Here is a 65778-nt window from a genome sequence, read left to right on the forward strand (position 1 = left end):
CTCACAACACCTTGTGAGATTGTAGACTGGCTATTTGTCATACAACAAAGTGGTTACGGCACTCTGTGTTGTCTGATTTGGCCCACCTGGTATGGGCCATGGCACACAAGAATCATACTTGGGGTCAAGTATTGACCAAGTCATTCGAACGTTTGAAAAGTTACAGGGCAAACGACTTCACAGAATGCCATAGTGACTCATTTTCTCTTTCACTTTGAATTAAGCATAAGGCTCCAGTTCTACGTATTTCAGGGACAAGATGTTTCCCAAACAGATGTGGATGCGAGCATTCTCTTTTAAAACAGTGTGAGGGAAAAGTAAACCGTGTTTTTGCTGTTCCTGTTGTCGAGTGTCGTTAGCGTGGTTTAGCACATGTGGTTCCACAACCTTGCACACTGGGCTATTTTCAGGCAGTGAGAGCGGCACAAGCCTTTAACAGGAACCTCCAGCAGGCACCCTTTTACTTCCACAGTATAGGTGCAAGAGTTAACAAACCTTTCTTCATATCTCTTATCTCCCCTGAGTAGCAGACTCATGTCTTAAGTGCTTGGCATACATTTAGGGTACATTTACATACGTTATCTCAGTATCTGGCTGTGTAGAAGGTATCACACAGGTTAATCCCTGTTGTCTCGTTTCTAATCTGACGACAGTTAGACGTGAATCAAGTGACAGATGTTTTACTGCAGTCATTCTGTTTGTCCTCTTTTTGTTCTGACACCTGCTTCCCAAAACGTGTAAATCAGGATGTGCGACCATGATAAATATGACATAAAGTAAAAGCTCTTCTTCCTATTCCCAATTTAGTCATAACTTCCCCTTATCCCTGAGAAGCTGCAGCCTGGCAGTCATGGTTCCCTCTGTCGCATAAGGGTCAGAGGCTGTATTCAGCTTGTTCTGTATTCAGCCCCATTATTAGTCATAAGGGTCAGAGGCTGCCTAGTCTCTCAAGACAGACGTGTTTACTCCCACAATTTTCAAATGCTTCCACCTGACAGTCTGTACTTAAGAAGCTCTGAAAATAAGCCCCTATTCCACTTCACCTGTACAGTTGCGTGAATAACTTGTGCTTGAAACCAAATGAGTCAAGGCCTATCTAGCAAGGTGCCTAGAAGATGTATTTTTTTGATATTTTAAAACACAGTTTGTGAACACCTCATCATGATTGGCCAAATATCTGAAGCACAGCTTCCTGTTCTCAACTTTTACCAGGCAGTATTGCAGCCTCTCTGTAGCATTTAATGATTGTGGATGCGATAGTCTGGTAGCATTCAGCCTGTTGTTTGTGAAAATGGCAACACTACTGGACCATCAACACAACTTCTATGCAGCCCATTCAGTCTAAAGAGACTCAGACACAGTAAAATCCTGAGTCTTAATTTAACAATGGACTTTAAGTTAATGAACAGTGTATGCAGCAGCAAAGCGACAGTGTTTCCTGTGTATGGCCCTTTCATTGGAGGTATAGAAACCTAAGGCAAATGAAAAGATGTGAAGGAAGGAATTTGCACTGTCCTCCTAAAATATGCCATGTGTTTTAAAGACTATTTTTACGGCCTTTGTAGTATAGTACACAAGTTCCTCTCTGGCTATAACTAAAGGTTTCATTCTTACGTTGAACTCCATCCAAATATTTTACATTTTATATATATTAGTGTTCATCAGCAATGCCTGAATACTTTGTAACATGTAACTTCTCTTTGCACATCCTACAATTTTACGGTGTACAATCCCCTCAGCAGAATGACATGAAAAATAGTCTAAAGAATGCAGCAGTCAGTAGACAGGTTAAACACAACATTATTTGTTTGGCAACAAACCAAAAAGTCTAAACATTTGTGCTAGTATGGCTGTCCTCATTATGCAAATGATTTGATTTGAACCTGCAGAAAAGGCCATTAATGTTAGTATAACTCACACTTTCCCCTGTCTCTCTGAGTAAATGATGCATAATGGGAGTTTTGTTCCCTCTGCGTCTGTCGGTGAAAACATGCCTCCTGAAAAAAAGCGTTGTTTCAGTTACAGGGTGTTTTACAATTCCTTGTCTGTGCTTCCCTTTATGTCACTTCTCCATAATTCTTGGTATTTCTGTTAGACAGGCCTTGTTTCTAAAGCTTCCCCTTTTCCATAGATTCCTATGTTTCATGCTTTCCACTTCTTCCTCTTCGGTTGAACAAACATGGCTAGAGGCATGGGGAAATCAGGCTACCATGACATGCAAACCACAGGCTTGAACTTTGTGGGACTTGCAATATTCTGAGGTGTGTGAAATGTCGCTAAAAGCGACACGGCTTCTGTTGGGAAAACAGGGACGTTGACAAATGCATTCACTTTTGTACTTACTTCAGCAGCTGTAAAGTTAGAATTATTAGGGATATTTTATCTTTTTTCATCAGTCTGTCTGGCATCAGATCTTATAGGCCCCTCGATGTGCACATGGGAATGAAAAGGTGTGTGTGTGTGTGTGTGTGTGTGTGTGTGTGTGTGTGTGTGTGTGTGTGTGTGTGTGTGTGTGTGTGTGTGTGTGTGTGTGTGTGTGTGTGTGTGTGTGTGTGTGTGTGTGTGTGTGTGTGTGTGTGTGTGTGTGTGTGTGTGTGTGTGTGTGTGTGTGTGTACGCGCACACGGTCACATGCATGTGTTTTTATCATTCTCACTTGGTCTGATACATACCACTGCCGTCCCTAGTTTCACAGTGTTTCCTGTCTCTCTGTTTCCTGTTTATCTTGCTGTCATTTGTTTCACAAAACTGTGATGTGTGAGATGCTCGCTGTGTTTCCTCATCCCATCACTGATGTGTTCATCTGAGATATGCTATCACCCTCGTCTCCTCAAGGTTTTTGGAAAACCCCAAGCTTAACACTGACAAAAATCCACTATTTAACAACACATAAAACCACTTCTGAATTAAAAACATAATTTTCATTGCGAAGCCAATGCCATAACTGTAGCCTAATATTTCACTGTGAATTCAGTCTTCAGTTATATTGGTAGAACATCAGACTGACACTGTTATTGACTTTAGTTCAACTCATAAGATATGAGTGGGACAAGGTGAACATTGCAAACTGAATATTTAGACAAAATATATAATTGTTTGTGGTTCTGGTCTATAGGGGGCACAATGGCTTTCTATGGAGAGGCTGCCTAGTACTTTTAATACTAAAACCTCTACAGATTTACTTAGTTTCACTTTTCTTCCTTCTATTTTGACAGATCTAATGCTGACATGATAAGGGACAGCTCTGAATCCAAAGCTACAGACTTAATTGTTAGAATACTAAATATAACCTTAGGTTTCTATAGACTACGGTAGGTACAGCTAACTGTTTCAGATTTCCTGGGAGGGTTAGGATAAAAAGGATTATAAACAAATATGCACATACTGTATCGATGTATGGTTGTGAAGTAAAAGTTTGAGTTTGGTTATTTTCAGCTAAAACTTCCAAAAAAAAAAGGGCAATGAGGTGGAAACAAACAGAACCAATCAAACCAAACGAAAAAGAGAGCGAGAGGCTGACAGAAAGAGAGATGTAGATAAATAGATAGATATGTAGACCTACAGTACGTGCCCAATGAAGTCACCCCAGTCAGGCATTCTTTTTTATCATGTCACATGTAGTTCTATATGACTTTACATACCAGAACCATGCACGTGTTCTAAACAGTGGCCCACTGCCCTCTTTTTTCAGCCTGTAACATTAAAGTTGAGGCTCGCAGTGATGAGGAGAATGGGCTCACCTGTGAGATGAATGGCGAGGAGGAGGAAGAGTGTGGTGCGGAAGATTTGCGCGTGCTTGATGCCTCGGGGGCCAAAGTGAACGGCTCGCAGGCGGGCCCCGACACCAAGGCCTTCTCTTCGGCCGGTGGCATCCGCCTGCCCAACGGGAAGCTCAAGTGTGATATCTGTGGGATAGTTTGCATTGGCCCCAATGTGCTGATGGTGCACAAGCGAAGCCACACTGGTAAGCTCATCGCCCCTTCCTTTACACCCATGTTCACTGCTGGTATGTTAAAGGGAGTGTTAAGGCTTGTTCATGCTTCGTCGCACGGCTGCGTCACTCGCCGAAGAGAACCGATTTCCAATTGGTTTCAATCAGTTGTTTTTGGTGAGCGACATAGCCGTACGACAGAGTATAAATGAGGCTTTGGGACAGGGGGTGAGAGGTGATGCCAGTGCACTGTAAAATCCTGAGTGTTAATTTAACTATAGCACTATAGTGTTAAAATAGCACTCAAGACTTTATTGTGTAGCAGTTGTTTATATACAGTAGAGCATTGCTTTAGTTTGCCTTGTTTTTTTATAAGGTCCAATTGACCAAAAGGTTTAGGATGAAGTATGTTTTTTAACTGCATGGATGTTTTAGAAGGTCTTGATCTGACATTAACACACACAAGTAAAGTATAGGCTACCTAACATACCTAATTTCCAGAGATCTTCATAGCCGTGAAGCCAACATATTCAGTACAACAGTGATGCTTTCTTAGAATCAATCCTAAACTTTGTGAGAGTTCATTGTCTCAAGCTAGAGACAGAAGTAGATTGAACTGGTCTCATTAAACCAGTCTTTGACTGACAATAGTTCCATACTGACTGGTAGTTTGTATTGGCATCCTATCCATGCAATTTGCTGTATATATAGACCTCTCTGCGGTGCGTGAAATAGTGTTTGAGAATGCCATTAGCAATGATGATTGTTCTCTAAATGATTTTGATTTATCACATGACAAGCAATGGTAGCCGATCGTCGTGTGGTGTGAATTTAGTCCCCCAAAACATGCCCCTTAATCGAAAAGCAGGATATCCACTCGTAGCAATTAAATGGAATCTCCCTGAAATGACAATTATCTGACTATTAAAAGTTTTTGAAATTTGAAAATTGATATTCTATTGTAATGAACCCAAACCAGTGGTGGGGAACATTTTTGAAAAAGGCACTTAACTGTCAAGCTTTAGAAACTAATGAAACCCAAAATGGAAGAAAGGAACACTAGGCTAATGTAAATGCAAAAGAATGTATAATAAAAGATATAATGAAGTGCCTCTTATTTAAATAGAAAATATTCTGTGGTGAATCTTTGCTCCTGAAATGCATTTTTAATGAGTTTCCTTTTTTTAAATATATTTTTGCTGCTTCACTGGTGACTCTTATTTTATAGAGGGGGGGTCTTTGAAAAAAAAAAGCCACATTAAAACGTTCTCACAGAATGCCACAACACACGGAGAGGATGGATATTGGTTTATTCCAGAAGCGCTGATCAGGAAGACTGGCTCGCAACACAAAGTGTTTCCTTCGCTTTATTCAAATGAGGCTGCATTTGCATTGTGATGTGCCGCTCTTATTTTAGAGACGAAGAAGAGGAAAAAATGAGATTTTCAGATCAAATTGACCTAGGCAATGGTGCATTACGGAGCTGGCAGGCTGAGTCTGAAAGGCTCTTGTTCGATCAGAGCGCCAGAGCTCGGGTGGGGGGTAGGGGTGGCAGTGGCACGGAGAAATGGAGTGTCAGTCCGCTGTGAAACTCTCCCAGGGTATTTGATTGGTCCGATGTCCACTGGAGTAGCTTCATCTAGCCGCCTGTTCTTGTAGTACAGTGACCCCACATTCACACAATGGCAGCCCGTTCTTACATCCACAACAGTAACATAAAGACAAAAGGCTGTGTGCTGTTTTTACAGTACACTATTGTCAGGAGATTTTTTTTCCTGTGGTTGTTACATGCTGTTGTCAGTAGAATGTTTATGCTGTTACATGCTATTGTCAGTTGAATGTTGTTTGCTGTTGTTACATGGCTGTTGTCAGTAAGGGTTCCTCTTTTGTCTAAGGAAAAACTGTTCTCAAAGTTCAAAGTTCAGAGTCAGACTGTTAAATGATTATGTTAGTAAGTCCTAATTAATTTAGACTTAATTTAGACTTAATACACTTTAAAGTCAATCAAGACAGTCAACAGTCCCGAGGCAGTCAACTTCAGCATTTCTTCTTAACATGGTCCATTGAGCAATCATTCTTAGTTTTTGCACAGTATTTGTTACATTCATTGTCTGTATTCACAATACATTTTCAATATCAAATACATCTTCAGGTTCAAGGGTGTTCAGGTTCAAGGGCATTAATTGCATAGGTTTGACCACCTTCTGTATTACTGCATTATTTACCGGTGTCTCCCATTGATCTATATTTGTCCCCTCCTTTTTCCCCTCTACAGGCATTATAATACTTGTTAAATAAATGTTTATAATTATGCATAACAACAAGGTTTATGAAGTGTTATAACTTATTATTATATCCTATATTAAAATTGCCTAGTAATTTATAAGTGCTGGTCATAATGCATTATAAAATCAGTGGAACAGCACATTATAATAACACTTTACATATAGGTCTACAATGCATTATATCACATTTATAATGCATTATAATGCACCATAATGCATTCAAATGCACTTATAATGCTTCATAACACTTGTTAAGGTAGTTATAATGTGCTGTTCCACTGAGTTTATAATGCATTATGACCAGCACTTATAATACGTTATAAACGTATATGTTATATTTTTCTGTTCTGCTCTTTGCCTCCCAGGAGAACGTCCATTCCAGTGCAACCAGTGTGGTGCGTCGTTCACACAGAAGGGAAACCTGCTACGTCACATCAAGCTGCACTCAGGGGAGAAGCCCTTCAAATGTCACCTATGCAGCTACGCCTGTCGCCGGAGGGACGCCCTCACCGGTCACTTACGCACCCACTCTGGTGAGTATACTGCCAGGTCCACCAACATAAAAACAAAGCGCACTCAGAGTAGGATCGAAGCATCTAAACAACTGGCCCATTACGTTATGCAGGAGTAACCATGGGGAAGTGGATAGGGTGTAGATAGGGTGTCACTTTTTTCACTTTGCACACTGCATTGTTTTGCAGAAGTGTTTTGTTGTTGATGAAATCATTGGGTTTATAATTGTTTTGGTCCTTTCAAAACATTACACATATTATTCATTATTATTATTATGATGATTATTATTATTATCACACTGCTAAATCCTGTGTGTCACTTACGCTTACACAGGTCCATTATTTTTACACTCAAACAGTTAAATTGACTTTACAGTGTATTATTAAAATTGCTTCATTGATTGTACCATTCTACCTCATTCTATATCTGCTCACTGATGTGGGAGTAAAGCACTTTGAATTGCCTCGATAATATTGAAATAAATTAGTCTTGCCTCACCATGCCTTGCCTTGATGTATCGGAACTGTTTGCAGTTGGAAAACCCCACAAGTGTGCCTACTGTGGGAGGAGTTACAAGCAGCGCAGCTCGCTGGAGGAGCACAAGGAGCGTTGTCACAACTACCTCCAGTGCATGGGTCTGCAGAACAGCATCTACACAGGTTGGTGCCTCAGCTCACCTCCACCCACACACTGATGACCTACTTTGCACTGAACGTAGGACTCACTATGCGCGCCTCAAAAGCGTGCCGCGCTGACAATGTTGCAATTACAAAACGCTCCGACAGGTCAGAATGAATTCATGTCATTTTTCAAATTAAATATAGCTTTTTGTTTTCTTTTGCTTCATCTGATTGAACACAGGAGCACAGAGACCCTTTTTTCGTAAACCAGTAAAGCCCTAATTTATAGTCCGACGAAAATATTGATAACAGCGATGCGATGTGTTGTTCAGCTTGTAGATCTGCTATTTTCGATAAAACTTATTATAATGACATGCCTAAAATAGGGATGCCAGGTTGAAAGTGGTTAATAGGCCACTATCTGCATGTACTGAAGTTATTATGTTTTCAAATTATAGTGATACATTTTTTAATTGCTCAGACATTTTTAAATGCTCTGTGCAATAAACAAAATGAATCCACCATACTTTTTCAAGATTTGATTTGTATCAAATGTAGGCATATGCACTGAGAGATGCGTGCCTTGCACTATCAGCGAAGATGAAATGCTTCCTGTTCTTTACATGTTTTAAAAACGACATTTACAGACCAAGTGCTTTGCATGTGGCAGAATAGTCAGCTCTGTGCTTTGGGAGAAAGAGGCACGTGTTACGTACAAGGCCCTCTTTCACACTTCACCTTCTTGAAAGGATCAAAATACTTGACGCTGAAATCTACTTTTCTGTCTTGCTTTCCAGTAGTAAAGGAAGAAAGCAACCAGAATGAACAGAGGGAAGACTTAAGCCAGACGGGAACTGACAGAGCCTTGGTGCTAGACAGACTAGCTAATAATGTAGCTAAACGTAAAAGCACTATGCCACAGAAGTTTGTGGGTAAGGGCTGATGTCTGCTTCCTCTGCATACCAACATTTTTATTTTTGCTGAAAATAATCCTATGCACCTATAATAAATTGATACAGTAGGTCACACTACTAACATAATCTTGTATAGTATATTACGTTACTTCATTGCCACTCTGGCTCTGCTGAATGCATGCAGTAATAGAACTAAATATATAATATATAACCGATTATACCTTAATTTGTTCTTTACAATGTTAGACTTGTGTATTTTAAAATAGCATTTTGTTTGATCAATTACCGCTATTACGGATCAAAACATATTTTTTTTAAGTTGAGCTTCAATATTAAAGCAGACAGGGGAAAATATGTATAAATTAAATGAGACATAAACAGTAGAAAAAGGGCAATACCAAGACCAATAACTCAAAGTCAAAGTCACAGTCATATGAGACACATACTGTAGATCTGTGATTATTGACCTTCATCAACCCCTCTTTCTGACCCTCAGGTGAAAAGCGTCTGTCAGAACTCTCCTTTGAGGGAGGAGACCATGTCATCAACCAGGCCATCAACAGCGCCATCAGCTACCTGGGGGCCGAGTCGCTGCGGCCTCTGGTGCAGACCTCGCCGGTCTCCTCTGCGGACGTGGCCGCCGGCCCCATGTTCTCCCTCCACAAGCCCCCGCCTGATGGCCTGTCGGCCAAAGACAGTGCTGCCGAGAACCTGCTGCTGCTGTCCAAGTCCAAGTCAGCCTCCAGCGAGAAGGACGTCTCCCCGAGCCAAAGCGGCCAGGACTCCACCGACACCGAGAGCAACAACGAGGAGCGGCCACTCGGTGGGGGCGGGGCTTCCGGTCTCATCTACCTGACCAACCACATCAACTCTGGCGTCCGGAATGGCGTGATGTCCCAGGTTAAGGAGGAGCACCAGAGGCAGTACGATGCCATGCGCGCCGGCATCGACATGGAGTCCAACGGCTTCAAGGTGGTGACTGGGGACGGGGAGCAGGTGAGGGCGTACCGGTGTGAACACTGCCGAATTCTTTTCCTGGACCACGTCATGTACACCATTCACATGGGCTGCCACGGCTTCCGGGACCCCTTCGAGTGCAACCTCTGTGGCCACCGCAGTCAGGACCGATACGAATTCTCGTCTCACATGACACGGGGAGAGCACCGCTACTGAGGCTGCAGCAGCGTTAGCGACTACAGAGCAGATTTATCCCCATGCAAATGAGCAAATGTAAATAATGAAAGAACACTCACCGTCCCACACACACACACACACACACACACACACACACAGTCACACGCGCACGCACACGCACACACGCACCACACACACACACACACACACACACACACACACACACACACACACACACACACACACACACACACACACACACACACACACACATAATAGAAAACTCATACATAACATATTGATAACATATTGTAAAATAAACTGTTGATCTATGAAAGTGGTGTTTTTTTATACGGAATATGCATGGTTATAGAACACAGAAGGAACACAATTAATTAAGAAAAGTACACAAACTAATTTATTTTCATTTCAGATAACATGTTAAGGGGGACAAAAAATGTATGTGTGTGTGTGTGTGTGTGTGTGTGTGTGTGTGTGTGTGTGTTTTTTTAAGAAAATATTTTTTGTTTGATGAAGACAAAACATAAATATACTTGCGCCTTAGTCGTGTATGTAGGGGGTTCAGTAATTTATTTACTTTTTATTTGGTAAATGTATAAACTTTATAAAAAATATGTCATCTTTCTGATATCCAGACAGCAGCATTTGTTTTGAAATAAAAAAATGTATTCTTGTTTCTTTATCCTTTATCCTAGTTCTTTATCCTAGTTTTATAATATGGTTAAAATATCCAAATTCCTTTCTCCAAAATGCACCGGCAAATTTGTAATAGTTTTAGTTTTGTTTTTTATTCATTTCTTAACCTGTTCTATTTGTAGCCACTTTCATATTATTTATACAACAAACACATGCCGTTTTTCTTCTTTTATATTTATTACTACTATGTTCTATGTTTGTCTCTAGAATAGTTATAAAAACTGCATCCGTTTTAGTTCAACTGTATTACATGAATTTGGGTTTAAAACATGATTGCTGCTGGATGCTATTTTTCTTTGACAGATAAGAAAATGTTGATTTGTTTTTCCAGCTCTTTATTTTATATGTGATGGCAGAGAATTGTATGCAATACTCACACAGTATGAGATAATTGAGTGTTGAGGGAAATTGTATGCTCGCAAAATATCAATAAATGATATTTTACATACACAAAGAGTGATGCTTGTTTTCTCATTATACCAGTGTAACGTTAAAAACAAGGATTTTTCAGGAATTCTTATGGCAGAATAATGGAAAATTGGGAATTGTTTCACTGCTGTTGAATATAACTTGCATTGAGCTATTTTTCATACACTTATACATAGGCACATCATTACGTGTATTAGTTGCTATAATTTAGGATCAAGAATATGGTTAGGTGGATTGTATAATGGTTGTTGCTTAAAAGAGTGAATATACTCTACATTTTAATTGTTGTTCACAACCATGTGGATTCTTCTCAGTATGTACTGCACCTGTATCTGGGCCAAGCTCAGGAGAATGGGGTAGGGCAGGGAATATGTAAATATCATTTCACACTCTCAAACTTCCTAAAATAATTAAGGTTGTCATTCAAGAAGCAGCTCACTCTACCTGTCAAGGAAATGAATTAAATCGTGAAGTCCTGACAGTTCCTCAAAGAAGAAAATATCATACTGAAAATATGTTACTGAAACAGAAACCACTGTGGATGTTTATAATGCTGAATGAATAAATACTTAATTTAATGTATGCATTTATTGGATTTTGTCACTTTATGGGACTCCGATGTGCAACATGGAGTATCTATTTTTTCTATTGTACTAAACTCAGAATGCACACAAAACTTTTATTCTTCATATTAATATAATATAAGGAGCAGATAGTAGAATACCAGTCCAATGCAACCAGGCAGACATTTGTCTGTACAGTGAGCAATGTATGTTAACATACTGTAAACATCAAGGAGGCAAATGTCAGCAAACGAAGGCCCACGATTAAGTGTCCGAGACCCTGTACAGTAGGTAGTTACAGAAGGCCAGCTTGTTGTTGTCTGCCAGGTCCTGGACCATGGGAGGGAAAGGGGCACGACACCTGGTTCTCAGAGGAGCAAAGGCAGCAGAGAGCTGGGACAGAGTGGATCGGGCAGTGGAGCATAAGACTGGGGCTCAGAGGGCCAGGCCTGTCTGGAGAGAGACGCGGGGGCCAGCTGAGGAGCTCATCAGTGCTGCGCAGCGACAACCGTGTCCAGATGGCTGCTGTGTGATTCGGAAGAAACGGGAAGCAGCTGTGGCCAGCGTCGAGTCCCCACGCTTCAGTGGGACCTAACAGGGGAGGGGACGACATTTGCATGAGAGGGATAATCTGGCCAACCGTCTCTGGCCCTGCCAGAATCCCAAATCTCACTTCCCCTTTCAGCCAGTGGACTGACATACACTCACTAGTTTCAGAATCAAAGTTAACCCAGTCCAACAGAGCTGCAGCAGGATTAAAAATGTTTGAAGTATCCTAATTTAAGTGATGGAAAATACAATCATAGGTTTTTCATTCATCCCACTGAATTAATGTGATGATTGTGGGATAGAAATAAACAACAAAACAAATCTAGAAGGAAAAACAATGCTGCAAAACAACTGGATGTATCTCCGTAGACATATTTGTTGCTTCATAGACTATTCACACATAAATTCACTGAGTTAATGTGAATTTCTCATTTCTCTTCTTTGATGCTCTTGCAGTATTGCAACGTACAATACAAAGTCTTGGTTTATATAAGAAATTGGTTTGGCAGTAGCACTGACTCACAGCTTCAATCTGTCCCTCTGGAAATATTTCACAACCTGAATAAGGCATTTTTTCTGTTCCCGTTGTCTATATACTTTTTCTTTCATATTTATATTTTTATTTTATTTGTATATGCTTTTCTAGTCCTTTTTATGTTTCTTTTTACATTTACATATTTCACCCATTTAGTATAGCCATCTAGTGGTTACTCTGCATTTGTCATCTGTGACTGATTTTCTCCTCAGGTGTTTTCAATCTGTATGTATAGGGAAAATTGTTTGCTGCTGAGGGCTACACCCTGAAGAAGGCATGGATTGTATCCCTGTCACCATGCACTGTTTTTAAAAATGGTTTGGCATTTCTATCATGAAATAGCCATCTAATAAAGGCTTTTTAACTTTTTCACCCGAAGAATGCCATGTTTTTTTCCTTTGTTGTACCTTTTGGTCCCTAACCAAAGAGCACCTTCATTACACTTTTTTGGGACTCCCGAGCAACTTTTCTTTTTTTCTGCACATGCCAGTGTGTTGGAAATCATGAATAGGACAGCTATATTATTCATCGTCAATCTAGCATCTACAAGAAATAGAACTGAGGAAAAGGAGGGATCGTGAATACAACACAGGATGCAAGAAGGTGATGTGTGTGTTCACAAATTATGATATATTAATTGTGGATGATTATCATGAAATTAACCTCAACCTGTAATAAGAAGCACATTAGTCCTGCCTGAAGCCCAGAAGCCTAATATCTCCCTTGGCAATAAGGAGATTCCAATTTGAGAGGTAGATATTATACTGTATGGACCCAGGTTTGAACAGGAACAGGTCACTGATATGCTATTCTGTTCTGTGCATCAATGTCCTGTCAGTTGAGCGCGTTTGAAGGCTTGATCTTACAGGCATGTTCTTGGGACGTGACCCTCATGCGTGACACTAATTCAACAATTGTACACAGATGTATATAAATGCTATGACATTTTATGGTACATTTGTCTTGATAAAGGTCACACGACCGAAATGTTGATGAATTAACAACAATGCAGAGATGAGCTGTGCCTACATAAATCTTTTGAATTTTCTATGGATTTCTTATAGGAGGCACCACACATATTTCAGCACCACACAAAATGAGCGTGTAAAAAAAAAGGCCTTTAGTTATGTTGAATATACAAAACCAATTTATTCTATTTCTTAAAATGTCAAGGAATTATACTCAAATGTACATTTAGAACCCACTTCTAATATGTAGTGACATTCTCCCCATATGCCATAGACTTGTGTTATAATTTGAAATGTCAAGGTCACATGTAATCACAAACACGCAAGCCATAATTGCTAAATCAAGCTTGTGATCACGGGTCCTCAACAATCATTGCTGCACTGTCACAAAAATTAAAGTACATGCTTAAAGCATATGGCATGATTTTCATTCCATACTCTAAGGACCTACCATCCTGTCGGTACCAGAGGAATTCTGAGCATCTGTCCCAGTCAAGCTGTGTTGAGTCCTATAGTGTTGTGAGAGGCTCCTGCCAGCCCCATGGGTGTGTGCGACTACTTTCATTGCTGGCTAAATCAACAAAGTTTCTATACTGTGGCCAGCCACAAAATCTGAAATATTTATTAGGGACTTCACAAAAAGATGAAAAATAAATGACCGCCTTTTTTCATGGTCTTCCAGTTTTTCAAAGATTGTTTCATGAAAATTACATGACAACATCATTTCATGTGTGCACAATCTATAATTGTCTGCCTTCTTCAATGGGTGCAGTGTATGACCAGATGTATGACCAGTCAGCTTTAAAAGGACATCAATAACACTTAGAATCCCTATTGACCAGTTGGCAGCACAATGACAAAGTTTCTGCTGTGTTGAGACCATTAGTGAGCAGCACAACTGGTAGGAACAATTTAGTGAAACTTTATTAAATATTTGATTCAGCAAGGGACATCTTTTAAAGATACCATATTTAAATGTCAAAACACAAACAGAAAGTTGTTTCTAGGAAAAGAATTTGATTCAATTTAAGATAATTTTTAGAAATATCATGTGTCATGTACAATTTCACCGAAATGGGAATTATTGTCTCGTACCATATTGCACAATAAAACGTTATGGTTTTGAGTGCTGAATAAACATATGATATTCCCTGTCATGCCCTCAATCTTAATCACCAACAGGAAGGGAGGAAGAGCACAGTGTTGCCCCACTTCCCCAGCCATAGTTAGCACATCCAGTTTCAGGAACATTTCAGGACAATTACTGTAGAAAGAAGTGTTGGTGTCACCATAAAATCTATTGGCAAACCCCATGAGAGATTGGTCACACTGCCCGCTGTAGATTATATCAGCAGCACCTAGTGGAGAAAATATTACAGTACATTTTCCACATTATGTTTTTGCTTTAGTGTCAAGTTTCTGACAGAAAACAAATGGTTTAGAGAGTTCTTCAGCAATCTTATATTTTATTAGGAACAAATAATCTGGAAAACTCAACAACAAATGGAAAATAAAACATTCTTTGTCGAAACAAATATTATAGAGTGAAAACAGACCGAATCAAATGTATGACAAAATCCCAGCACAGTAATTGTCCTGATTAAACACAAAGCAATCATCAGACTATTTATAGGAAGCACTGTTCACCATCCAGAGGAAGCGGGATTGAAATCATGGTCTGGAGTGAGGACTGCAGCAGCTGACTGTGAAAAGTGGAAGTGCTCTGTTTAGGCCTTATGTGCCACGAGGCACGAAGTGGATAGGTAACAGGTGACCTGTTCACCGTCCACATCCAAAAGTCTTGTTCCACTCCTCATACACCTCCAGATCTTTGGATGAAACGCTGGGGCGTACAGTCTTCAGGGCTTCTTGGAAATCACAGTGGAGGATTGGCCGCACCTGATCGGGGGTGATGGTGGCAATGTCTTTGAGCTGGATGCTACGGATGGGCCCCAGCGCTGCCTCTCTGCACAGCTGGGTCATATCGGCCCCCGAAAAACCTTCTGTCCCCATGACCACGCTCTCCAATTCCTCTTCCCCGAGCTGGTTCTTCTCATGGGCCATGAGGTTGATTACTATCTGGCGTCTAGCAGCTGCTTCGGGCAGGGGGATGTACAGCCTTTTGGACAGGCGGCGACGGGCTGCCTCATCTATCTCGTGTGGCCGGTTGGTGGCGCCCACCACCAGGATCCGATCCTCCGCCGAGGTTGCCGCCCCGTCCAGCTGGACCAGGAACTCGGTCTTGATGCGCCGTGATGAGTCGTGCTCTCCGTCCGTCCGCTGGGACAGCAGGGAGTCAATCTCGTCGATGAAGATGACAGCGGGTTGGTGGAGGCGGGCGATGGCGAACAGGGCTCGCACCATCTTCTCTCCCTCGCCCACCCACTTAGACGTTAGCGACGAGGCGCTGATGCTGAAAAACGTGGCACCTGATTGACATGCAATGCACTTCCCTATGAGTGTTTTGCCAGTTCCAGGGGGCCCAAACAAGAGGATGCCCTTGGGTGGGCCGCGGAGGCCAGTGAAAATGTCGGGCCGTAGCATCGGCCAAACCACAATTTCCTTTATGGTAGCCTTGGCAAACTCCAAACCGGCTATGTCGTCCCAGACTACGGGAGCTCCATGGTCCATGATCTCACTCATGATGAGCTCGATTATCTTGGGCTCAAAGTTTTTCAGGCGCTCATCAATCACTTGTGCCTCTTGGTCAGCAATATCGCTGGCCCCGCCCTGTTCCTCTTCCTGTCGTGGCAGAGGTGACACAAATTTGGAGAAGGTCCCTCGGGGCCTGTTGGCACCCAGGGATTTCTTCATGGCCGCGGCCGCCAAAGCGGGGGCCTGACCTCTCTGGGGTTGGTGGGCATTTTTTTTATGCTGATCGACAATGAACTGCTCTCGGGCCGTTTTGAAACTGCCACCAGCCCGTGATTCAGGTCCCGCCTGAGCACAATGTGCGCCCCTGCCACTGACCCTTGCGCTGTCTCCATCTGAGCTGTAGAAATTCTTCCGCTTAGATGGGTTAGAGACGGGGAAGAAGTTGGCCTGCTGGTTGTAAGTGCCACAAGCGGGGCCCATGTTTCCCTGTGGAGTAGCTGAGGCCGTATGTCCAAATAAGGCATGTGTCTGTGGTTGGGGGCATGTGAATGAGCTGGCATTGCAAGAAATACCCTCAGTGACTCTTGGCCTCTCTGCAGAACCACCATGAGGCTTAGTAAAAATGCCACTGCCCTCTGCTTTGGGCAACAGGGGTCCTGTGGATTTGAATAATGGAGGCTCTGCCCTGCCTGGGGCAGAGGGAACAGACAGGGAGCTGCCTCTGCTCTCTTGTCCAACAGTTATGTTAACATCTGCTGGTGCCACTAGGGAGCCTCCTCCTCCCCTTGTCCCCGCCTGAATCATCTTTTGCACGCACGGCAGCTCCAGTACGTTCTCCATGGTCAGGGAGGACTCCCATTTGTCACTGTGGTTCCTCTGACTGCGGGCCAGGTGCAGGGCACTGTCCGCATAGTTGTTGAGACCTGTGCGGGCATCGTCCGAGTCCAGAACTGCTGCGTAGCGTTCCGAGTAGGTCCTGAGCAGACTGGCTGTGCCGGCCTGAGAGAGCTGGGAGTTTGCCCATGCATACTGAATGTCGAGGATGTGCAGTCGATAGGCGTCTGCCGTCTGTTCAGGTGTGCAGGTGCCAGATGAAATGTCAAAGGACCTCCTCTGCCACTCGTCCAGGTGTGCACCGCTCATACCTTGGCCTGGAAGGATAGAGGACAGGAGTCATTAAAAATACATGACCCACCAAGCAGCCAAAGCAGACGCCACAACCACAAAACACATTACCCACACAAAAAAAAAAGTTGAATTCCCCAACACTGGCTCTGGGGCACTGGGGGGGGGGGGGGTAAGGTTTTTGCAATCAGTGTCAATTGATTTCAGCTGGAATTTAGGCCAGCATAATAAAGTTTACATTACTTTACTATACAATGGGAGAGTACTAGCCTACAGTGGTGGAAAAGGTACTAACATTTCTTACTTAAGTAAAAGGATCAATACTGCAATGTAGAAATACACATACATGTCCGGTATTCAGAATTTACTTGGTAAAAAGTACAAAAGTATTGGCATCAAAATGTACTTAAAATACTAAATGTAGAAAGTACTCATTATGCAGAATGTCCCATTTCACAAGTTTTCAAATGTCTAAAATGTATACAAATCTTTTGAAACTAGCAGATCTACAAGCTCGAGCTTGTAGATCTGTTATTTTCAAATGGCCAAGATGTATTGCTGAAGTGGTTAATGTATGTTTTGTAACACTAATCAAAATTGTGAGTAACCAGTAACTAAGTAACCAGTGCATACGTTTTCAAAGTAGTGGAGTAAAAGTACAATATTTGCCTTTGATGTGCAGTGGAGTAGAAGTACTTGAGTAAATGTACTTCGTTACTTTACACTACTGCATATGTAAACATTGACGCTAAACCTGTACAGTACACAGCACACACACCAGTTACAAACTTGATTTAGCGCAATAAACAAAACAAAAAACGAATACATGAATATAATAGACCGTATAAATGACAGTTTTATGAAGGTTAAACAGTTATATATACCTGTTATGTTACTAGTCTCTCTGTGATGTCTAAGAGTATGAATGAAATAACTTCCCGCCAGCTGCTTCTGTGTGGACTGCGGAGTAATAGTGTTGCCAGGTCTTCTTATTACAAGCTACTTTGGGCTTGTTTTTCTGTAAAGTTGCTTGTAAATATTGGCTAGTTGCGGTTTGTTGGGCTTGTCTCTAAAGTTGAGTTGCTTTTTTTTGGGGCTTATTTGGGGGTTGTTTAAACCAGTGAACCTCAAACCTTTTCATGTCAAAGACCCCCAAATGAATGTATTTGTCTGCTGCGGACCCCCGTCTGAAAATATTTTATACCAGGGACCCCCATACAACATTCGTGCAATTAAAATGTTTCAGAGATATTCCACACTTTTCAAATTTTCTTCAAGATATAGCCAACGTATAGGTTTAGTGCTCATGTCACTTCTTTTGGGCCTGTTTTCATAGACCTGGTTGCTTGTTTCTCTCTCAAAACCTGGCAACACTACGGAGTAATGAGCCGCAGCCGCATTCGAATTCCCTCTTTACCACCTTGAGAAGTTGTGCTTCAAGTTTTCAACAAGTATGTACTATGTATGTGTCACGAAATTAAGTAAAATATGTATATATACATTTATAAATTCATGGTACGCCAAAATAAGAATGATTACCGGTTACTTTACGTAAGTAAAAGTTTTCGTGACTACTTGGCTCAAAAGTAATGGGACGGGATTTACCACACTCTGGGAGCGCTCTATTTAAATGCCAGGTTGGCCTGTGTGGGTGGTTTTATATACTTAATTGTTCAAAACATCAATACTGCAATGTAGAAATACTCTGTTACAAGTACAATTACTTGAGTAAAAGTACAGTAAGTATTTGTACAAAATGTACTTAAAGTACCAAAAGTAAAAAGTACTCATTATGCAGAATGTCCCATTTTCAGATTTTCAAAATGACGACTTCACCGATTTTCAACCTATCTTCATATAATTGGTCCTCACTAATACTCATGATAAAATGGTACCATTTATTTCTACTCAGTCTGTGTTTCAGAGGAGGGCTGTAAACAGTTCAGAGTCCCGTCTACCAGTGACATCATCAATGGGGAATCCAAGCTAATAGAAAATGCAGGCTTTCTATTCCTGGAAAGTTGCAATAAAATAAGCCATTGTTCTCGTGTTAATACAAATCTAAATAAAAAATGTGAAATCTTGTTGGGAAAAAAAATGATGATGTCACTGGTAGACGGTTTCTGGACTGTCCACAGCCCTCCTATGAGACACAGACCAAGTAGAAAAAATGGTACCATTTTATCATGAGTATTAGTGAGGAAGATGGGTTGAAAATCGTTTTAGTCGTCCTTTAAAGATATTTTGAAAATAGCAGACCTACAATTAAAAGCTTACAATGCATCCATGGCTACGCATTGTGAGCTTGTAGGTCGGCTAGCCTATTTTCAAATGGCCGAAATATATATAGGGTTGAAGTGGTTAATGTATGTTTTGTAATAATAATCAACATCTGTAAAGTAACTAGTAACTAAAGTTTTCAAAGAATTGTAGTGGAGTAAAAGTACAATATTTGTACTATTTGAGTAGAAGTAAAAGTACTGAAAATTGGAAATACTCCAGTAAAATTGTACTTAAGTACAGTAGCCTACTACTGCATGCGACTTTGTTAAATCACATACCCAGGGACACAATACATTACATGATGGCTTCAGCAGTGTGTGTGGACTGATATGTATTTGTTACTAGAGTAGTATTTGATGCCATCTTGTGGCCATCGTCCAGAATTAAAAAAAGAATACATCTGACCGCTTTGCTTTCTGGGATATGTAGTATTGTATGTGACACTTGAATGCATTTGAGATTTGACCGTAAAGTAGAGACAGTCAAATATTTGGATGGTTTTAGGATATGTAAATCATTTGAATATGCCTCCATAATTAAATAATATACATTTTTGGCAAAGATACATATAAACCAACTATCAAAAAGTGTCACTCAATGAATGGACTACATTGACCACAACTGCCACGATGAGCATGTTTATGGTGTCGACAGACTCAGAGGATGACAGCAGCTGCTCAGTGTTGCCATGTCCGCTTTGTATAAGCGACCTTTTTCTGTGAAGTTGCTTGAAAATATTTTCAAATATTTTCAGTTTTGCGGGTTGCGTTTTTTTTTGGCCTTGTTTCTTCTAAAGTGTAGTTGCTTTTTTGGGCTATCTTCCTAATAATGTTTTAAACCAGTGGTTGTCAAACATTTTCATCAAGGACCCCCACATAAATGCACAAATATTTTGTGCCAGGGACGCCCATACCAGATTTGTGTTAATATTCAAAATGTGTCACTTTCTTTTTTTTCTTTTTTAAGATTCTTTAGAAAATAGCTGGGACCCACCCCATTACCAGATTTGTGTTCGAATGTTAAAAAAAAATATTCAATTCTTCTTTATAGCTCTTCTTTTGGGCTTGTTTTCCAAGACCCGGCTGCTTATTGCTCTCACACAATCTGGCAATACTGCTGCTGCTGAGCTCAAGAGAATAAAGCAAGCCCCCAGAACCGCGGTATAACAGTGAAGCTGCCGTCGCCTGGTGGTCAAATCCGAGATTGCAGGACTTCCAAATTTACAACGCTACTGCGCGTGCGTCCACCGTCTCAAACGCTAGTGCGCCTGCTCTATTGGCTCCAATATTGGAACCAATCCAGAAAGTAGAGGTTCTGGGTGCTCCATGCGCATGTGAGCAACTTTCATTAAATTTAATTGGTGGGGTTGGTGCCGTCCGTCCTCCAGACAAATCATAACTCTATGGAATAAAGGCATACAGGGAAAATAGCTACGTGATTGCATTGCCACCATTGTTCACATGATCGGCTAGCTAGCGGATGCTACCTACTCTTTATGGTTTATTCAGTGGCATTTAAGCTTAGACACCGAGAGCCGAGGGGGTTTTCCTTTGCTTGTGGTCATTTTTTAACACGCTGGCATATTGGACATTCTATCCAAACAGGAGGACCAGCCCCCAACGCAGGCACACCCTAATCTGGGGGGACTAAAACTATGTCTGCAAAGCAACATGAAGTCATTAAGGCTGATTGAACTCGTATAGCTCTGAATTGGAGCCTCTGGGAAGCTCTTGTGTTCGTGGGGAACTGTTAGTGTTACTGGATATGACTGCCTCATCATCATCTTCATCATTATCATGCTACAGATACAGAAGATAACGTTCCTTGTCAGTCTGCCTGCTGCAGTGGCCACCAGACAGCCTCGCAACTAAAGAACAAAGCTGCCAGTTGATTTATTCACCAATCCAGTCTGTCAATAATATCGTGGCATTATGAATGCTCCCACCTATACCTTTGTCTCTCGCGACGAGAACAGCACCGTCTATGCAGAAGTTGCCAAAATACTTCTCTCCACTGGACACTGGAAGAGGCTGAAAAGAGACAATCCGAGATTCAATTTGATGCTGGGCGAACGGAACAGATTACCATTTGGACGTCTGGGTAAATCATATTTTCTGATTTTATATACAGTGACTATAGCAGAAGCACTGATGACAGACAGCAGTGATATGCAAATTGCAAATGTTTTATATTCTGTCCCTGTCCCACCCAAGTTGGATCATAACTGTGACTGTGCAGAAATGGACTACAGCAGGGGTCTTCAACAGGGGGTCCGGGATCCCTAGGGGGTCCTCAGAGTTACTACAGGGGGGCCACCAACTCTTTGTGATTGATTTTATTTTTTACATTATCCACTTGAACCCTAGCATCCCTTTTCTGAGGAGAGCTTTAGCCAAAAATAGCAGATCTACAAGCTCACAACGCCTTGCAGTGCGCGGCATTGAGCTTGTAGATTGCCTATTTTTGGCAAAGAGGTATTGCTGTTGAGGGGAAAAAAAGTTGAATCTGAAAAACTAATTTATGTACGGGGTCCCTGCTTCATCTCTCTCTCTCAGCTAGGGGGTCCTTGGCCTGAAAAACGTTGTAGACCTCTGGACTACAGTGTGGGTGACCCCTTTTAAACAATTCTCTTTCCTCAGCATCCTGGGGGGGGATGTTAAATCCCTGCCAGTGACCACAGCTGAAGTCTACTGTCTGTACTCAGTAGCCCCAGGCTTTGCATATGATCCAAGCCTTTGAATGCATGTTTAATTTAATATATAAACTTTGTTCTCTTGCAGGTCATGAACCAGGGCTGGTGCAACTGGTGAATTACTACAGAGGAGCAGACAAGCTTTGCAGAAAGGCATCGCTAGTTAAGTATGTCTCTAAGCTCAAAATGTGGCCAAAATGCTCAGCACTCATCTGGTTAATAACCACATTAACCCTCCCTATTTTGGGCATGTATTCAAAATAAAATAGCAGGTTGTGCTGCGATGTGAGCTTTCTTGGAAGTAGAATCTATGCCTTAAGTGGTTAATGCATGCTATTGGTGTCTGTTTTTTGTGTGTTTGTAAATTATTCAACATTGGTCGAGTAATTTCCATCCATGACGTCACACAGGCTAATAAAGACGAGCCCAGAGCTGTCTGACTCCTCCAGCTGGTTCCCAGAGTCCTACATCATCTATCCCACAAACCTCAACACCCCAGTGGCTCCAGCTGCAAATGGCTTAAGCCACCTGAAGAGCAACCCCAAGACAGATGAACGGGAGGTTTTCCTAGCATCCTACCACTCCAAAAGAGAAGGCGAGGAGGGGACAGTGTGGATAGCAAAGTCATCTGCTGGAGCTAAAGGTTAGACCACCTACCTAATTACGTACAGTTGGAGATTTTGTGTTTCCGAGTTAAACTGTGGAGAAGAGTTCAAATTCAGAACTGGTTTTGGATCTTACAGCAAAAACAAAGCTATTGATAGCTATTTATTAACTGAAACAAGTTAAAATGTATGTAGTTAGTAGCAACAGCACCATCATCAATGTTATTACATTGAGTTGATATACATGATGAGATACATAATATTGTGCTCTCTTTTTAAAACGTTGAAGGACCAAAATATATATTATTTTTGTGAGGGTCTGTGGGTTCCTCTTTGGGCTGCATTAATTTACTACTTAGTTTTTAAAGGTTGTACTTTAACTTGATGATTTTGTGGTTGCATTCTAAACTTTGTTCGGGAGAGGCTTAAAATATGGCTTTGCTTTCATTGTTCCAGGTGCTGGAATTTTTATATCCCATGATGCAAATGAGCTGCTGGAGTACATTGATAATCAAGGACAGGTTCATGTTATTCAGAAGTATCTAGAAAAACCTCTTCTTCTGGAGCCTGGCCATCGGAAGTTTGACATCAGGCGAGTCTTACCAGCTTATATGCATAATGCAAATCATCACAGTGTATTTGTTGGGCTCAATTGGTAATGAACTAACTAATGAACTCCATGGTATGATCCATGGTATGAATTCACAGTATTGTAAGGTGCTTTGCTTATAAACCAAAGCATACACATCGTTAATTATTGCAGAACTATATTAATAATAATTTATTTACCATAGGGTTTATGCACAGTAATGTACATTGTGTTATTTTAACTCTGAGAGTGTTCAAATGGAACCGCAAGGGTCCATTCGGTTCCATTCTTTCAAAGTTAAATTAACAATAAGGATATTATACTGCACGTTTTTCTTTAGGAGCTGGGTGCTGGTGGATCATCAGTATAACATCTACTTGTATCGGGAGGGTGTTCTGCGAACCTCATCAGAACCCTACAACAGCTCCGACTTGCAGGACATGACAAGCCACCTGACCAACCACTGCATCCAGAAGGAGCACTCACAGAACTTTGGACGATATGAGGAGGGCAACGAGATGTTCTTCGATGAGTTCAGGCAGTATCTTCTGACCACCCACAATGTTGCCATGGAGACCTCCATCTTACCTCAAATCAAGCAGATCATTAAGTAGGTCCTTGTCTTTTTTCTCCTTTTAATTTTTTTAAAGATTCTTTTGGGGCTTTTCTGCTTTTATGTATAGTGTATAGTGGAGATGGACAGGAAACGGTGAGAGAGAGATATGGGAGGGAGATCAGCAAAGATCTTTGGGAACAGGAGGACTCGAACCCGCAATGCGATGTCAGGCTACGTTAGAGCCTAAGTGCGGGGACCATTAGGCCAGCGATCCGGGCCCTTTTCCCGCCTTTTTAATATTTTTTAAGTTGCCAATTTTGTGAAAACATGACTTGCCTCAGTCAGATGAAGTATTATAACCAGCATTGATTTATTTCTTAATCACAGTACTATTGCTTTACAGAAGTAGTGTTTACATTTGTGCGGCAGTACTTACGTTGGTGACATATATTAAAGTCACAGGCGGTAACAACGAGGCCTCACACAGAGAGTATTCAAGAATCAAAGTTTTATTTTTCACTCATACAGGTACAAGCAGCAAAATGTTGGTGCACAGGAAAATCTGGATTTTTACTGTGTATAAGTGGCGCAGTGGGACAGTGCAGCACCAAACAATATCATATGACATTGTTTGCCCTTCACGATGGTAACTGTATTGTCTAAACACAAAGACATTCTACAGTACATCCTGAACAATTGCAATGCTGTGTCTTCTCTCCCAGGAGCTGTCTGAGTTGCACCGAGCCAATGATTAGCACTAAGCACCTGTCCTACCAGAGCTTTCAGCTCTTTGGGTTTGACTTCATGGTGGACGCGAACTTCAAGGTGTGGCTGATTGAGATCAACGGAGCTCCAGCTTGTGCACAGTCAGTAACAGATCCATTTCATTGATCATTTCAGCTCTTTCCGTGCTGTGTTCCATTTTCTTTTTATTCCTTATAACAGCCTAACCCTTTCAATAAGTCACTACATGGGAATTATTTAGTAGTTACTGAATTGTGAAGTGACTCATCTATTTCTTCTACATTTGGAGTGAAGTTTTGTTTATGACTACCAATTATCTTGTTGATTACTTTTTTGATTAGGCTATTTAGAGGATTATATATATACGATGCATTGTCAGCTTGTAGATCTGCTATTTTCTGTATTTTTGAAAATCTTATTTATTTAAATGTGTATTAAATTGGTTAGGTCAATTAACTGTTGCACACATAGTTTTGTTATGACACAAACTAACGTCAAATTAATTATTTATCCTGCCTAGAAAGATTAGTTTGGTGTCCTGGACGGTATAGATTCTGTTCTTACAGTATAATAAAAGGTCTATTCTTGGCATTCTGATTTTTATAATGAACTAGAATATTCTTCACTGTGAATCTCATTCAGATAGATTTACCTGGGATATCTTTCATTTATTTTTTGAGATCCTTATGTTGTCTTTTTGACTCTTGTCCCTACCTCCTCCAGGAAACTGTATTCAGAACTGTGCCAAGGTATTGTGGACGTCGCCATCTCCAGTGTGTTCACCCTGAACAGTGGTAGTGACCCATCGTCCGCCTCCTCTTCCTCCTCCACGTCCTCCTATTCCTCCTCACCCTCCTTTTCCACAACTATCACCAACTCCTGCTCTTCGCCCAAGCTGAGAGGACCCCTTCACGTGGGCCCGTTTACCCGACTGTAAGCACACGACTATCCCCCTCCTCCCCTATTTCAGTAGCTCCTCACACTATGTTCCGTTTGCCATTCCTAAACTAGCACTCGGTCTAGCGTCTAAGCATCTTTGCTTGCCGAGCTTGAAGGGGAATGACTCGGCGTTGCTCTAAGTCACTTTTTAATTTCAAGGACTGTGATATGCATTAGGCCATGGAACAGAAATGCAGATTATGAAAGAGGAGGCAGATGATGATGCTTCAACCGGAAGATCGGCAAGGGTTTTAGGAGTTCCAGAATGAGGATAGATGCCCTTCCAATTTAGTGCTGCCCATTACCAAAGCTCCTCCAAATGGGTGGTTGATTATGTATGTTTGAAGATGGAGGGATGCTCTTAGTGCCTTACATCTCCACCCATGCTCCCTTAAAAAATGAAAGAAAAAAAAAGATGCAAACTGTCAATGTAGCTTGCTGCGTTACCCTGAGTGTGTGTTTTCTATTATGTATTTGTATTGCTAGTTTGGGGAGGTCTGTGTGCCTGTGCGTGGTTCTGGGATTGCAGATCAATCATCGTGATACACAAAGGCAAATATAAAAACACTAAAGCTCTATATACTTCGTCATACAACGAATAGCGAAAATAGCCGACCTACAAGATCACAACGCGCCGAGAGCTTGAAGATCTGCTATTTTTTAAATGTAAAAAAAAACTTTTTTTATTTACCCAAAATAGGGATGCCAGGGTTAATGTGGTTATGCATTTTCAATTGCAGTTTTCATTTTGGTCATGTGTTCTTACAAGACACTCATTACGACAGGTTCATGATTGTGTGCAGCTTGCAATTGGGCCTTTGGCTTCAATGCTGTATGCTACTGTACCTAGTTTCACTTATGGGATACCATCTTAAAAATGCTAAGTCATTTTAGGAAATGGGAAAGGATGAAATTGAAAAACTCCCAAGTATCTCAATCTGTGAAGTAAAATTGTAAATGTCTCATGGGATCTCATACACTATTAGCCTACATTATTCTTTTTTCAATAAAGAAACTAAATGCAAATATCTTTATAAAATTTGACAGACATGGATATACATTGACCTTTCATTTTGATGTTTGAAGAGACAGAGCATGTTGGTGGGAACGCATGTAGTACAGTAGTATCTTATGTCTTATGCATCATGATAAAGATAACCCCTAACATCCTTTGCCCCAAACATTATGTACCCAGATACTTTTTTTAAATGTTCATTGTTCTTGTTGAAAGTGGCTTGTTTTGTTTTTTTGCCATAAGTTATTGAAAGACCCCATTCAGTAAAAAAAAGAAAAGACATCAGTTGTTAAATATATAGTTTCGCATATACTCGAATTATAAGGAGTTGATCCAGGATGAAAAGAAAAATATATATATCAATTATGCTTTGTCAAAACTAGCACATCATTATAAGCATCGTTTGTTTTTATTGCTATCATGTGGTGTAATACTGAATCTGATTGACCCCTGTTAGCTACGTAATGTAGCTTGGGTTGCTGCACTAGGAGCACTGGTGTTCAAGGTTCTGTCAAACTTATAAAACCACAATTTTAAAGCTTGCAATTTTGAGTGCAGTCAATGCTCCTCAAAGGTTATAGTATGTTATCAAATTGATGCAACTCAATCATATTCCATCACTGCCTTCATTTTTATTTATTGCTAGTAATCTTAATTTAGTAATTTCTGAAAACAAACTGCTATTGGGCAATTTACCTGTTATGCCTTTTTCTTTAGAATTGCACACTGTGATTCAGGTTTTTGTTGTTTATTTCATGGGGTCTTTAAGATGTTATGATTATGTTTCTACTTGGTCTAGAAGATAATTGTGACCATTCAAACTACTGTGTCAAATCCAACTTGAATTGTTATAAGAACCATTGAGTATTTGTAAAAGGGTTATACATAGATTTCCTACAGTAGAGATTTAGTCTTTCCCTTACCTTGATGATGCCTGCATGCTGGGTTGTTAATCATTGGTATTATTTTTCACTGTGGAATTCAGCATGGACAATGACCTGTTGTGGCTTCAGGGTCTTGGCATCTTAGTTGTCATTCTTATAGGATGTAAGTCCTAGTACTGTATGTAGTGTTATTTAGCCTATGTCTGGCTTTCAGTTTGTGTGTCCCTTGTTTTCTTTTTTTTCTTTAAACAAAAACAGACTTTCTCAATTCATATGAGGTTGTGCTTCTGTTGTTTTGAGTCAATTAAGTTAAGGGACACTTGGAACATTTCTTTGTTTTTAATAATCCTGTTTGTGTTTACAATAATACTCTGAGGAATGAAGGACAAGCAAGGTAGAATGACAGGTATAGACCCGTTTTAATGTGTGCACGGTCAAGAAGTGATTCTAGTTTAGTAGTTTGACAGGAATAAGACTGTAAAAGCATGGAGCACTTATGTCCCTGAAATGATGATCGAATGTTTGGCTAGATGAAAACGTATTCAGAGAAGGTATATACAATGGGTTACAGAAAAGTTTGATTCTGCTAATGAATTGATAAAACAAGAAACAGATGATTTAAAAAACAAATCTAAATTGTGGGGATTTTTATTTCCATCAAAGAGAAGGGTGCCTTAGAGGGAATTGCCTAGATGTTAAAAACAAGCAATGGACCTCCTACATTTAAACGCACCTTCATTTGTTTCATTGATTGTAAGTGAGTAAATCTGCCTGTCGTCAGACCTTTTTGTCTTGTCTGTTAAATATAAATTCTTCAACATTACTTCCTCTTATTCAGTATTGATTTGCACATTTGATCATGGCAAGTTGTTTTACACTTATTTAAAATGGAATTTCTCCTCCTTACCAAAGATGTAATTCCTGCTGTTTTTCTTCAGAATTAAATTAATTTGCTCTTTTTAAAGAAATTTGTCAAGATGATCTACAAGCAAGTATCTGTAGTCAATGAAATGTGTTGTGTTTCTGTTAAATGTTTTATCAAAATCCCATATGAAAAGTCTGTTAATATGCTGTGTAGAATAAAAAATATCATCCAACATGGATCTCTCCGTATTTATACGTACATTGAATTTGTATTTTACATAACTTCATAAACAAAAAAGATAACTTCATATTTGAGGGTAGTCTACCATTGATTGAGTAGTAGATCAAACTATGCATTACATTAAATTAATCAATCAATCAGTCAACCAATCAATAGTCTCTCGAGACAAACTGCTGGCTCACGCAATTTTCAAATTGGAGGTATTAAAATGGCCTTAAAGTCCTTAAATTGTCACTTCACTGTCATCTGGGGACCCCTACAAAATCATGTGGGGACCCCCACAGGTTGAGAACCACTGCTCTCTAATGAACCATAGAATTGAACTCTGTCCCTTTAATGCCAGCGCCCAGTGGTGTCTTTCACTTCCTAGGCAGAGAGTGTTGTACTTCCTGTGTCTCCACTCCAGCACCATGCACATGTGGTAAACATGTACCGTGCATGAGCACCGTACCTCAGTACCTCTACGAAACATGGACTTTTCTAATAAATGGAGTAGTTTGCCGAAAGCTCCAAGTATCAAAGGATTAGCGAAAAAGGGATACGGAATCCCAAACGCGACGCAGCAGGCCGCTGTTCAGGATCTAACCAGGGCTCACATTGACTCATTTGACCAGGCTGTAACAGACGGACTGACTCGGACTGTGCTGGTAGGTCGCCGCGTTGCTGTTCTTCTCAACAACAGTGGTGTAAAGCATTGGACTGGTTCTCAAAGTGGGGTCCTTGAGGGAGTTCCAGGGGGTCCCTAGCTAAATGATGAATAGTTAGAAAACAAATGGACCCTTATGGGTCTGTAACTCTGAGAGTGTACACATTGAACCACATTTGGTTCCATTTGTACACTCTCAGAGTTAAATTAACATTGATTTTACAAGACAAATTGGGGTCCCAGAGATAGAAATGCCATTGAATGGGGGTCCGTCCGTAGCCTAATGCATGTCAAACTGGGTCCTTGAAATTAAAATGGTTGAGAATCACTGCTAGAACCGTAAAAATCATGTCATCATCTCTTATGGGGGTCCCTGGCATATTTTTTCAAATGGGGGTTCGCAGGCTAATAAGTGTCAATTTGGGGGTCCCTAACATGAAAAAGTTTGAGAACCACTGGTGTAAAGTAACTAAGTTTGGCTAATTTGTCAGCTGTTATAGCAATGCCAGAGCAAGCGACGCGTACCGTCGTACATTGGAGTATTTATTAAAGTCACACTCTGTAGGGCTTTATGCGTGGTGCTGTGGCGACACCATGTGGCGACAGACAGGTGTGCCGTTCGCAAACGTTTTAAGTCAAGTGTAACGTTAAATTCTATCAACTAACTAATTTAATACCATGCAACTGTCAGCATAATGTCTCTTATATTAATGTAGTGTTGTGGGGTAGCTAGTCTTTCTCTTTAAGTCACAGGCGTGTCTCTGAGTCTGCACATTATGTAACAACCCATAACATAACTCCGTTTTCCCTCCCTGCTGGAACAACCTCTTAGCCAATAACCCACTATGGTGGAAACCTAACGCATAACATGAACAGATACCCGGCATTACAATCATCTCAGTTTGATGTATTCTGTTTATAGCCATCTATTTGAAGCTTTCTCTGCCTTATCTGTTGTGCCATCACTTTTCCAGGCAATTCCGCCTTTGGAGTTCTCTTTCAGAAATGATCGCATCAGCCTTGCTTTCGTTGAGGCCACCATCCACAAACCAGTGGTCGTCAAGGGGGGCGTCTGCAAGGAGCTGCGGGTGTTCCCGGCAGAGTGTAGGGGAAGAAGATCTTCATACAAAGGGAAAATTGTGGTTAGTTTGAGATTCATATACAACTGTGAATTCTGTTACCATTATTACTGCCCAATTTAAATGGATGATTTGGATTGTTTTAAAAGTAGTGATTGTCCAGTATATCTCTGGATCTGGAACTGTGTCTGGACACTTGACGTAGTGTGCTATATAACAACTGCTAGCTAAATTGTGTGCTTCTTTTTTACCATGCACATTGCTGTTCAAGGAGTGATACGTGTATGAGAGTCTTCTTGGGCATGGTAACATAGATTAGTATTTTCATATCTAGTGTTCTGTTTCTCCTCAGGCAGATGTCACCTGGTCTGTCAATGGTGTTCCCAGAGGCGTCATCAAACAGTCTCTGGGACAGGTACCCATCATGGTGAAGTCCAAGTTGTGTAATCTACATGGCATGTCCCCCAAAGAGCTCATTAAACACCATGAAGAGGCGGAAGTAAGAGCTGCATTACTAGAAATTACAGTAACTCACCTGTATCGGTTTTATGCACTTGGTTTAATTTTCAACTTTCCCTGGCACAACAATAGGAAATGGGTGGTTATTTTATTGTGAACGGAAATGAGAAGGTTATCCGTATGCTGATCATGCCAAGGAGGAACTATCCTATTGCAATGTCAAGACCGAAATGGAAGAACAGAGGTCAGGGGTACACTCAATATGGTAAGTCGGGACAGCTAGGAAGGATACTGTGAGTAATGAGCATTTCTGTGTACAAACCTAGGTTAACTAATAGAAATTAAAGTGCCAGTGAGTTAAGTCTCACTCCAACTCTGTGCCTCAACTCTGGGGACTCTCAAACATAAGTGATTTGCTTTGTTCTTAGGCATCTCCATGCGATGTGTGAAGGAGGAGCATACTGCTAACAACATGAACCTACATTACCTGGAAAACGGGACAGTGATGCTGAACTTCATATACCACAAAGAGCTCTTCTTCCTTCCCCTGGGATTTGCACTCAAGGTAATTTAGATCAAGGTGGAGAATTTATTTATGAACTGTGCATGTGCCATTTAAAGACAATGTAAGGCCTATGCCATTTTTGCCATTTGTGCTTAATACATGCAGTCATCTTATCCCCATTTGAAATGCACACAATTAAAACCCCTATTTAATTAAAATATCTATGGTAATTTTGTGTAATTTTTAATTATGTTTTTTAGGCAGTTTCGCTTTGTATTTAGACCTAAGTGTAGAGAGAAAGGAATCTTAGGGTAAGCAGCGGAAAGTATGAGAAGGCACTAACTTGTTCTAGACTACTAAAATCGGGTAAGTGCCTTGACCTGTGCCTCTAGAGGATAGAGGATTGAGTCAGATATGTCAATGATGTATGTCATCATCAGGTACATTTTGCAGCTATCCACAGTAGACAGAGATGGTACCATTCTTTAGTGAGGACCCACATGGATGAAAAACAGCAAAGTGTTCCTTTAAGTTTACTGCAGGACTGAAATCTGAGCTATTGCATGTGGTGGGCACACTTCCTGAGCAACTAGACTGCCTCTAGCTTTAGATGTTTTTTTAAATTATTGTTTTTAAGCATTTAAGTGTGACTAAACTATTTTAGATAAAACCGAAAGTGTGTTATGTCCATTAACAATGCTTCTTTCATTCAGGCCCTGGTGGACTTAACAGACTTCCAGATATACCAGGAGCTGATCAAAGGTCGCGAAGACAACTCCTTCTACAAGAGCTGTGTGTCAGAGATTCTGCGCATTGTCACGGAGCAGGCCTGTACCACCCGCAGCAATGTGCTCAGTTACCTAGGAGAGCGCTTCCGAGTCAAGATGAATCTGCCTGAGTGGTACACTCATGAGCAATGTGCCAACTTCCTGCTAGAGTAAGCTTTCAGCATGGTGCTTTTTTGGGTGGGGACTACTACTGCGAAAGTCATCAGTTTGACAAAAACATATCTTGGGCTTCGTTGCTTAGATCAGTGGTTCCCAAACCGTGTGCTGAGGCGGAGTGGTGTGTTGTTGTTTTTTTAATTTACTATATCAGTACTTTGTGCGTGCTCATTTCCTAGTACAGAGGCAATATATTTAACCACTTTGGCAGGCCTATTTTGTTATTATCTGCAAAATTATTATTATTAATGTTTTTAACAAAAACAGCTGATGTACAAGTTCACAATAATGAATCAAGGTAGATTGGCTATTTTTGCTATAAATACAGGTGTGCCCTGGGATTTTTACTTGCCCATTGGTGTGACTTGGTCACAACATTTTTGAAAACGTCTGGTTTAGATGCATTGCTGTGTTGTGTTTTCTTCAGTGAGTGCATCTGCATCCACCTCAAGTCAGATGTGGAGAAATTCTACCTGCTGTGTATGATGACCCGGAAGCTTTTCACCTTTGCCAAGCAGGAGTGCATGGAGGAGAACCCTGACAGTCTAATGTGTCAGGAAGTGCTCACTCCTGGCCAGTTCTACCTCATGTTCTTGAAGGCATGTATTGATTGTTGCAGTTGTCTCATATAATGGTAAAATGCATTTCTATAACTATATTCATCCATTCACACACCAATGGCAGAGGCAGGTAGGGGTAAAGTAAGGTTGCTCAAGGACACTTAAACATCAAGACAGGAGGAGCTGGGGATTAAACCGGGAACCCTCCAGTCCTCAAACAGTTGCTTTACATTCTGAGCCACCACTGCCTCTAATGCCCATCTCTAGTTGTCAGAATGCTAATTTCTGTGCTGGGTTTCCTTCGATAAAGAGTGTATTCTATTTTGCTCTCAATGTTGTTATATACAAAATATACAATGTCATTTTTATTGAATAATAAAATGTACAGGAAAAGACAGCATATATTTAGCGATTATGTTTTTAACATCTCTGATATGCTAACAGGAGAGAATGACTGCCTGGTTGGTGTCTATCAAGCTTTCAATGGACAAGAGGGCCAACAAGTTGACCGGAGGAGTGAACTCAGAGAATCTTCTCAAGATTTTCAACACGGGCACAGAGGTGTCCAAGCCTTTTGAATATCTCCTGGCCACTGGAAATCTCAGCTCCAAGACAGGTATGACCATCTACCTGTATCTGGTGTATTTAGTTCAGTGATCATAAACCAAGGTCATGTCTTTACTGTCAGCATCACAGCATGTACCAATGTGCCTCATAATGCATACAATTCTTTTTAATAGACATACCACTAGAAGAAAATTAAGATGATGTACAACAGGCAATCGCATGCCTCGCTACCTTTTCATGGCTCTTGGTAGAAATGTAACTGCATACATAACTATTAGGGAATGTTTCCTGGTGTAGACATTCCCTAATACTGGGACATTGGAATGTCTCCATGTTCAACATAGAATCATGCTGTTTTAGATAATCACGCTGCTATAACTCTTGTCCATCCTTCCTCAGGTCTGGGCATGCTCCAGGACACAGGCTTATGTGTGGTTGCCGACAAGCTCAACTTTGTCCGCTACCTCTCCCACTTCCGCTGTGTGCACAGAGGTGCAGCCTTTGCCAAGATGAGGACCACCACGGTGCGTAAACTGCTGCCTGAATCCTGGGGCTTCCTGTGTCCCGTCCACACCCCGGACGGAGAGCCTTGTGGCCTAATGAACCACATGACTGCCAGTTGTGAGATTGTGTCTCAGGCCTGGCCCACCACCACCTTGCCAGCCCTGCTCTGCTCCCTGGGTGAGTGTCTTTTGCCTGCTACAGGAAGTGCAGAGTTTTTTCTTCCTGTTTGTGTTTTAAATTGGCAGCCCCACCTGAAAATGTATTTTCTGTTCATTAAAGAGCTGAAAAGTCGAATACAGTTATCTAAGACTTATTTGAACAAAAAACAAACAAAAGAAAATCACTCACTGCACCTTTTTAAAGATTAAATTAAAGATATTAAATTAGCCGGTAACGTGTCTGTCTCACTCTTGTGACCAAGGTGTGACGCCTGTGGATGGTTCTCCCACTCAATCCTATTCTGACTGCTACCCCGTGGTCCTGGATGGAGCTGTGGTGGGCTGGATTGAGACTGAATTAGCTCCCATCCTGGTTGAGTCACTACGCACATTCAAGGTATAGCAAGTCACCATGTGTGTTTTATGATGGTATTTATAATTAGTCTTAAGGCTATTATGCACTGGCTGCGAATGGCACGCATCAAAACAGACCTCCCCATTATTGTCTGTGTACCTACACCACACTGTTGGCGGTGAATGTGCACGCCGCGTGTTGACGTCCCGCCTGGTGTTCTGATACGCCCACTGTTCTGTTTCTAGAAAATAATTTCTGTGCGTTCTCCAGTTGGTGCTATGGGTGGCACTTCACACGCGTCTATACTGCGTTGCACTGGCGGTGTGAACTGGCCTTTATGGCTATGTTCAGACTAGCAGCCCAAATCAGACTTGATAAAACCGATAGGCCAAAACATCTGAACGCTTAAAAAACACTCATTCTGGAAATACATTTTTGTGAATCGGATTTGAACCACATTGCTAGGTTGTTTTAAACGCGATTCAAATCTGATTTCTAAAGATACATCTCAGTCTGGACACGCCGAAAATAGCTGATCTACAAGCTCATAATGTGTCGCCTCTCTCGACACGTTGTGAGCTTGTAGATCATGCCTATATATCACGCCTATGTCTGAATGCACAAATCCGATCTGATCACTTGCAAATAACAGTGTGGGCAGTCAGCCTTAATGATAGTATTTGAGAAACAAATCAGATTTGCCTGCAGTCTGAACAAAGCCTTAATGACCGCCAGCGTGTAATGGAAAGATTGTATGCATGTTTCTTATTTATGTACCACTCTGCTGTAGGTGTTGAAAGAGAAGAAGATTCCTCCTTGGACTGAGATAGTGCTAGTTCCCAAAACGGGAAAGGCCAGCCTGTATCCTGCCCTGTACCTCTTCACAACACCTTGCCGAATGGTGCGGCCTGTTCGCAACCTAGCCCTTGGCAAAGAAGAGTTGATTGGCGTTTATGAACAGGTACGGAGGTAGTACTAACTACTAAGGTGCATGAAACCGCTTCCCAAAACCCACATCAGGCTGATCTTATTATTGTTTTTGTATTGCATGGTGGATGCTGATGTGGTAACTCTGCAATACAGCTTTACATGAATGTTGCCATCATGGAAGATGAGATTGAACCTGGAGTGAGCACACATCAGGAGCTGTTTCCCCACAGCATGCTGAGCGTGGTGGCCAGCTTCATCCCTTACTCGGACCACAACCAGAGTCCCAGGAACATGTACCAGTGTCAGATGGGTAAGGTTACGTTTTCTTTTTAAAACAACTAGACCAAGAGCAGTAGGCTCCGGAAAAGGTAATCCCCCAGACAATCAGGTTATGAATGATTGACATTGAAGGCCTATTACCTGTCTTCCTAACACACACACACACACACACACACACACACACACACACACACACACACGCACCTCTTTGTTTGCAGGTAAGCAGACCATGGGCTTCCCCCTCCACTCGTTCCAGGATCGCTCGGATAACAAACTCTACCGCCTTCAGACGCCCCAGAGCCCTCTGGTCAGGCCTTCCATGTACGACCACTACGATATGGACAATTACCCAATTGGAACCAATGCCATTGTGGCTGTCATCTCTTACACTGGCTACGACATGGAGGACGCTATGGTGAGATATTACACAACTAGGTTGAAGATGGTTAAGTGTTTTGGATGGAAGGGACTTTGTTAACGATATCTTATTTGGTTAGATTGTGAACAAGTCATCGTGGGAGAGGGGTTTTGCCCATGGCTCTGTCTATAAAACGGAGTTGGTGGACCTGGCTGACAAGGTGAAAGGAGATGAGAGCGTCGAGTTTGGTGCGAAACCGGATGATGCTAAGGTGAATGGCAAACTGGATGCTGATGGATTACCCCCGATCGGGGCTGTGATAAAGTATGGAGACCCCTTCTACAGTTACATCAACACCAATACTGGCCACAGCCATGTCATCCTCTATAAGTAAGTTAAAGTGCTGAATTGCCTGTCTATTTATTGCATCTGTTTTGTTAATTTCTTCCCAATTATTATCTCCATATATCGGTCCACACTTATGCTTTCTAAATAATTGTACCATTTCTGTATACACACGCTGTGTCTCAGAGCCAGGCTGTGAATGGCTTGAACATTTACCCTCTACTCTACCAATGACATCATCAGGGTGTATTTCTAACTAGATTTCGAGCTTGTCCAGGAAAATGAGCACACTGGCTATGCCTACTGTTTTGCCAACATTCCAGGAAGAGAACCTCTGTCATTTCCATTAGTTTGAAATCCCCACCAATGGCAATTATATGAGCCATCCACAGCCTGCATCTGAGACAGAGCGAGTAGCTTAAAATGGTACTATTCCTATAGTGAGCATTTGTGAGGACTGATTTATGAAGACAAGGTTGGATGAAGTGTTAAGTGTTCCTTTTAACTAATATTGTTTTGAAATCATGTCCTTTTGGGGCAGAAATATTTACTTTTAGGGGTGTTAATTGTAACCTTAAATTAATTATTTTAAATCTCTAACATATAAAGGAATGTGTGTTATTTTTGGACCAAAGACTTATCTTTCTGAATAGTACCATCATTTTTCATTTACTTTCACTTTCAAATGGTGGATGTCTCATATTGGAACAAAAGACAACAAATTACACATTCCCCCCTGTCTTGCTTTTAGGAACCAAGAGACATGTGTCGTTGACAACATAAAGATCTGCAGCAATGACGCAGGCTCCGGCCGTTTCAAGCGCGTCTGCATTACCGTTCGTGTGCCACGCAACCCCACCATCGGTGACAAGTTTGCCAGCCGCCACGGTCAAAAGGGCATTTTGAGCCGCTTGTGGCCCGCTGAGGATATGCCCTTCACAGAGAGTGGCATGACCCCTGACATCCTGTTCAACCCTCACGGGTTCCCCTCCCGCATGACCATTGGAATGCTGATTGAGAGTATGGCTGGAAAGTCCGCTGCCCTTCATGGCCTGAGCCATGATGCCACACCCTTCACCTTCTCAGAAGACAGCGTTGCGCTGGAACATTTTGGCACCATGCTGCAGGCAGCGGGCTACAATTTTTATGGCACAGAGCGGCTCTACAGCGGCCTGAGTGGCCTGGAGCTGGAGGCGGACATCTTCATCGGTGTCGTCTATTACCAGCGGCTGCGTCACATGGTCTCCGATAAGTTCCAGGTGAGGACCACAGGAGCTCGAGACAGAGTGACCAACCAGCCAGTGGGAGGGAGGAACATCCAGGGAGGCATCCGCTTTGGGGAGATGGAGCGAGATGCGTTGCTGGCTCACGGCACATCGTTCCTGCTTCATGACCGACTCTTCAACTGTTCGGATCGTTCGGTGGCCCAGGTGTGTGTGGACTGTGGCAGCCTGCTCTCTCCTCTGCTAGAGAAGCCGCCACCCTCGTGGTCGGCCACGTGCCACCGCAAGACTGTCTGCCGCCTTTGTGGAAAAAGCGACTCTATCGACACTGTGTCTGTGCCTTATGTCTTCCGCTACTTTGTAGCTGAGCTTTCAGCAATGAATATCAAAGTGAAATTAGAGGTCAAATGAATGTCCCAGGACAGTGAATGATTCCTGTATGCATCCCAGAATGTTCTATTATGGAAATATTTTCCATTTTATGTATGCAAAATGTTTTTCTATACCTAATTGTACTGTTAAAACTTCATTAGCAAGGCTAAACAAAGAACATGAAGCCATTTTGTAATAGAACAGGCAGGTGCCTGACATTTGCTTGTGCCTAAGATTGTTTAAAGCTGAAATCTGGGACTTAAATGAATAAAAGGATATTTGAACCAATCTGTGTGGCAGAGTATGTAGTATTTTATTTGTATTTTTTTACAAAAAATATGATAAAAAAAATAACAGTACCCAACAGTCTATGAATTGACACACACTCGATAACTTCACCAAGAAGGAAGACAGATTAGACAATGCATACCTAATTACCTATACATAAAAAGAAGGGGGGAGAAAAGCGTCTTTATTGTAGTTAGGCCATTGTAACTTCAATTGCCTCTCTCTGCCAGGAGAGATATATATCCATACGTATATAAAACGTATGGATTGCGGCTTCTACCTAATACCAGAACTAATGATACAGGAAGGAGGTGGGATGAGGTTTTGTAAAAGTAATTGAGATACTGGTGTCAGTGTCAGATGGTGTCTATCCTGGTCAGTATCCTGGTGTCTGAAGTACAGGCGTAGAGGCAGCTCTGTGTAGGATTGTGCATTCAGCCTCATGCCATAGTTCTTTCGAAGCTTTCGAAGATAACTAGGAAGCACAATAGATGACAGGGAAGCACCATAGTAGATAACACGGAAGCCATACCTGCCAACTCTCCTGTTTGAACTTGACCAATCATGGAGCCAGGCCCCAGAGCGGCGTTCTTCTCAGACTGGAAAGACTCATGGAACAGTGGCGTTCCCAGGAATTGCATTTAGGGCAGGCGAGATCCCTCAGGCGAGGGGGGTACTCGGGGAAAAATCTCGGGGGAAACAAGTTAACAACAACACTACACATACTGACTACAAAACTGAATAACGTTAATAAAAACAATATGCAAGTATAATCAATCAATCAATTCTTCAGCGGTAGTCTCTTCATGTTGTAGTTTAGTAATGAATGGCTCAAGCTGCTCTCAGAGACCCTTTTATGCCAGGTGAGTACAGGTGGTGGCCCAGACCCCCACCCCTGGCACTCCTGGTACCCCATGAAGACAAAGGCAAACATTTGCATCACTATATAGGCGAGGGTCGCTCTGCTGAATGGATACGGTGGTCATTAGCTGCCTGCCCGCATGAACGGACGAGGAGGCGAGCTAATAGTCCGACGGCCACTATTCTGTTTGGATTTTTTTCACTGCCTGTTTTTCAGTCAGTCTTTTACTTCATTTTCTAGGGGAGGTGAGATTTTAGTTCCTGCCTCTACAGCGGGTCACTACGCCACTGATAGCGTCACAATCATTTTTAACCACTTAGCTTTGGCTATTTGAAAATAGCAGATCTACGAGCTTGTAGATCTGCTATTTTGGAAAAATCTTGAAAATGTGTGCATATCTTTGAAATATATATACATTTTTAAAGCGAACATTTTTAGCTCAAATCTTTGCTTCTGGGGGTCCCTGGCACAAAACATTTTCAGATGGGGGTCCGTGGCCAAATGTATATCAATTTAGGGCTCCTTGGCATGAAAAAGGTTGAAAACCACTGTTCTAAATGGCAGTGGTTCACAAACTTTTTAGCTCAAGAGTCTTGAGGCGTGGGTCTCGGCTCCCGGGGAGACATCAAATTTCTCTTTTGGTTCTTGAGTCCCAAGACTCAAAACCCAAAAGAGAAATTTGATGTCTCCCCGGAATCATACGAGGAAGTAAAATCAATAAATGGATCCAGGGAGAAAGCGTGGCAAAGTATTGCCGACAAATTAAATGCACAAGTTGTCCAAAAATATGTAATTAATTTATATACAAATACATAAATATATAATTCAGTTAGGCTTAAACATAAGGAGTTTAAGTGAATGTTGGAATTATAATTATAAACACTTTCTAATTTCTAATTTTTAAAATCGAAGACCTACAAGTGAAAAGCTTGCCTTTTGGCGGCCGGGGGGGCCCGGGAGTACCCGCTCCATGGGGGGCCGGGGGGCCGGAGGTACACAGGGGGCCGGGGGTCAACGGGGTACACGGGGATCCGGGGGTCCCCGGGGGGCCGGGGACCCCCGGCCGCCATAAGACAAAAAAAATCGGGCTTGTAGATTTCGATTTTCGCATAAAAATTGAATAAGTGTGGAAAACTCATTGGTTACGATTGGAGTCATTGGACTAGCTATTTCATAAAACTTGAAGAACAAGGCACTGGATTAATAAAGCTTGGCTGTTAGCCTGGTCCGGACCAGGCTAACTTCACAGCTAAATTGCCATGGTAACTAAGGCAGGATTGCTTCAATTTTCTTTCGTGAAACCGGATCATAGATAAACATATCCAGGTTTACTGGCTAAATTAATCTGCCGAGCTAACTCAGCTTTCGTGAAACCGATTAAACCCGGTTTATCCCTAATCCAGGTTTCGTGAAACGGGCCCCAGCTGTTCCCCTGTCGTCAGCCTCCAGCACAGAGGTAAGCCCAGGCAAGGATAACTTTTATTACAGTTTGTGAAAGTGACAGCTTCATGCTCATTGTCTGATGTGACTTTAAGGTTGAAATGTAAATCAGTGTGAATGCTAATGTGCACTTCATTATCATCATTAATGTATGATTATTTGTCTAATTGTTTGTTTTTAATGTCACCTTTTCTTCAATAAAGCCCTGCCAACTACATCATATGGCCTGTTCCTTGGAGGAGTTGATGCAAAAAGGAGTTTTGTTATTAATTCAGTTAATTCAGTTCCTACATTGACACAATAGTATATGAGAAAAGTCATACTAAACTCGTACTGTGTCATAAAAAATGAAGCCATACAAAGCTTTAGTATAAACAAAATGCCATACAGTCCTGTCGTTAAAAAATATACTTTGTTCTTGTCAGCCTAAATTGTTCACAGCACAGCTATCTATTTTTATATTTAATTCTTGTGACAACCCTGGGGGTTGTCAGGGTAACTGATGTGGTTGTCATGGTTACTAACCATGTGTGATTGGAGGGCGGAGTGTGTCATCAGTGGAGATCTGGCCCACCTGGATTGTCCTCTATAAAATAGGTGGCTGGACTACACTCTTGTCCTCTCTCTCACCATGAAGCTCACTGGGAGCATTCCAGCCTTTTGGATTTTTGGTTGTTAAAGGACAAGACCACTTTGGTAGAGGTTTGGGTTGTGTAGCTACCTTGACATGATGTAACTCCAAAGGTGAACAAGAAATCTAAATTGCGCCATTGAATAGAAATTGATCATTCAAAATATGCCTACATTGTATGGTAAAACAGCTCTCAAAGTCACGCTTTTAGCACATAAACGAACACAAAGCGATTCAGTCAAAATAGAACATCACCAAACCCAGTACTGTTTGAAAAAAAAAAAAAATATGTCAACTGAAGATCCGAATCCTGGTCTGCGGATCCAGTCCGGGTTTTCTTTTTAATAAAAAAAACAAACGGTACTGGGTTTGGTGATATTTTATATTGTCTAAATCAACTCTATTTGCGTTCGTTTGTGCTAAAAGTGACTTTGAGAGCTGTTTCAGCATACAATGTAATTCAATGAGCATATTTTGAATTATCAATGGAGCAATTATTTTAGATTTCTTGCCCACCTTTGGAGATGCATCATGGCAACTACACAACCCAAACGTCTACCAAATGGTCTTTCCCTTTAAGCACTGTTAACCACCCCAGTATCCGTATTGTGGGGATAGCTTTAGCAGAAAATAGCCGATCGACAAGCTCGCTACGACACGTGAGCTTGTCGATCGGTTATTTTCAGCCAAAGCTTTCCCCACAATAACACAAAACAGAAAATACACTAGTATTGAGCCCTGAGGGACACCGGTTACCCATATGGGGTGAAGTTAGTTTTAATAAAATCATTTAAACGTTCTTTGTTTGTGTGTTTCCTCCTTTTGTTACAAACTCAGCCGTTTGCAACACTCTTGGTTGGTTGTTGCAATAAATACATTACATTTAAGTGGTTGGATTCAATTTACGTATGCTGCATGCCATGAGTGCAAAGTGGTATTTTCTTAAACTTAATTCAGCTAATCAAAGAGGATCTGTGGTCATAATACAGCACTGTCTGAGGAACTATAGTTGAACACTTTACAGACATATTTTTTAATGTCCAGTCTAAAGTGAGAACAATGTAGCCTACTTGATTTAACACCAAAACTGCTATAGTTTTGATCATCTGAAACTAAGGAATTTATAAATGACAAAAAGGGTATGAATTTCTATGACATTACGAAGCATCTCTCTGTTTGCTTTCAATGAAGGTGTAAATCTGGGTTCAGACTCAGAGTAAACGTTTTCTAACAGATGATTTTAAACAACCTAAATCTCAGTTGTGTGAACTTGTGTCATAATGAACCCTTTCCCTGATCATCAGAGGGTGTATCTAGTAGATTCAGTCATTCTGTCAGGGGTAGAGGTGTTTGCTGTAGATTTTCGTCTTTTGACCTGTCACCTCTTGCTTTAACTTTAAATATAACCTCGAAATCCTAATTAATGTGAAAGGCATGGTGGTGCAAGAGAAAAGCATAGGCTTCACAAGCGGAAGGTTGTGGGTTTGAATCTTGGTCAGGGAAGATCTCAATTTTCGGTCTTTTTAAGGCGAGAAGCATGGATGAAGCCCGCCTCCCTCCTCACGCCCTCTTTTAGCTCCGGTAGGAGAGGGAGGAGCATGGAGGGAGCCCACCTCCAGGGGGAGGAGCTTAAGAATCCAGTAGGAGAGGGAGGAGCATGGAGGGAGCCCACCCCCAGGGGGAGGAGCTTAAGAAATGTACATATTATGCAAAGTTTTTTTTGTTTTTGTTTTGTGATTTTATGAACGCTGTTTTTTCACATTAATTTGATTGAGGTATTTTTTGTATTGTTTAGTGTTTTTTTTTATTGTTTAGTGGGTTTTTTTCATCACCAGTTTGTATTGACCACAGTTGCATTTTAGTTGTTTTACCCTTTCGGTTTTTGTTTAGTTGTTGTTTGAGTTGTTTTGAGTGAGCTTTGAACCAGGAACCCTGGGTTTATGAACCACGTATTTATCTTTTAAGCCACGCTGGCATGGAGAGTACAATTGGGAACGTCATACTTAACCCACCATATTGAATTTAGATGTGGACAGGGAAAATGTTCTTCAGGAGGTTTGAACCCTAAACCTTCTACTTTCTACTATGCTGCATGCCATGAGTGCAAAGTGGTATTTTCTTAAACTTAATTCAGTTAATCATAGAGGATCTGTGGTCATAATACAGCACTGTTTGAGGAACTATAGTTGAAAACTTAAGACATATTTTTTAATGTCCAGTCCAAAGTGAGAACAATGTAGCCTACTTGATTTAACACCAAAACTGCTATAGTTTTGATCATCTGAAACTAAGGAATTTATAAATGACAAAAAGGGTATGAATTTTTATGACATTACGAAACATATCTCCGTTTCCTTTCAATGAAAGTGTAAATCTGGGTGTAAATCTGGGTTCAGACTCAGCCAGAGTAAACGTTTTCTAACAGATGTTTTTTAAAAAACCTAAATCTCAGTCGTGTCATAATGAACCCTTTCCCTGATCATCAGAGGGTATATCTAGTAGATCCAGTCATTCTGTCAGGGGTAGAGGTGTTTGCTGTGGATTTTCATCTTTTGACCTGTCACACACTCCAGAATATGGGAATGTAATATACAATCATGTTTTATGTGCGGGGATCTAATTGTTAAACAAGCTTAGTGCTTTATGAGCCTTCCAGTTTAATAGACCTTGTATTGTGAATATGTACTTCCTTGGTCTCATGTCTTACTAAATAAAGTAGTACATCAATCAATCAAGATGAAACAATGCTATTAAATGCGCCATGCATGCAATGTTGAGATTACATGGAATCCGTCTATCTATATATATCTGCAGTACCGTCCACGGGCGTCCCCGGGGGTCGCCGTTACCCGCAGCGGTAAGGGGTGTGTTTTTGGGACGAGCGTTCCGTAACAGTCGATAAGCAAACTCAGAATCAGGCTAACGACTAGCCTGAATTAACATGCTGCACGTGCTGAAGCTGCGTAATGCTACAGTCAAAGATGCTATCAGAAACGGGAGTGCGTGACGTAGGTGGACTCCAACTTGCTTCCGGTCTCCTAAAAAGGCGTGTCCACCAACGTCACGCAGAAACGGGAGGTAAACTCCCGTTTCTGATAGCATCTTTGACTGTAGCATTACGCAGCTTCAGCGGGTTCAGCCTGTTAACTGAGGCTAGTCGTTAGCCTGTTTCTCAGTTTGCTTATCTACCATTGCGGAACGCTCGTCCCAAAAAAACACCCCTACAGTTTTGGCCATAATGAGGTTTCCGCCCGACAGACAATATATTTATATTTATATTGTACATGCAAAATTGCTGCTATACGAAAACGTATTGTTACTTCACTGTTTCTTATTTTTATTTTCATTTGTAATAAAATGTCACTGACATCACAAGGTATTCTTCATTATTTTTACGTATGGTCCCAGTATATTATTAATTCATATCAGTCACTGTATTCCAGTGGGACATGGCAGCCTACTGTAAGTCTTAAACAAATATATATAAAACAACCCTAACAGTGGGATAAAATCAATAGAGAGTAAGCACATGCGTCACTTTTCCACCGGGAGATCTGAAATACATTTTACACCCATATCCTCAGACAGATGTAGTGTCTGCTGATGGACACTAGATGGCGTCCAAACATTAGTTTTTAGTCTTTTTAGTCAGTCTGTCCAAAAAGAGGGTTAAACACTCAAACAAACATACCCCAAATACACATACACGAAACTTATTTTTAAAAGCTGTTTATTTAAGATGTGACGGATGTCAACACAACAATCTGAGGGGAACAACAAACGCTTCAGTTAAAATAAGGTGAGCGTTATTTAAAATGATTAAGCAACAAAAACAGAACAATTGATGGAGTAATAACCAAGAATTAAACATGACTAAATACAATAATTGGTCATCAACCAACTGTAATCACAAAGAGACACAAGACACAATTAAGGGAACATCTTTATGTATCAGCTAACAGTATGGAAACTGTATAAGGCTATAAATATGATTTGTAATCAAACTGAACAATTTATTCAGTTAAATACAAAAATGTACCATTCTGGTATTCACACTGTCACAAAATAATATATTTAGAGATTAAGCATCATTAGAATAATCTCATTGCGTTTATATACAAATGATAAATTATCAATACAAATAATCAGTTTTCTTCCCCTACATATTCATAATCACACAGGGAAATATGTTTGTCACAGTCAAGTCCTGACAGTAGTACTGTATATCTGTGCTGTCGGGCAGAAACCAGCTGTGTCCAAAATATTAAGTAATTGGTTCGACTCAAGACCCAATAGAGTCTTGAGTCGAACCAATTACTCCTGCGAACGCATTAGATCCAAGTAGACATCAAATTTCTCTTTTGGGCCTTTGAGTCTTGGGACTTCAGGCCCAAAAGAGAAATTTGATGTCTACTTGGATCTAATGCGTTCGACTCAAGACTCTTTTGGGTCTTGAGTCTTGGGACTCAAGACTCAAATCCTGGAAATCAAATCCTGGAAATGGCAAATCAGCATGTGTCTGTCTCCCTGGGGTCTAGTGCTGTAATAGGGATAGACTCCTGTGTTCTTGGCTGTTGCTGACAATAAGCCCACTTGTAAAGTGCATGAGCCAAATGGCTTTAATTAATTTGGTGGAATGACCCATCACGTTCATGTAATGCCAATGTACGAAGGTCAGTGTGCTTGGTTAGCTCTGTTGGAAGAGCTCTTGACTTCAGACCACAAGGTCATGGGATTGAATCCCAATACAAGATCCTTGGCATCTGAGCAATCTGGCTCCTACGGGTTTACTATCGTTTTTCACCTTTATCATAAAGGTTGCTGGACAATATATAGAGGATGAAATGCATAATTTATTAAATAATATAAAGGTAATATCAAATGTCACTGACATCACAAGGTATTCTTCATTATTTTTACGTATGGTCCCAGTATATTATTAATTCATATCAGTCACTGTATTCCAGTGGGACATGGCAGCCTACTGTAAGTCTTAAACAAATATATATAAAACAACCCTAACAGTGGGATAAAATCAATAGAGAGTAAGCACATGCGTCACTTTTCCACCGGGAGATCTGAAATACATTTTACACCCATATCCTCAGACAGATGTAGTGTCTGCTGATGGACACTAGATGGCGTCCAAACATTAGTTTTTAGTCTTTTTAGTCAGTCTGTCCAAAAAGAGGGTTAAACACTCAAACAAACATACCCCAAATACACATACACGAAACTTATTTTTAAAAGCTGTTTATTTAAGATGTGACGGATGTCAACACAACAATCTGAGGGGAACAACAAACGCTTCAGTTAAAATAAGGTGAGCGTTATTTAAAATGATTAAGCAACAAAAACAGAACAATTGATGGAGTAATAACCAAGAATTAAACATGACTAAATACAATAATTGGTCATCAACCAACTGTAATCACAAAGAGACACAAGACACAATTAAGGGAACATCTTTATGTATCAGCTAACAGTATGGAAACTGTAAAAGGCTATAAATATGATTTGTAATCAAACTGAACAATTTATTCAGTTAAATACAAAAATGTACCATTCTGGTATTCACACTGTCACAAAATAATATATTTAGAGATTAAGCATCATTAGAATAATCTCATTGCGTTTATATACAAATGATAAATTATCAATACAAATAATCAGTTTTCTTCCCCTACATATTCATAATCACACAGGGAAATATGTTTGTCACAGTCAAGTCCTGACAGTAGTACTGTATATCTGTGCTGTCGGGCAGAAACCAGCTGTGTCCAAAATATTAAGTAATTGGTTCGACTCAAGACCCAATAGAGTCTTGAGTCGAACCAATTACTCCTGCGAACGCATTAGATCCAAGTAGACATCAAATTTCTCTTTTGGGCCTTTGAGTCTTGGGACTTCAGGCCCAAAAGAGAAATTTGATGTCTACTTGGATCTAATGCGTTCGACTCAAGACTCTTTTGGGTCTTGAGTCTTGGGACTCAAGACTCAAATCCTGGAAATCAAATCCTGGAAATGGCAAATCAGCATGTGTCTGTCTCCCTGGGGTCTAGTGCTGTAATAGGGATAGACTCCTGTGTTCTTGGCTGTTGCTGACAATAAGCCCACTTGTAAAGTGCATGAGCCAAATGGCTTTAATTAATTTGGTGGAATGACCCATCACGTTCATGTAATGCCAATGTACGAAGGTCAGTGTGCTTGGTTAGCTCTGTTGGAAGAGCTCTTGACTTCAGACCACAAGGTCATGGGATTGAATCCCAATACAAGATCCTTGGCATCTGAGCAATCTGGCTCCTACGGGTTTACTATCGTTTTTCACCTTTATCATAAAGGTTGCTGGACAATATATAGAGGATGAAATGCATAATTTATTAAATAATATAAAGGTAATATCAAATACATTGTAGAAAATGAGAGACATGACGCTTTATTAGCAAGACAGTCTTTTATTATATCATTCCTCCCCCCGCGGAGACATCAAATTTCTCTTTTGGGACTGTAGGCCCAAAAGAGAAATGTGATGTCTCCGCGGCAGTAATTGCTCCAGATTGCTCTATCTGAGCAATCTGGCTCCTACGGGTCTACTATCTTTTTCAATTCCCAAGACAGCTAGTTTATCCATCCTGGCAATGTTTCTTTGACACAGTACCTCTAGTAGCCTACTGCTGGTTCTATGTCCTACCAGGACCTCATGTAGGCTACTGCTGGCGTTATATCCTACCAGGACCTCTGGTACTGCTGGCACTGACAGATCCAACCTGTCAGTGATTACATCAGGAGAATACCAGGTTAACCACTTAAACCCTCGATATACACAGTGAAACGGATCTGAACTGTACAGCAACTGCACTGTACTACACCAAATCTCTTTGTCAGAAATAGCTGATCTCCAAGCTCACAACGCGTCACATTTTGACGCGTCATGAGCTTGGACATCAGCTATTTCTGGTGAACGTTTCCCCCAGAACAGTGAAATTTGGGGTTGAAGCGATGAGTGGTCCGGCACTACGCTGTGCTCCTGGGCGATGGCCGCCAGCTCTTTCAGGAACTCGGCGTACAGGATGACAGCAAACACTCTGCTCCAGGCCTGGGGGGGATGGGCAGTCAGGTGCCAGACTCCGCTGTGAAGTCATCACCTGGAGACGACTGGAGCAGCTCTGTGTGAGAGAGAGCGAGAGAGAGAGAGAGAGAGAGAGAGAGAGAGAGAGAGAGAGAGAGAGAGAGGGAGAGAGAGAGAGAATGGGGGAGTTATTAAAAGTTGAAATGCTAAGTTATAACTTTCTTCAATATAGTTAAAGGTAGGGTAAGTGATTTGCTTTGGTTAAAATAAGTGTTAAATAGCTCTATATTCTGATAGTACTCATTGCTATGAGTGTTTCTTCAGTAAAAGGAGTCTGCTTGTCTCTCCACCTCTTTATTAAACAGAAAATGCATTTTTGTTTCAGTTTCATTTCCAATTTGATCCAACCAGGACAGAGAACTCAATCAGGATACAGATTAAACAAGTGAAATTGGAAGTGATGACACTAAGAAATGAGCAGACAAAATTGGAACTGGAACACTATACAAATTAAGCTTAAAAATGGGTACTTTCTCCTGATTGGCTGAGATTTTGACACCTACCAAAAAATGTATTTTCTGTTTATTAAAGAGCTGGAGAGACAGGGAGACTCCTGTTACTGAAAAAACACTCTATAGTAATGATTACTATCAGAATATAGTATTTTAACCTTTTAACAAAATACTTTTTGTTTTAACCCAAAAATATCACTTACCCTACCTTTAAATATACGACATGATAACAATAATTAAAATAAATAATATACTATGGCATAGTAAGTTTTATCTTAAAAATTATGTTTTTTAAAAAGTAGTGATTATAGCCGATCTACAAGCTCACAACGTGTTGCATTGCGATGCGTTGTGAGCTTATGTAACGGATACCACTTGGTAGGCAAGGATGAGACCAGGAACCACCTTTGACAGTTTATTCTGTAGGAAACAGACAAATAACACAATATTCGTCTTTGGATGGGCACTGCATATCATCAAGACTTTCCTCAGCAGACCAGGAATCCACTCTTTTATTTTAGCCTGACCAATAACAGAAACCTCTATCTAATACTGTTTCCCTGACCAATAACAGAAACTTCTATCTAATAGTGTTTTTTTTATATACTCTTAGAGTAGTTAAGTAACAATGCCATTGCAGCATACTGGACTCAACATTGAGTTTACAGAAAAACTACCAGCCAGAACATTCAATGAAAACAACTGTTATACAATTGGTACATTATATATTGCACATACCTGTAGGAAACAGACAAATAACACAATATTTGTCTTTGGATGGGCACTGCATATCATCAAGACTTTCTGTGTGCAACACAAAACAAAAAGTACATTCATTTCATTTTCGCGGAAAAAGAACAACACTGAATGACGTCATCACTAGTCCCAATGTGATGAAACAAAAGACGTTTACAACAGGGTTAATTGCACTCAGAATGATATCCTCATAATGACCCAACGTCATTCCAGTTTGCAGCATGCTACCAAGTACAAATTTGGTAAGTGGACTCAGACCACCAATAGGGACGAACTGAAATGAGTTAAGCCCCGCCCCAAAGGCACCGCTTCCTTCACACAGGGTGTGATTTTTTATTTACAATGTATTTGATATTACCTTTATATGATTTAATAAATTATGCATTTCATCCTCTATATATTGTCCAGTAACCTTTTATGATAAAGGCGAAAAAGGATAATAGACACGTGGGAGACATATTGCTCAGATGCCAAGGTCCCTGTGTTGGGATTCGTTCCCATGATCTTGTGGTCTGAAGTCAAGAGCTCTTCCGACTGCGCAATGAGCGATTTACATGAAATCTAACAGAGCTGTTTGATTTTAGCCTCAGTAATGTAAAATGTAGTTTCTTATATTAATTTCTTAGTACAGCAGTACATTTGCTGTTCTCACTTTGGACTGTTACATCTTTCCACTCAAACAGAGAGCGTCTCCTTTCAAACCCCAATGGTTCTAATCAGCCCCCCGCCCACAGGAGTAGCCCAATTCTCTCACAACTTGCTACAAAAATCCCTCATGAAAAACTATATAATCTCCTACATTTCATTTTCCACCTTCACATGTGTCTCCTTCTCTAATAATCAAAAAGTGCTATATATTTCATCTCGCAATCTACTTCCGGATGGTTCGTTTTGCACCTTCTCTTGCCACATCGGTCACGGGAAAGAAATAAGCACTGCCGTGGTCTATGGAAACGACGAGCCCAAAAGTGCACCCAAATAAGCCCACAATCGCTTATACAAACAGTCAGACCTGGCAACGCAGCCTACGCCAATCATGCGTCAGAGATCTACAAGCTATGGGGCAGAGACGCCACCGTATCTTAGCAACAACTACAGCGCTCACTCTCATTGGTCGTGTCACGCTAAGAGCAATCTCCAGACAATGGCATCTCAGAGAGCTTGCTGTAGTGTTTATATATCTATGGCTGTAGCCATCACAGTCTAGCCTGGGTGCCAGCCTGCTTCGCTGCGTTCGGCGGACTTTTTTTCTCTCTCCAGAGAGAAAACAAAATCCGCCGAACGTAGCGAAGCAGGCTGGCACCCAGGCTAATCACAGTCAGTCGCAGCGACGACGGACAGGGCGCTGTGATAGCTGCCATGTCGCTAACGCTAACGTGGTTGTCATGCCTGCAGCGGCTGTGCAATCACTTTGTCAACAATGCACGTTCGTGTGGTGAATGTCAATATTGCTGCTCAGTTAGTCCATTGTAGATGGTGTATGTTTGTGTGTCTTCTGGAGAACTATGTAGCTCCACAGCAACTACAGTAACTAACGTAATGGCAGGACCGCCCCGTGCTACGCATGTTAGGCTGCATTATGGTCATGTAGTAAATTCAGATAATTTCGCTCAGATTAGAGCAGTGTTTATCAACCCTTTCAGGCCGCCCCCCCCCAAATAAACGTACTTGATCTGGGGACCCCCCCATTCTGTTTGACTCCGTTCCACAAGTAAATATTGTGAAAATAGCCGATCTACAAGTTCGAAACGCCTCACGTTGAGAGGCTTTGTAAGCTTGTAGATCGGCTATTTTCTACATGATTGCCTCTTTCTTACATTATTTGACAATGTGGCCCATGTTTTTATAGTATAGTTTGTTGACTACTTTTGTTGCAGAAATGGTCATTTCCTTTACTTTCGTTTTTTTATTGTCTCCGCCAGGCCGAAAGGCATGGCGCAAGACTATGTTTCACCCCCTGTCCGTCCGTCTGTGATAGCTAATCTCTCACGTCGTTGACTTGATCGCAGCGAAACTGTGCACACACACTCCCTGGATGCCAATTCAGAACCTCTGCCCTATTTCTTTCACATGGCCCTGTTACAGTGCCACCAGGAGGCCGCTTTTTGCTAAACACATTTTCTCACAGTACTCCTACATATTTTGCCCAAACATCACGCAAATCGGTACACAGTATCTCCACAGTCATTAAAAAAAAAGGCTCTTTCAGATTTTTCATATTCCATCCTGATTGGCTAAAATGGCTTCCAAAGTCTGCAGGACTGCTCCGTTTGGACCAAAATGCCTCACATTATGAACACAGCATGCACTTTCCGTGCAACTTTGCACCCACATTCCCACTATGCCGAGGAAGAAATTCCACTTGAGATTTCTCTAATCAGCCTCATGGTGGCGCTATAACAGCCCGATGTGGAGAGTCAGTGAGAGCTGGATAAACGAGGTAAAATGTGTCAAAAGGAGTCTGTACGGCTGTCGATACATGAACACATGACGTCGGTCGGAGAGGAGATATTGTGTCTTTTGGACAAACAGCAGCGTGGTGCTGATGTTTGTTGTGTGAAGCAGCTTAATGTCAGAGTGTTTGTGTTGGAGCGCCTCAGTGCGGCTGCAGAGTTCATGTGCAACCTCTTCCAGAGAGAGACAGAGACACTAGAAACTCTGCTGGAGAAAAAAAAACACTGCTGGGCATTGACTTTCATATGGACATTGGTCTACACACTGCAGGTATATCTGCTACACACACAACATCAAACTAAACACTACAGGTATGATGCAGCGTTTGCATTCCAGCCAGCATGCCAGCGTAGTTCCCATATGGTTTCAAGGTGGGCTAAACCATATGGACCCCATGTCAGCAATGTCAGCGGCATCCACTTCAGTCCCAACTGCGATGCCCATGCAGGCTATAAGTAGCTTCTACCTGGCCCTTAGGTGGGCCCCAACTAGCCATGTTTATGTGGGACCAAGGCGGGTCCTAACTGGGTTTGCCCATGCAGGCTTTAACTGGGTTCTACCTGGGCCCTAGGTGTACCCTAACCAACCACAGTGCAGTGCCCATCGCTCCAATTGTTGTGACGTCAGGGCTCTCAATACTGCACATTGGTGGAGGAGGAGGGGCCGCAGGGCGACCCGCACACATCGCTGAACCAATGGTAGCCCACGGATGTTTCCTCTGGGGATTTACAATCTGCCCCTCTATGCCACATATCATCCGCACTACAGGGTCTTCACTGACCGAGCCACGGCCCCACTGACCCTCATGACGCTACGCCACTTATATGAGTTGCCAAGTGGCCGCGGGCGCTACGTGGGCGTGGCCGCGGGCTAGACGCGAGCCCCCGCGTAGCGGGGGCGAGCTTCTAGTTAAAACAATGATGGCTAAAGTTCTCAAGTAGTTTCTCAAACAGTGGTGCATCATGACCACAGCTCCTCTTTGATTAGCTGAATTAAGTTTGAGAAAATACATTTAAATTCATGTATGCAGCATTAATCAAATCAATTATCAATTATAGAATGAGCCCCATACTTGTGAACTGCATTCTGGTTTGTTTTGAGCTATTCTAGTGACTTGGGGATAACAAATTATGTAAATTGAATCCAACTACTTCCATTTCATATATTTATTGCAACAAACACCAATCAAGAATTAAATACAAAAACAGATAGCTGTGCTGTGAACAATTTAGGCTGACAAGTACATAGTATTATGGCATTGTATAACACTAGAAGTTCGGGCCGCTACGCGGCCCGAACGTCTAGCGTGACGCGTCGTTCACTTTGCAGTGCCACCTTACAGGCACCTCACAGTGTGAGAGAGAGTTTTGTGCTCTCCTAAATCCACGGCAGGCTTTGAAAGTACCCACTTCAGAAAGAGGTGACGTGCATCACCTCTCCAATGACCAAAACCCACTATGGAAGCCGTCGAACTGGTGCGATCTGACGGCATCCTAGAATTTATAGGTAGGATGTGATGTCATGCGTGATGTCATGCTGTCGTGAGATTACGTCACACTGGCGTGATGTCAGATTACGTCACACTGGCTACATACATACAGACAACCGACATGGCGCAGGATTCAAATTGTATATATAGAGTTTAAACTGAAGTATTGCATGACTTCATCTTTTATGACATAGTATAGTATGATGTGTGTCAATATAGGAACTCGCATCAAGGAACAAGCCATGTGATGTACAGTAATTGGCAGGATTTTACTGAAGAAAAGGTGAAACTGAAAACAAACAATTAGACAAATGATCATACATTGATAAGAAGAAGAAACAAAATGATCAAAGGGGATTTCTGAGCCTAACTAATTAACATGTGACCACTACACAAAATAAAGGTCTAAGATTCAAACCCCAATCATCAGATTGTGAAGCATCTCCATTTTTCTTGTGCGACCAGGCCTCTCACATCAATGAGATGTTTAAGGGCATATTTGCCACCTCTCAAGGGAGCGGTGGCAGGTCAAAAGATGGAAATCTACAGGACAACACTTTCCCTGACAGAATGAATGAATCTGTACATTATGTTCATTATGACACAACCATGGTGTAGTGCTACTTTTAGAAGTGGGGTGGCACATCTATACAGCTTGTTTCCCTATACACCAAATCTCTTTGCCAAAAATAGCTCACAACGCATCGCAGTGTGACTTGTTGTGAGCTTGTAGATCGGCTATTTTGGGCCAACGTTCCCCTCAGAATATGGATGCTGGGTTTGGGAGGGAGAATATGGATGCTGGGTTTGGGAGGGATCAGCCAAGTCTATTCAGGGTAAAGCCTATTTTATGCATCCTAATTCATATGTCGTACTATGTCGTTATTTTTTATATGAAGTAGATGTTAGGCTTTTGTCAAATACAGGTGAGCCTCAGGCATGTATGGCTATGGCTATGGCCTATCACAGGAAAGAGCATAGCACTTCAAAGGATTGGGCAGACATCACCCAATCAGAGGCAATCTCAATGTAAAGTGCTGTCAATTTTACATTGAGATTACACACCTGCGCCAGGTTTAAAGTGGCTAACCTGGAATGTAAACACTGCAAGTGTTTACACTGTATGTTGGCCTCTCCCCAACATATAGTATTGGTTAGACTAGACACCATCAGGTGACATCATGTAATAAACTAAAGTACACAGTACATTCCCCAGTGTTAACTTAACTCTGAGAATGTACAGGCTCAGTTCAATTTGTCTGAATTAAATTAACTAAACAAATAATAATAATTAAACACTATGCAGGTGGACCTGCATAGTGTATTCCATGTCTTCCTGTCAAACGAGCAGCTGAACATTATAATTTACATATGACAACAGTTCAAGTTAAGAATATTATTATATCAATAATATACACTTAAAATTATTCAGGTAAAATAAAAGACGCCCTTATATTCACCTGATCATCTTCGATTGCTTGATAAACATTACGCTTCAGCCACTATCTGGCCTCAATTAAAGTCGGCCAGAATATTGGGTATGTCTAAAACGGTTGTGACGGTATAGTCTGGCTTGACACGACAGTCAGGCGGGAAGCCTCCCCTGTTGTTGATCCAAACTGTCGCTCGAACCCCTGCGTTGAAGCCACCCTGGATGTCTGTGTCCAGGGAATCTCCGACCATGACACAGTCCTGGGGCTCGACATCCAGCAGCGTGAAGCAGTGTGTGAAGATGGAGACACAGGGTTTCTCCTCAGCATGCTCTCCTCCCACCACGATGGCATCAAATAACTCCTCGCATCCCACTGCCACCACCTTCTCCCGTTGTGTCTGAGTTTCCCCATTGGTCAGCAGGAGCAGCTTGTACCTGATGGATTGATTGAATACGTTATTAGCAGTTTGCAAAAGAAAAAGCACAGGAATGTACAGTTCAATCTGCTAGGAGGATTTTAAACCCATTAAGACCTGGAACTGTGTCATTTTTTGATTTAATGCTCTAAAAAGCATTATTTTACACTTTGGGCTATTCAAAAATAGCAGATCTACAAGCTCATATCACCGAGTGCCACGCTACGAGCTTGTAGATCTGCTATTTTTGAAAAATCGTGAAAATGTGTGCAAATCTTTGAATATATATATTTTTAAAGCGAACATTTGTAACGCAAATCTTTGATGGGGGTCCGCGGCCAAATACATCATCATTGGGGTCCTTTGTACCTGGGCCTGAGCTCCTTCAGCAGGCTGTGTGTTTCAGGTGATATGCTGAGTTGCTCCAGGCGACTGTGTTTCCACAGGTAGTAGCACTCACTGGCCAAGGAGGAGGAGGAGGAGGAGGATGAGGGACAACTACCTGCAACTTCTCGGATGCTTTCCTCCCAGTGGCCCACTCGCACCACATCTATGGTTTTGCCATCATCGGTAGGGTCAAACCTCTCACGAAGAAGCTTCTCTTTGAACTTGTCACACATTTGACCGATGATGGTGTCATCGCGGCCAAGCGAGGTCCTCAAAAGTCGGCTCACCTTGATTGAATATTGATTGAATACTTTATTAGCAGTTTGCAAAAAGCACAATAAACTACAGTTCAATACAAGGTCTGCTAAGAGGATTTTAAACCCAAGAAAGCCTATGTTTCCATTGAGGTCCTTTGTACTCAATTCATCGAAACATTTAAAGGAGGAGTTCACCCAAAAAATGACTTATTTTCTATCAATTGCACACCCTATGAAGCCTTGAATCCATGGATTCTTTTTTGTTTTTGTGGCATTCCTAAGCTAATAATTTGATTCCCGTCTCCTACCGGGTAATGTATCCGGTAGGAGACACAAAGTAGATTATTTGTGTGTCTCCTACCGGAAATACACACGGCCATCAAATTACTGGTTTAGGATTTAAATTAGGAATCCCACAAAAACAAAAATAAATCCATGAATTCAAGGCTTCATGGGGTGTGCAATTGATAGAAAATAAGTCATTTTTTGGGTGAACTCCTTCTTTAATGACAGACAAATTACACTACTATGCAAAACATCATATATTAACAGTTAGAAAACCAAAAGAAAAACATGTACAGTAAACATACCTTTTGTATTGCTACTCCACCTGCACCTGCCGTATCAATGAGTGTGTTGTCCAGATCAAACAATATCGCCCTGACAGGTTTGTGATCCATTTTTACACGAGCTTCTACTTCTTCAAAACAGTATTCTGCCTACAAATATGTCATGTAAGTATGAGCGAATAGGGGAAGGGGATCAACGTCACGTGATGCCTTTGTTTGGCCCGGAGCAGAGTGGCCCGGAGAAGCGTCAGCTGTCCCGAATCCGGGTCAAACAAAGGTGCTTATTGGTCAAAAACCCGGATGTGTGTCGCAAAGTTGAGTTTCGCCCTCTATGGTTTCGCCCCGTTCCAATGTTCTATTCTGTTTTAATCTCCGTTTGTGCTTTTCTCCCTGTTTTCACTGTGAACTACCGCCTCATCATATTACCCAGTAACATGCGTGTTTACAGCCGGTAGTGTCCTACACTTTTAGCATGGCCACTACACTACCGCTACCACGTGACGCTCACGCTGACGTCAGCCTTTATTCGAAAATGTTGTTGTGGGAGTTGTAGTTCGGGGGAGTGCTTGTTGCATGTCTCCACTAGAGGGCGCCAGAGGTTCAACTAAGTGAATTTACCTCGACATCTGAGTTGGGTCAGAGCCTTCTGAGTTGGGGTAATCACTTCTGTCATCTTTCCATCCAGAATGCCACTATTGCCGTTTTTAAATCCTATTGCCCCTTTCAAGAAAGGGTCAAATAGACTCAAACATTGTGTAATTGAGTTTTTATCACAACATGGAAATGTGTGCATGATGGAAGAATGCAAATGCCTTGCAATATCTTCCAACAGGTGCATCTTTTCCATTGCTTGTTGATTGGATTCTGGTAGTGGCACGCCTACATGCCATACCAATACTATTCTCAGAATAGTTCCAATCAAGATGAACAGGAAACTATGACTGCTTGTTTAGAACCATCAGTAGCCTAATTAGATGCGAAAGGTGGCTCATTGCCATTATCACTGCATGGACCACACACACACACACACACACACACACACACACACACACACACACACACACACACACACACACACACACACACACACACACACACACACACACACACACACACACACACACACACACACACACACACACACTTCACAAATCAAAACATACTGTACTTTTCTTCTTATGCAACCAGCTCTTTGCAGGTTGCCTCACCTGGCAGCGTGCCAGATGTTCACACGCAATACTGTGTAGGCCTGTTGCATTTTATTACCTTCCAAACATCCAGAAATCAAAGCATTGTTTCTCACGTTCCCCAAATTATGATCACAGCTCAGAATCCAGTCTCTCTCTCTAAGAAACCTAATTATTTCAATTACCTGTTAAAAAAAAAAGAAGAAGAAAACAAAATGGTCTAACCTGCAATTATCTACCAGAACAAACAGCACCTGCTGGTTGCATGCAAAAGAAAGATGTGTTTGTATAAATGACAGACATCTCGCAAATGAATGCCAAGCCATTTTTATTACCATTAAACTTGAAAAAGGCGGGGACGGGAACATAAACAGTGAATACACTCGAGTTGTGATCTTCATACAAAGAGGGAATTTCCCCTTCTGATGAAAACGAAGGACTTCCTTAAGAGTTCATACGACTTCTGACAAATTTCAGAGGTATCTGAGGGAATGGCGAGGCCTGTTGCCTTTGTCTCCACAGCTCACCGACAGACATCATTCCTCTTTTATCCATGTGGGTGGTCATGGGTGCACACACGCTATCTCTCAGCTGGGCACAACCCCGCCCAACCAACCCCAAAAAGAAAAGTGATTATGATGGCGTTATTCTATCTTGTATTGTAGACCTTACACAGTAAAATCCTGAGTGTTCATTATAGTGTGCAAATGGATGGATTGATTTTACTGTGTGTGTGTGTGTGTGTGTGTGTGCGTGTGTGTGTGTGTGTGTGTGTGTGTGTGTGTGTGTGTGTGTGTGTGAGGGGGGGGGGGGGGTTGCAGGCTGATTGGATCCGACAAGTCTATTCGGATTTCAGAGTAGCCTACTTCAGGCATCCTAATTCATATGTCGTATGATGCCGTTATATTCTATATGAAGTACAAGTTAGGCTTTTGTCAAATACAGGTGACCCTCAGGAATGTATGGCCTATCACGGGCAAAATTCACCCAATCAGAAGCAATCTCAATGTAAAGTGCTGTCAGTTTTATCTGGATGCTCCAAGTTGTACATGATGTCAGAGACATCATGTCTCTGAGACACACACGCACACGCACACGCACACATACCCTTTAGTCCTTCAACCATGGGTCAAATACCTACTTGCAGAGGTAAAAAAACAAACAAACATATGAATTCCCATGATATAAACATAGCTGCTTGGCATTTTACTTGGGCAGCATTCTACCAATTTTCTACGTGATGAAATGCTTTTTCAGTTTCCTAATCAGCAATCCTTATATCTATTTTTTTTTTACTGTCTGTTTTCATGTACAGCCCTTTGGGACATGTTTTTTGATATTGGGCTATAATAAAATTTGACTTGACTTGACTTAATGTATCTTCAGTTTACGTGACCTTGCATTGTTTTTGAATGATTTTGATCAAGTATGCCAGTTGATGCACCGATACAAAGATAGAACCGTTCTCGTACTGGGCTGACCTTCTTTTGCCACAGTCGTTACATCAGCTGTGTCCTGTTTCTAGACAAATACTGGCCACACACGCTCACACACACACACACACACACACACACACACACACACACACACACACACACACACACACACACACACACACACACACACACACACACACACACACACACACACACACACACACACACACACACACACACACACACACACACACACAAAACACATACATGTGAGATTTTATCAAAGGCAGGGGAATGTATGAACTACAGTATAAGTAGAGAACTGCTGGTGTGCCTAATGGCACTTGTCATGGTAACAGTGTGTGTCTGGCAAACTGCACGTACACAGACACAACAGAATGATCTGGGGCCGGATGGTGCCACTTCAGAAGGTTATGCAACGTATTCTGTGATCACAATACGATATGCATATCCCTGTAAAAGTATGTCAGTTACAGTAGGTCAAAGGCCGATATCTGTTCTGTGTCTCAGTTGAATAAAGATGGCTATAAGACATATCTATATGTGATTCAGTTATATCTGAATATATATGACTGAATATATTCCATTCCCACAGACATTTAATACTGTACATACTTGATACAACTGCTACTAAGTGATGTATCTTACTTGCACAAAAGACTGAGGTATTCTGTCTTATTTCTATTATTATGTTTTTCTTTTTTTTACGTTGTGTGAGTACACAACTTATGTATATAGATATCTAATATGTTTTTTTTCTGATGATTATCTTTTGAACTGCAAATTTTGAAGCTTTTACGGGAAATAACTTCAACCACTCTTTTACACCTGTAAACCTGTGATGTGACAATAAACTTGATGTCGAAGTTGAGTTGTTGACCTATAACTGACAATGCAGGTTACCGTGGAGTCCGAAGGAATGCTTTGTTTGACATCAAGTGGTGCAGAAGAACTATCGTGGGACAGTTTGAAGGTACACCAGGTTCTGCAATATTATGTCTGCATTTACATGCATAAGTGAGCACTTCTGCACTTTTTAGAGGGGAACGAGGGATGACCGTCCACAATAAAATCTTCAGTGTTAATTTACACATTTGTACATTTAACACTTTACTGTGTAGGTATCCATTGTGCATTACTTAACCACTTAAGACCTATATACCTTGTACGATGACTATGTGATGCACTGTGTCATTTTAGCTGTTTATGAAAAAAATGTGAAAATCTGCCCAAAACTGGGACACCAGGGTTAATGTGGTTAAGCATAGTGTTTGCTGAGGGCTTCTCCTTATAAGAAGCTCTGGCAGACAGCCAGCGCTTTAACATGCCCGTGTCTCTGCCGTTACACCCGAGTGCCCCTGACCAGCCACTGAACCAGAGCAGCAGCATGGAATGGGGAGAGTTAGTCCCCTCCTCAGTAAATATGCGTACTGGAGCCAGGAACACTCAATGTAGTAAATAGTAAAGCATGATTTATACTTTCTCGTATGACTGTTAATAAATTAGGCTTAAGGGCACCCTGTATCCTGCCCCTTACTACCCCACCTGACCACATCCAAATGAGAGGGGCTCTGAAGCAAGCCTTTTTGTCAGCTTGTGGGTAGGGAAAAACAATATGAAAGGTGAATGTGCTTTAGATCAATGTGTCTTATAACATTTATGAATGATCCACATGATACGTTTTTAGAAAGGTTTGCCTTAATGCATTTGTATTGCTCAGATGTCCATCTGTGCAAAATAGTTAAGCTTGGCACATACTGTATGCTACATCCCACACTGAGAGCCAAAGATTCTTTCGAGATGCTTTTCATTTTGAGCTCCCGCATACCACATCAAGCGAGGTGACTACGTCGGTAAGGTAAGTGGCCTGGAGTAAATCTGCCCGAGAAATCTACAGTGTCATTTCTCGAAAGAATACATGTTAAGAAGGCTAGTTACATGAATAGGAGGACACAAGATTCATAGATTGATAGGAGGCACGTCTATTTTTGCGCTGACTCACAGACAAGGAATGAGTAGCCTGGAGTGTGTGTGTGTGTGTGTGTGTGTGTGTGTGTGTGTGTGTGTGTGTGTGTGTGTGTGTGTGTGTGTGTGTGTGTCTGTGTACTTGCACTACTTGTGAGGGCCAAATGTCCCCATAAGTAAATGTAGATTTTGAGAAATAGGATATTATGAGGATAATTTTCGTGGTCCTTACAAGAGAAATGGTTGATTCATGGTTAAAAAATATTTAGATTAGATTTACAATGAGGATTCGGCATTTATATTAAGGGTTGGAGTTGGAGTTATGCCTGATTTATACTTTTATTTATACCGAAAATAGCACATGTCTACAAGGTCACAAAGATCTACTATTTTTGGCTTTAGAGTTCGGGTTAAAAATGGAACAAGAATACAAAAATGTTGATCATAAAATCGCCGTCGTAAAATGTTGGTGTCCTCACAAGCATAGTAATATGTGTGTGCGTGTGTGTATGTGTGTGTGAGGCATCAAAACCTCTGATACACCTCATCCAGTCACCAGCCTATGCCTGTCCCATCTCGTCCTTGTCCAGTCAGCCCGAAAATTGTACCTTTGGGATACAGTGACGTGATGTTGAACCTCTCGTGCAACAGTATAGAGGAGCTTCATCACACACGCACGCACGCACGCACGCACGCACGCACACACACACACACACACACACACACACACACACACACACACACACACACACACACAAACTTTATGCTACCATCAGTAGCCTATTGCTTTGTTGTGCGTAATAAAACAACAACAATACCAGCTCTTATGAAAAACAGCAAATTGAAATAAACTAACCAACAGTCTCTGGTGTCACATTTACAGTTGTTCTTGGTGCATACGACTAATTCCGAAACAAATCCCTCTTCTGATATCTAGATTATGTTGACCTGCAGTACAGAATGATTAACTGGCTAGTTGAATAACTATCATGCATTAACACAGAGCCACTTTCCAACAGCTGTCCATGATTTACAGTGGATATTTCTAGGGGACTCTGCTTAAGTGTCAGAGAACAAACATAGCAAAGCTTCTCATGTTTACACCCTGATTGGATCAAGATGTGAGTCAAGTCGATGCAGACATCTTTGGAGTGGACAGAACAGATTACAGCAGTTTACAGTATACTGTAACCACTTTATCGCCCCATTTATTCTTTGTCGTACAGCGGTGTCGCAGGCTGAAAATAGCAGATCTACAAGCTCACACAGCCGCACAGTGCTTAGCATAGCTCCTCTATTTACAGTCTGTGACAATGTCGTACGACGGACTATAAATTAAGCATTATGTGTATACTCTGCAATGATTACACACCGTCCTAGCAATTTCCGTTGGAAATCTTTTCCTCTTCACTAAAGAAGAGTGTTGATAGACATGACCAATATCAAGTGGGATGGTTTGAAGGAAGGTAGGCGTCCAGATGTAGTTGCAGACATGACTCCATATGGATTTGTGTGTCATCCCCTATCCTTTGTGTCATTCCCCCCATCCGTGCTCACTAGTATTCAGGGTATAGGTAAAGTATTTTACAGTACGTTTGCATTTTAGATTAGGATGGAACATTTTCATAAACTGTTTTCTTCTTCCATGAAGGGCTAAACATGTTTAGCCAGGGATTTTCAAACTTTTTCATATCATGGACCCCCAAATGTACTTTCACTGGGTCACATATGAACCGAAATGATTCTGTTCTAGAGACCCTAATATGATAAGATGCCTTGGTTTAAATTGAATTAAACTGTCTAAATATCATAATTGTACATGATTCACAGTGATGAAACAGAAACATGTTAGAATAGTCACACATACTTTATTTGATATTGTAATCATTTCAAATGAATGTTATTATTGTTCAAATAAACTACTCATTTGGAAGGGGTCCCCTTAGAACCCTCTCAGGACCGCACTAAAACCACTGTGTTAAGCATATTATGGCCAGGCACTCACATACACCAAGCAAATAATAGAATCATTATGAAAAACTGTCAGAAAGATGCTTAGATTTCCTGTTGAAATTGATAACAGTATTTAGCCAAAGATACATAAGGGTAGCAATAGTATCTGTGCCTACATTTGATATTCATCCCTTTTGTAGGGCAATGTAAAGCAAATGTATTTGTATAGCACATTTCATTCACAAAGGCAATTCAAAGTGCTTTACAATATATAGGGCATAAAAAGGCATTTGGCATTTGTAAGCCACATTAATTACCATAATTACAAGTAACCAGAGCCAAGTAATACAGAATTTGTTCCCATGATAGTTAAGTCTTTTCATGTCTCTGCGGATAAACTTCCTTAACAGCTGAGTTTCTATTCACTTTGCCAAATGTTTGTGACATACAGGACACACACCCAGCTCTCCTGCTGGCTGCCAAGGCTGTTTTTGTCATTATGTTTAGGAAGGAATAATGAGTAGTCGGTAAGGTTACACATACTGTACATACACATGTAACCACACACACGCACGCACGCACGCACGCACGCACGCACGCACGCACGCACGCACGCACGCACGCACGCACGCACGCACGCACACACACACACACACACACACACACACACACACACACACACACACACACACACACACACACACACACACACACACACACATATTTGTCAACCATGATTAGGCATGGCATGTAGTTATTTTCTCAGACAAATCTGTATTATGAAGTTAGGTGTCTCCTAACCAAAATAGAATACATTAAACTGGATGTATGGAGACCTAGTCCAAGCAAAATGCATTGCTCAGCGAAATATGGGAGAGTAAAGTGATAAAGTGTATCCACCATTTGATTTGTGACAGATTTGCAAAGTAGCAGCTTTTTTGTAAGATTGTATATTTGGGTTATACTTCTACAGCACCCTATCAGTGCATATCAGTCCAAAGTAAATTAAATGAAATTTGTAATCTTTGAAGAGCAATACATTATGAATTATTATTTCTTTAGAAAGCATTTTCTTGTTGTTGTTGTTCCAATTCCTATGGTGAAAATTGTGACAGGAGGTCATAGTTCATCCTTATCTTTACCACTATGTCAAAGCATACAGCTATACTTCTTATATGATGCAAAATGTCTGTACAGGCATGTACTGTATGAGGTTGTGATAATTTGTGCTCTCATGTATCCTTCCCCTTAGGGAGTGGGAAATGTCTGTTAAGAGTTCTCCTTTGGGGAGTGACAACATGGTTTATGGCATTACATAATTGGATCAACCGGATCCAGTTACCAGGGTAGTGTAAGCAAGCATGCTCCAAAATATACAACCCCCTGCCCCCCCCCTCCCTGACAAAACCATGATGTAATGCAAAAGTGTAATTAGACGATAATTAGAGTCTCAATGAAGAATGATGTATGAAACGCTGTGGAAGACAAATGCTGGTGCACTTTCATTCCATGATAAGGAATACGGCTGAACTTTTACATGTACTCTCCAAAACTGAAAAAACTGTGCTAGATATCATGATCATGGCAAGATGCTTTACAGATGGTAAATTACGGTGGGGGAGTGTGTGTGTGTGTGAGAGAGAGAGAGAGAGAGAGAGAGAGAGAGAGAGACAGACAGACAGACAGACAGACAGACAGACAGACAGACAGACAGACAGACAGACAGACAGACAGACAGACAGACAGACAGACAGACAGACAGACAGACAGACAGACAGACAGAGAGACAGACAGAGAGAGACAGAGAGATGAGTGAATCAAAGCGCAAGGAGTAGAAGCCTTGCGAATAACATTCCACTGAATCTCACAGGTGGGGGCTCTTTACAAGTCTCTCTCACGAATATGAATGTGAGACGTGGTCACAGAAAGCTGATAAGGGCTGGTGACAGATGGCCCTCGGGGAGACTGATAGCCGGACCCCTCTTTTATCTCACCTGGCTGATGGGAACAGGACCTCTGACCCGGCTCACAAACGTACAAGGGGACGTTTGTTGTCAGCATTGGAAAGGCGGTAATGCTGGGTAACAAAGACACTCTCTGGTGGGCAGCGATGTCCTCCTTTCATCAATAACCACTATCCTGACTGTAAAAACGCTCTCCAGAGTTAAAGTAACACTAAGGATTTTGCAGTGCTGGGGACAATTACACCTGTGTCTCTGTTGTAAAGAGTGTCCATAACGTGGGGAGGTAAAAAGCCAACGGGGGCTGAGGGTGTTTCTGTTGTTACTGTGTGGGTCATTATCTCTCCAATGGTGGATCCAATGACTGGCTATTCTGTGTCAGAGGAAGTTTGCTCGCCACACCGCAACAACCTTTAGGCTACTTCCCTCTGTTGTGACTTAGGATCCTGGTTTATTATGAGAACAGCTTCTGAAGAATGAGGCATAAACGCCAACATCGATTTGAAAAGAAACGCGGTTTCAGAGATCAACGGTCCCAAGATTAGCGACGAAGATATAAGTCACATCCACTGTGAATTGCATAACCTGGGGGCCCATAAAGTATGTGGATATGTTTGCTGAAATTGTTTTAGGTTTAAATACATTTTTCCATGACTAAGGATGACAGGGATGAGTAAGCTGTTAATGATGTGTTGGGACTGTGGCAACAAGTATGGCTTGCACGTGAGCCAACGATGACCCAGGCTATGGTTACAGCAAATTCCTGGAATGAGGACGACGTCGGTGACTCAAATTAGCTTACATGGGGAACAGGCTTGTTTAGAAGACATATAATTGTTAGGTCCTGTTGCCTAACCCTGCCACTGGATTATCTTTCTCATGACACACATCAGTCTGGAGATGTTTTAAAATTTGTATTACACACCTCTCAATGAAGAGACACTTCACTACAACAACAGAGCCCTGCCTTCACTAATGGTATCTCTGCTTGTCTCTCGCACGGCATTCAGAGACAAGAAGGCTACTGTTACGGCACAAAGATAGTCACCAAACTTGTAGCTTGTAGATCTGCTATTTTCAGCAAGCAACAACATATTATAACATGACGCATATTCCTCCT

At 41.5% G+C, this 65778-nt stretch overlaps 5 protein-coding genes across 7 annotated transcripts in view; 3 read left to right on the top strand and 2 right to left on the bottom strand.

The window, feature by feature from the left end:
* ikzf1 (IKAROS family zinc finger 1 (Ikaros)) overlaps positions 1-9580 on the top strand; it is an 18745-nt gene extending 9165 nt beyond the window's left edge. Inside the window, 5 exon segments of the mRNA XM_084076823.1 lie at positions 3691-3963; positions 6581-6748; positions 7262-7387; positions 8146-8280; positions 8759-9580. Of these exon segments, the coding sequence (XP_083932949.1) occupies positions 3691-3963; positions 6581-6748; positions 7262-7387; positions 8146-8280; positions 8759-9435 (1379 nt within the window). The 3' untranslated portion in view covers positions 9436-9580.
* A 5023-nt stretch (positions 9581-14603) lies between these two features.
* Positions 14604-17827, bottom strand: fignl1 (fidgetin-like 1). The gene is made up of 2 exons (XM_084076535.1): positions 17762-17827; positions 14604-16903 (listed from the first exon to the last, which is right to left on the bottom strand). The coding sequence occupies exon 2, from the start codon at positions 16893-16895 to the stop codon at positions 14937-14939; it is 1959 nt and encodes a 652-aa protein (XP_083932661.1). The 5' UTR covers positions 16896-16903; positions 17762-17827; the 3' UTR covers positions 14604-14936.
* A 2746-nt stretch (positions 17828-20573) lies between these two features.
* On the top strand, positions 20574-28281 carry ttl (tubulin tyrosine ligase). Of its 2 annotated transcripts, XR_014602081.1 has the most exons (8): positions 20574-21260; positions 21941-22019; positions 22263-22495; positions 22914-23049; positions 23387-23656; positions 24325-24468; positions 25070-26585; positions 26629-28281. XR_014602081.1 is itself a non-coding variant. In XM_084076325.1 (7 exons), exons 1-7 carry the CDS (start codon positions 21092-21094, stop codon positions 25281-25283), a joined length of 1245 nt encoding a protein of 414 aa, XP_083932451.1. In that variant the 5' UTR covers positions 20574-21091; the 3' UTR covers positions 25284-28281. The 2 variants fall into 2 exon arrangements, 1 of the variants encoding a protein (XP_083932451.1); XM_084076325.1 differs by having other exon boundaries at positions 25070-28281.
* A 409-nt stretch (positions 28282-28690) lies between these two features.
* On the top strand, positions 28691-37852 carry polr1b (RNA polymerase I subunit B). Its single transcript, XM_084076327.1, has 15 exons — positions 28691-28936; positions 29910-30077; positions 30367-30513; positions 30606-30738; positions 30902-31038; positions 31692-31915; positions 32350-32521; positions 32927-33098; positions 33449-33730; positions 33975-34108; positions 34857-35027; positions 35150-35306; positions 35494-35690; positions 35773-36023; positions 36730-37852. Exons 1-15 carry the CDS (start codon positions 28760-28762, stop codon positions 37610-37612), a joined length of 3405 nt encoding a protein of 1134 aa, XP_083932453.1. The 5' UTR covers positions 28691-28759; the 3' UTR covers positions 37613-37852.
* Positions 37853-53102: 15250 nt separating this feature from the next.
* Positions 53103-56587, bottom strand: nanp (N-acetylneuraminic acid phosphatase). 2 transcript variants are annotated; one of them, XR_014602060.1, is made up of 4 exons: positions 56157-56587; positions 55292-55596; positions 54193-54941; positions 53103-53363 (listed from the first exon to the last, which is right to left on the bottom strand). XR_014602060.1 is itself a non-coding variant. In XM_084075934.1 (3 exons), the coding sequence occupies exons 1-3, from the start codon at positions 56244-56246 to the stop codon at positions 54587-54589; spliced, it is 750 nt and encodes a 249-aa protein (XP_083932060.1). In that variant the 5' UTR covers positions 56247-56587; the 3' UTR covers positions 53243-54586. The 2 variants fall into 2 exon arrangements, 1 of the variants encoding a protein (XP_083932060.1); XM_084075934.1 differs by having other exon boundaries at positions 53243-54941.
* Positions 56588-65778: the final 9191 nt, after the last annotated feature.

This window comes from Gymnoscopelus microlampas (genome assembly GCF_963454915.1).
Source record: "Gymnoscopelus microlampas genome assembly, chromosome: 13".
Classification (NCBI taxonomy): domain Eukaryota; kingdom Metazoa; phylum Chordata; class Actinopteri; order Myctophiformes; family Myctophidae; genus Gymnoscopelus; species Gymnoscopelus microlampas.

Coding starts and splice junctions, on each gene's coding strand:
- ttl (XM_084076325.1), top strand. CDS start 21,092: ATGAATGCTCCCACCTATACCTTTGTCTCTCGCGACGAGAACAGCACC. Junction 22,496..22,913: donor GTCATCTGCTGGAGCTAAAG/GTTAGACCACCT, acceptor TCATTGTTCCAG/GTGCTGGAATTTTTATATCC. Junction 23,050..23,386: donor CATCGGAAGTTTGACATCAG/GCGAGTCTTACC, acceptor GTTTTTCTTTAG/GAGCTGGGTGCTGGTGGATC.
- polr1b (XM_084076327.1), top strand. CDS start 28,760: ATGGACTTTTCTAATAAATGGAGTAGTTTGCCGAAAGCTCCAAGTATC. Junction 28,937..29,909: donor GACTGACTCGGACTGTGCTG/GTAGGTCGCCGC, acceptor TCACTTTTCCAG/GCAATTCCGCCTTTGGAGTT. Junction 34,109..34,856: donor AGTCACTACGCACATTCAAG/GTATAGCAAGTC, acceptor ACTCTGCTGTAG/GTGTTGAAAGAGAAGAAGAT.
- nanp (XM_084075934.1), bottom strand. CDS start 56,246: ATGGATCACAAACCTGTCAGGGCGATATTGTTTGATCTGGACAACACA. Junction 55,597..56,156: donor GTGGAGTAGCAATACAAAAG/GTATGTTTACTG, acceptor TATTCAATCAAG/GTGAGCCGACTTTTGAGGAC. Junction 54,942..55,291: donor CTGAAGGAGCTCAGGCCCAG/GTACAAAGGACC, acceptor TCAATCCATCAG/GTACAAGCTGCTCCTGCTGA.
- fignl1 (XM_084076535.1), bottom strand. CDS start 16,895: ATGAGCGGTGCACACCTGGACGAGTGGCAGAGGAGGTCCTTTGACATT.